This window comes from Pezoporus occidentalis, unplaced genomic scaffold (genome assembly GCF_034315485.1).
Source record: "Pezoporus occidentalis ecotype Australia unplaced genomic scaffold, CSIRO_AGI_Poc_V1 ctg65, whole genome shotgun sequence".
Taxonomy (NCBI): domain Eukaryota; kingdom Metazoa; phylum Chordata; class Aves; order Psittaciformes; family Psittacidae; genus Pezoporus; species Pezoporus occidentalis.
This window is the reverse complement of record NW_026915998.1, coordinates 3,012,302-3,073,249: the sequence shown is the minus strand read 5'-3', so window position 1 is coordinate 3,073,249 and position 60,948 is coordinate 3,012,302. Positions and strand designations below refer to the sequence as shown.

The 60,948-nt window shown below is 37.8% G+C and overlaps 2 protein-coding genes and 1 long non-coding RNA gene across 6 annotated transcripts; 1 reads left to right on the top strand and 2 right to left on the bottom strand.

Moving 5' to 3' along the window:
* Positions 1–1,262: 1,262 nt before the first annotated feature.
* On the bottom strand, positions 1,263–12,833 carry FMR1NB (FMR1 neighbor). The gene is made up of 7 exons (XM_062640426.1): positions 12,761–12,833; positions 11,659–11,730; positions 9,590–9,700; positions 7,709–7,846; positions 5,669–5,765; positions 2,337–2,479; positions 1,263–1,651 (listed from the first exon to the last, which is right to left on the bottom strand). The coding sequence occupies exons 2-6, from the start codon at positions 11,726–11,728 to the stop codon at positions 2,380–2,382; spliced, it is 516 nt and encodes a 171-aa protein (XP_062496410.1). The 5' UTR covers positions 11,729–11,730; positions 12,761–12,833; the 3' UTR covers positions 1,263–1,651; positions 2,337–2,379.
* Positions 12,834–15,661: 2,828 nt separating this feature from the next.
* On the bottom strand, positions 15,662–49,241 carry FMR1 (fragile X messenger ribonucleoprotein 1). Of its 4 annotated transcripts, none has more exons than XM_062640423.1 (15): positions 48,880–49,238; positions 40,599–40,651; positions 39,467–39,560; positions 38,392–38,463; positions 37,981–38,129; positions 36,827–36,920; positions 36,615–36,731; positions 32,869–33,039; positions 32,708–32,786; positions 30,113–30,222; positions 26,817–26,903; positions 23,577–23,772; positions 21,018–21,197; positions 19,652–19,734; positions 15,662–18,231 (listed from the first exon to the last, which is right to left on the bottom strand). In XM_062640423.1, the coding sequence occupies exons 1-15, from the start codon at positions 48,928–48,930 to the stop codon at positions 18,070–18,072; spliced, it is 1,698 nt and encodes a 565-aa protein (XP_062496407.1). In that variant the 5' UTR covers positions 48,931–49,238; the 3' UTR covers positions 15,662–18,069. The 4 variants fall into 4 exon arrangements, with proteins under 4 accessions (XP_062496407.1, XP_062496408.1, XP_062496409.1 ...); XM_062640424.1 differs by having other exon boundaries at positions 15,662–18,180; positions 48,880–49,236; XM_062640425.1 differs by having other exon boundaries at positions 18,089–18,226; positions 48,880–49,237.
* A 1,058-nt stretch (positions 49,242–50,299) lies between these two features.
* LOC134174989 (uncharacterized) lies at positions 50,300–51,793 on the top strand. Its single transcript, XR_009968856.1, has 2 exons — positions 50,300–51,645; positions 51,686–51,793. It is a non-coding gene; the product is annotated as an uncharacterized LOC134174989 (long non-coding RNA).
* The last annotated feature ends 9,155 nt before the right edge of the window (positions 51,794–60,948 follow it).

Here is a 60,948-nt window from a genome sequence, read left to right as displayed (position 1 = left end):
TATTTTGCTTATGCTCATCGTGTTCTGGTGCTGCCAGATACAGTTACTGCAGATGCATTGATTGCTTATTGTTAAATACCGTTGTTTTACCAGTATGCATCCCTTTGTCAGAATGTTATGTGACACTGAAAGCAGTTGTGCTGTCAATGACACGGAAACAGAAGGAATTTATTACCCTTCAAATCAAAATCATGAAGCACCATATGAAAGCCTAACTTTCTCCAGAGCACAAAATTCTCTCCATAATCACTATCAGGCATGAGGATCTGTGTGGTTTGTAACATGCACATTTCAGTTGTGACAGTGCCCCTAAATTCATGTAGCAGGAAACTGGTTTTATCTGTGTCAAAATGTCTATATGCATACTTCACTACTCCTAAAAGTAGTATCAAGGAACAGTAAATACATATCAGACTTGGAAGGCAAACAGAGCCCTATTCAGCTTCCATCATTCTGCTGCTCCACATTAAAAACATCGTAATACATGTGCTTCCAAAATTATAACCAAATTATTTGTCATGCTACTGTCAATGGTTGCAATATCGGGCTTTAAAGCTCCTGCATATAGCTATGTCTGATCATCAGTAAGTATTCCGACAACTATATGAGACTGCCCATGCGCATATTCCACCCATATTATGCTTGGATTTTAAGTGATGCTTCATCAGTCCCCAAAAATAGCAAAGAAAAAAATTCATTTAATGGGGAATCCTGGAAGTACACAGAGCTTCAAAGAGTCACTCATTTTATTTAAGCTCCACCTTAGGAGCACAGCTCCATTCCTCCCAGTTGTAGCTCTTGGAAACTCCGCTACATGGAGTTCAGAGACCCAAAGAAAAATTACCAGTGATTGCATTATTATGGGCAACACTGATTTCAACTGACATTCTTTTAGATGCTCATTTTTATTTTGCATCCATCTGCTGAGAACTGTTACATGTTTGTTTCTGTTATTTTTGTTACACTACAGGGAAACTGAGAGAAATTGCATTTGGAAATCACCTACCTTGGGAGGCAGGCCATTCAAAGCTCACAAAGTCTTGAGGTGCAGTGATATACCATGTAGAGAAACAGTGCCAGAGAAAACACTAACGGTTTCCTTGAGTACTTTGTATTTTTGCCAGATGTACCTTTAAAGCAACTGCCCAACAATGGGATTCCCACGTCCTCTGCAGCCTGGTAGCGAATTAGCCATTCTCCTCAGCAAGAGTAGCACTACTGTGCTATGGTGCCACCCAATACAGATGAGTGAAACAGTAAGATTGCCACTTGCTACCAATTTAATGAATGACAACATTCTCCTCTTAATCCAGATACTAGTCTAAGACTGACCACTAAATGGAAACGGGCAATTAACTGGTATTTTTATCTCCCTCCACTGTGATGCGGTATCAATTAGACAAAATAGGCTTTATTATTCACGACTTTCACGAGCAGTTTTGCTTTTCAGTGTTATTAGCTTTTTTTGTACAGGAGATAAAGAATAAACATACAAGAATTAAAAATTAAGACCTTCTCTTGCAAAATCAATAGTGTTATCAAGGGTTGACAACATTGTATTACTTTGATACTAAGCCAAAACATCTTTCCTAGGACATACTCAAGTAATCCTGTTGTCCTGCTTGAGATCTTCAAGATCAGCTGGATGTTCCTCTACAACAAAGTGGATAAAAACCCCTATTACCAAACATCATTGTAACTACGTTTAGTGACATTTTACATTTTTGTCAAATAAATACTCTTCCCAAAATATTTTCTTATTGTATAATGACCTCATTGACATTTTCTTATTTCATTGTTGCCTTTAGTAGGCCATAGTTTGGCATGTTCATGTGAAGCAAATAGCATTTCACACTCAGATTACATTTATTTCAGTAGTCAACTGCTTTTCAGCATTGAGGAAGAATGCCAAGATGTAGAGCTGTGCAAGTATGTCAGCTGTAAAACATCCCTATCTATACAGAAGGACAGATCTCTTACTGGCTGTAAATGGATCTGCATCTCCTGAATGTGGCAAAACTTTGCTTTTCCACTTTCTGATGAGACACAGTTTGCACATAGGAAAAGGAACACTGAAATGGCAGAGGACTCAAGTCTAGGACTAATATTGCCCATGGCTTGCTCTGCTGTCATTCATCATCCTGGGTCAGCAATCAATCAGTACTTCTCCCACAACACCAACTGAAGATGGTCCCTGATAAACAGTGCCTTTTGATAAAGTCTACTGGACTGGGAGGCAACAGGCATTTAGTAATGCATACATTTAATATTCTACACAGAACTGACAGAAGAATCCTAAACTGAAAGGATGGAAAAAACCTCCAAGGTTAGTTTACCTTTTTGTTTTTGTTGCTCTTCTTACGGTCCTTATTTCTTAAGTCAATCTTGTAAAAGGCCACGAAGCTCTTCAGTATGTGCTCTTCCCTTCACAAATTTCACTACTCTGCTGTTTGCCCATCGTAAATGATTGAGACATTGGCTGCAACATATTAAAACAGCTGAAACTGGCTGACTTCCAAAAAAGGACTTTAGAGGAGATCACCTAGATTTTAGCTGTGAAATCGTAGCTCAATGAAAAAACCCACAAAGCTACAGTTGATTACAGGGGCCATCACAAGATTTCACCTCTAGAACATGGGCAGATTAAAGCTAGAGAAAAGCTTATTGAAATGCTTTTCCATCTCTTACATTTTCATCATGAATTTCAGCTCACCTTCCAATTCATATAAGGCAACCATGACCAGAAATTTCCCCAGTAACTAATAAAGCAAATTCTACGGCCTGCTTCCCACAGCTGTACTAGGAATTCGGCCAAAGGAAATGAAGACTTCTCTAATTCTCATTTTTTAAAAGACCTACATAACCTTATTCAAATACAGCATTAGTGATGTGCACCTGCATTTTCCTAACCTTCAGTATGTTAACCAACCCACCACTGCATGCTAATGAAGACTAACACAACAGAAATAACTTAGTGTAGCACAGTTACAGACATAGCAAAAGCACCAGAGAGCCCAGCTCAAGAAAAGAGATGTTATGTTGACAGCACACAAGAGAAGCTGCCAATTTCAGGGAATGCGCATGTGCAGACTGCTTTCTGCACAAAAAATACCATTGGAAGGAGACAAATACACAACTCATCAGTGGGGTGCGGAATTAACAAAGCCTCAGTAACCCAAGAAATTACTAGTGCTGATCAAGTATGGCAAGGGGAAGAGTACTCCACTCTTGATCAATTTTACAGGAATTCCATGCCTCTACATGTCCTTAATCTGGCCATGTTACGGAATTACCTCTGCTGTCCTAGTCCTGGGCATCTCTTAACAAACAGCCAACGGCCACCCCTAACACAAGTGCCTGTAAAAACTTTCCGGTTGCCCAAGTTTGGCCTCTCTCCCTTCCATCTTTTTATATATATATATATACACACACAAATAACTATAGATAAAATTAATTTATAAAAAATATATTATTTTATATGTATATTTTATATTATTATGTACTTTAAATGTATATAATTCATATACATTTATATTAAAATTATGTATTTTATATAAATTCAGATAAATACAAATACAGGATCTTATGGGAAACCTTGGAATTTGCTCTAGAAGGAGCACAGTGAAACTAATCAATTATCCCTCTTGTTTATTGATAACTCTAGAGAACAATTTTTACTTTTGTGTACATCCACTGCAGTACAGTTTTGGCATCATATGTAGCACCCTCTCAAGGAGAACTGTACAACACTGAAGTTAAAAGAATTTCCATCCAGGGAGAAGGTTTGAGGTTCATTAAAGGAATGCTTTTCAAAGCCATATCATCTATCAGCTGTCTCTAAAACTGGTAAAACTCGAAAGTTACATTCTTATAGGACTGGTCCTTTCCTCGAATTCAAATATATGGTGTTGCAAATTAAAACCATTCAGCATCTGGTTAATCACTGCATTGAAAAGACAAAGCAAAACCCAAGTCATAGCAGAACAGCAATATTGCTAATTTCCCTAGCTATGAAAAAAACCACAGAAATGATAATTTAAACATTAATGTGAATTCTCTCAAAACGAACACATATTAATTCATTTTCCAGAAAATTTATGATAATTTCATGTTAATTCTTTGCCTCCTGTTTTCAGAGTCACTGATGACTCAGTGCAGCTATCTGTATGCTGAACATCAGCTGTTAAGCACAGTGTAAGATGTAATGTGGAGATTTTCACAGCAGGTTTTGTCTAAATGTGGAACTCCACAGCAAATAGCCATCTGCTAGTCAGCCACATTAGTAAAGTCTATGTGTGTGCGTGTACGTGTATGTATATGTTCCCACACAGACTACTAATGCCTTAGCAAAGCAAAAGTTCAACAGGAGAAAAAAATCTTTACAAAAAAAGACATATTTATATATAGCTTGTATAATATATGTCATATTTACCAAGCTACAGCATTAGTTATTCAATATCAACTACCACCTTAGAAAAACAAAGCACAATTTCAGTTCAATAATTTTGATGTTGCGGAGCTTACATTTTTCCATTATCATAACATATACACATGCCAAAACTCTTCACAACATCAAACACGTAACTGTTTGCATTGCACTCACAGGCTGTAATGTGCCCCATACATTGAAAAAGATGCACAGCACATTAGAAGCATCAGAGATAGTTAATTTGCTTTTCTCCCAGGCATGCTCCCAGCCCACCTCTCGTACTCTTTTTAGGCCTACTATTTTGTTCATTCCTTCTGTGTCTTACTGCATAACTCCAGGTCTATTCCACAAAGACACATTTCTACTGACTGTTCTTTACAAACTGCTTTTCCACATTCATTTCTTCCCTGTTACCTTTTGGGTAACTCATTCCTTGTGCATGTCACTTTGAAGAAGTGCCTTAGAAGGCAGTGGTTAAAGGACCATTTTTGTCTCCCTCCTCCCTATGATTTTTGAGGGCTAAGACAAGGGGCAGAATGTTTTCTCACTGGTTTGTTTAAATGTACATTACAACATGAAATTGACTTTTCCTCAAAACTTCTTTTTTTCTCATTTTTCTTTCTTTTTTTCTCTGATGTTCTGGGTCTTCTTTACACTCAGGACACAGTGTCCTACAAACGTATTCTGTTTGAACAGGTTGGGCTGCATGCAGTGTTGTGAGCCGCCCAACAGCTTGATTTGCTCTTAAGTCTCATTTGCCAACTTTTTTGCCCACACCTGCCAGTTGCTGGTGTTGCTTTCAAACAGAAGAAAATGGAAAACAGCTTCCACTAACACAGATGGATATACTAGCCTTTGGTGGGGAACAGGGGCAGAAAGTGGTGGAAAATATAGGAGAGTCAAGGGAGCAAAAGCCAAGTCTTCCATACCTCAGGATATTGGCCTTCATGGTTTACATGCAACTTCTCAATCCAGGGAAGTAAGATTAAGTCTAATTCCTTTATAACTGGGTCTTTAGAAAGAGTACTGGGGCAGTAACAAGCTTTTTTTCTTAAGCCTAACTGATGCTGTTTCATGTAGCTTCAAAAATCAAAGGACTCGATTATGTTTGCACATTAGTTTCTTGCCTTTTTTTCCCCTGTCTTTTATCCCCTGACTTCAAATACATCAGTTATCCATATTTTCTGTGTTTAGCAGCAGTACATTAGAAATTTGATCTGGTCGTGCTCTCATGCTTACCATTTCTGCAAAATGGCACAGCAACAGAGTGGTAGACACCCCATAATTATAAATCCTCCTGCCACAAGCGCAATCAGTCGAAATGTCAGTTGCATATCTGTAGAGTCAGCAGAGGCTTGCATTAGATGAGAATCATTCCATATATACCGGATGTGAATCATTCCAATATATACCAGATATATATTGACATATAGATGACAGAGATTAACCTCTAAAACAGACATGCATATATCTCACCCAACAACACAATGAAAAAAAGCAGGTCTTAGAAATGAGCTCAGGTGAGAAAGATCAAGTCTCAAATTTGACACATTTGAACAGCCCAAGTTTGCTTAGTTTCAGAAGCAACTAGGTTTTCAGTGAGCCCTGGGCATAGGGGTGGGGGGATAACACAGTCCTTCAGAAACTTCTCTGCATCCTTAGGAACAGAGACAAAACTGTGCAAATGAATGCTATCTACCTACTTCAGTTCACAACTTTTGCAGCATTTTCTTAAAGCATTTTATTCCTAGCGAAATTCAAGATAAAACTCCCAGATGAGAACCATTTGAATATGCAGCCTGTGACCATGTTACAGAAACACAAGTGCCATGAGTTTAATATCTGCTAAGCACTTCTGTTTTGTCAACAGATTGCTACGAGACAAACAGCATGTGCTCCAAGGGCAGTAAATGTCTGTACTTTCTTTGGACATATGTTGTACATCCAGGAGCACTCTAGTAGCTAATTAATCTATGAGCAAATAATTCTGTAAAATAGTCAGCCCTTGATATTTATGTCCAAACAATAAAAGCTTAACTGGAATGAGGAATCAAGTAGTCACAACTGAATAAGCATGTTTAATTTTAACATGTGCTTGAGTGTGTGCCCTTCAAATGAGCAGAAGAGCTGTAATTTTCACTGTACAGCTTTCCTTCTTGCTATAGGACAGCCCCTGGGAAACCTGTTGCAGCTGACCCTGCTTGAGCAGGGAGGATTGGACTGTATGTTCTCGAGAGGTCCCTTCAACACCAATAATTCTGTGCCTAATAAAGGGCCTCTAACTTCCTTGTATTTTTCAGTTTGCTGAAGCAACTTCACTGTGAAAAGCAACTGTCTCTACCAAGCTGTATAAACAGGAAAAATGTTAAGATTTGATACAACCCTTTCAGTGAAGCAGAGATTACCACAGTTATGTGCAAAGGTAGGACATACAAAAAGTTTGCTGCATTCTTTCATCTGAGACAGAAGAAAACCCATGTACACCAAACCTATGCTCAAATTAAAAAAAAACAAACAAGGTAAAATACTATGTTAAGGCTAGAATTTGAGAACAGAGCCACAAAAAGTGTTAGCTGTAAGAGGCTTCTGCAGATCTTGGTTGATCAACCTTCTTCCTGAAGCAAGGTTACCAACAAAATGAGGTCAAGTTATGCCTTTGCCTAGCCAGGTCTTGAAAATCCTCAAAGGATGGAGACTCCAGAACCTTTCTTATTACTTCTGATTGTTCTAGAGTTGCACTACTTTCCTGAAGAATTTTTCCCCCCACCTAATGTCCAAGCTAAATTTCCCAAAATTCAATTAGCGGTAATTCCCACTTATCATCTGGTTCTACCAAGCATTTGTGGCTTGCTCATCTTAGAAACTGCATTCCTAAACAGGCTCCAGTACCTATTAAGCAACCAAGTAGCCTCCTCTTCCCCAAATTAAATACATCCAATTCCCCCACCTTTTCTTGATAGCACTTTCACAGAGCCACTACTACTTTGGATTAATCCCCCCTTTCCACAAATAGTCTTCATTCTTTACACTAACATATTTTACTAGGTTTATTTGCATCATTCTTTGCTTGTGCTGGGGTAGACAAGATACCCAGCTAATTCTTTGAATCAATTATTTTCTGTCTTAATATACATGCTCAGAAATAAATGCAAGCTTACACTTACACTGAAGAGAGTGGCGACGTGAGAAACTTAAGGGAGAAACAGAAATGAAAAATCACATTGTCTGACCAGAAGCAGCATTTGGCTATGAGGTAGTTACCTACAGAAGTATACTTACTGTCTTTGAATGGCATATAACAAATTGGTTCATAGCTGGTTTGGAAAGGACAACAGTTATTTTCCAAGCATTTGGTTGTGTTAAGGCCCGCTCCTACAGGACAAGGAATTAAGGTTTGTCCTTCTCTGTGACGGCATGCTTTAAAGAAAAAGAAATAATACGTAAGATCTCTATTCTAGGAGCAACGCTCAGAGGGAAGTTAACATTTTGATGACCCTAGTATGTTTTCATAAGATAAATCTGCCTGAAAAAAAAACATATCATTGATTTTCATGTATGCTCTTTCCCCAAAACTAATCTTTATATTAAATTTAACAGGAAAGCTAAAATGTCCTCCAAAATCTTCTGTAATTTGCTCTTCTTAGGAAACATTTACAAAACCCAGTCTAAGCATCATTGTACAGCTTTTTTGTATTTAGGTTTGCAAAATCAGTGGGAGAGACAAGCAATTTTCTGACAGGACTGTTTAATCAAAAAACAAATTTAAGATTTTTTTTATTTTTTTTTTTAAGGGTCCAGCAAGCATAGGATACATTGCAGCAAACCATCTCTGGTCGACACTAATTGCATGTTTCTATAGTCACCTGAAAATCAGCTTGTAGGACCAAATGCCCAAGATACTTAATCAGTTACTGATGGTCTCAAACCTATCACCCTGTATATCAGATGGTTTTTCACTCTCCCAGCCTTTGCCTTTACTATTTGGGTGGTGTGGCTGGAGCACTTGCTGGTGAAGACCAGTACAAAAAAAGTCATTGAGTACCTTAGCCTTCCCCATGTCCCAAATAATCACATCTCCCATTTCCTTCTGGAGAGGGCCCACATTTTCCCCTCATCTTCCTTTCATCTGTAGAAGCTTTTCTTGTTGCCTTTGACATCCCTGGCAGATTTAATTCTATCAAGGCTTCAGCTTTCCTAACCTGATCCCTGGCTGACTGGACAATTTCTCTATACTCTTCTCAGGCTACCTTTGTTTCACCCTCTGTAGGCTTCCCTTCTGTGCTGCACTTTGTCCAGGAGCTCCCTGTTTATCCATGCAGGCCTCCTAGTATTCTTTCCCACAACCTCCTTTGGTGGTATGCATCATTCCTGAGCTTAGAGGCAATCCTTGAATATTAACCAGCTTTCTCAAGCTCCCTGTCCCTTACCAGGGCTTTATCCCATGGTACTCTACCACACAGATCCCTTAAGAGACCAAAGCCTGATCTCCCGAAGACCAGTTTAGACAGCTTGCTATGCACCCTCCTTACCACCCTGAAGATCTCGAACTCCACCATATCTCCGCTTCTCTTTTCTATCTGTGATCCGATTACAGATCTTGCAATCTTTATACATGCCAAACCCTTTCTCTATTAGAAGATATCTTTCTTATTGATATTAGCAAATCCGCATTGCATTTTCTATCTCAATTTTATGAAATAATGTAGTTCTTGGCATTTAACTTCAGTAGTCCAGTCTAAGCTAATGGCACTGGAGCCTTCCCTAGCCAACAGTGAGCACCATGGTGCAGAATCCTTCTCTCATTTAGGATGTGCCAAATTGCTCTTTTTGTCCTATGTGTATGTGGGAAGACTAGAGAAGTAGTTTAGATCAAAGATGGATCCTACAGCAAACTGTCCAGCATTTCTAGTGCAATTACATCACTGACAAAGAAGGGATTTGTAAGAGGGTAGTAAAGCAGCAGAAGCAAAATTTCATTGCACCAAAGGACCATGTAACAATACCATTTTGAAGAGATCTAGTGAGTTTTACAGTATCAGATTGGGGGTTTTAAAAACATTAAATGCTGCCAGGTAGGATTGGGAGTGTGAACTAGAAGCAAGACACAAGAAAGGGAAAGGGACAAGAGAAACAATGCTGCAGTGATGAAGTGACACTTACTCACTGGCCTGAAGAATCTTAAGAAAGGCTCAAATGCATCTTTCAGTTTCGTAAGTACATGGGGTGCCACTTCACTCTTTTCTAACGCATGCTGAGGTGGTGGTGCAAAGCCTGAAAGCTCATAAGGATTAGCTCATTACCATCAAAATATCCATAATTAATTAAATGCAATGACATTTTCATACTCATTATCTTTCATTATGAAGGCATTTATAGTCATTATAAATCATGACTACAGAAGACTAGCAAGGTTAAGCATAGATGTCTTTTTGTTGCATTCACTTCTATTACTTCAAATTGCTTCATGAACCACAATGAGTAAAGAACTAAAGCTATGAAACTTTAATTAAAGAATCCATTCAGATAGAAACTGTCAAAGTAAAAAGCCCTACTGTTCATATACAAGGTGCAGGTTACATGAAAACCATATTGTATCTATAGAGGTACTTCGCTTACATAGGCAAGCAGAGATTTTAGCCTTTGCTTTAAAGATCATTCTCCAATTGAAACACAAAACATTGGGAAAGGTAGCTTTATCAGATACAGCCAAATGTGCTTCTATACCAACATCTTGTTTCAGACAGCAATCTACAACATTTAGGTAAGAGCAAAACATCCCTGAATATAGAGGTACTGGAGTATTTTCCCAAACCCTGGTGATTTGTGGCTCTGGGATGTCTCAATTGCCGTTTAGTTTTACTTCCAGGAAAAAAAACGGCCTCAGTAAACCTTGCTGCCTCACTATCTCTTTTTCATTAAACCAAAAGTGCAAATCACAGTGGGACTCCACTGGCAATCAACCATTGTACAATGAGGGAAAAAGAAACCAAGAAACCCAGTATTCCTATTTGCTTGCCTTTTTTTCTCTCAATGAGAAACTTACACCATCACAACTTTAATAGATTTCAGTGATGAAGATTACTGAAAGCCATTTCACGGTTTTATAGCTCCCGCAAACAGAAGTGAGATCATGGCCTAACTAAAAACTAACGGTGTTGAGCAACTTCAGTCTTTGGATTATTCTTCAGCTAGCAGCATCAGGAGCATGAATTCTCTATCCTGGGGCACAAATTGCCTCTGCTGTGCCATACAAAACTGCCTTGGGGAAAAAAAAGGCATCAGAATAGGAAGAATTTAATCTATGTCAAATAGAGAATCTGAAACTTGGTGTAACAGAAATGTGACCAGCAAAGTTCACACTTTCACAGTCCCCCTGTAATCAAGAGAGGAACAGAAAATTTTAAAGATTTTGTAATGATTTCTCAGGAAGTTCATAAGATGAGGTATCGCACAATCAGTTAGGTAAGAATCATGTGAAAATATTACCACAGTGGTCTTGCACATGATTCTAAGTTTAAAGTGATAAAAGCCCCACACACAGGTTTGATGGAACACTGCCAATCAGCATCAGCTGCACCACATACTTATGAATCACATTTATACCTACATTAGAGCTCACACATAAACACACCCCATGAAAACATTTCGCTTTGCAGCAACCAAGAGCCTTTCACCAAGATCTGAAAAGCTAGTCTCTGAAGTCTGGTTTCTCAATGCATAAAGGATCAAATGCAAGCTTAATGTGTGGGCTGATCCTTTACACACATGTCAGGTGACCAAATTCAGCTTCTGGTGTGAGCGCAATTTATCAGCCCAAAATCTTTGCAAACACTTTCAAGCCACCTGCTGCAGTAAGCAAATACATCAAAACCCAACAGATTGAAAGAACACCCTTAACTGTATGTGAGAGATAAAAAAAAAAAAGAAGAGGGAAAACCCAGAAGAACCTATAATCAAAGGTAAAATAAAAGGAAGATACACTGCCAGGGATCAAAAAAGCAGCATGTGTTTCTCATACAGATGCACAAAGAGGGAAACAGACACTGTAGCTGGATAAAAGAAAACCATGCTTTGCTGTATTTAAGTGTCAGGACTGATCAATCCCATCTGAAGTAATTAATATTTTTCAGCATTTTCCAATCATTACCAAAAGAAGAATATTGTAAACTTCTTGCTACTAAAATTAGTTGCTGCTTCTGTGAAAATGCACTTCCCCTTGCAATACTCACTTGAATTGATGCTATAAAGCAGTATCAGTACCATATAGTTCCACGCTAAACCGGTGCAAATTAGCAGCATTACTGCAATAAAACCAACAGTAATAATGAGGTTATGCATTAAAAAAATTATTGCTCTTAACTTCTTACTCATGGATTAGATAATGCCAGCAGACTGCTGTACAGAGCAGGACTCCCTTCTTTTGCACTAAGGAGGCCAAACCCAGTTAAATCTTTTTTTGCAAAAAGTGATTTTAAAGAAATTACTCATAAGAGCTTAAAGGAAACATCCGGTTAGGAGACAGCAGCCAAAAAACCCTCTCTCTGAAATGTCTGAGAGATAAACACCTGGCACCCTAAAAAGATCAATTTCAGCTAAAAAATTTAATTCAGGTTTTATGAACAGAATCAAAATTGAAGAACTAAAAACTGTTAGAAGCTTACAATTGAATTCTAGTTTAGCTTGTCGAAATAACAATTAGAAATCAGAACATACGAGATTCTCTGGGTAAGAGTTTATAAAGGTGGTTCAAAATGATATTATGGATAAAAACTTTTAGAAATTCCCAGTATATGCACAGTAATTTAACAGCAGGTTTAAACTGGGATTTTGTTTTTTTTTACCTCCAACCAACCCCCAAAGATTGCTTTGCCAGATGCTATATTCCACTTTGCCTGCTGCTCCTGTTGTTACCTCTAGAAAGAGCTTCTTTTTATTATTATCATGTGTATTTAGTTAAGACAGTTTAAACCTAGAGATTATTTTGCTAGTATTGGTGAAGGAGAACAACCCCACTTTCTGAAGTGCTACACAAGGAAAAAGATGACATTTTACAAAGGTATTAGTCTTTAAGGGGTCCGATTCCTCTCACTCCTGATAATTGAGGAAAACTTTCCTGCCATTAGAAGGTACCTGTTCTCCAAAGCAAGATACAGACACATTCTGTCCCACAGAGCAACTTTGCTTTGGTAAGTAAATGTGAAATGATTTCTGTCCTCTTAAGAAATAATATTTGCCAAGACACCTATTAACATCTAATGCCATACAGGACAACACCTAATGGGAGAAATAAAACAAGGGAGATAAAGAGACAAAGTTTTCCCCATTACATACTACTTTTGCTGTCGTCTCTGCTACTGTTGGAACAGGAAGACTACAGCTATCCAGAATACTACAACTACAGACTTGTTCCACAGAACGTGGAATCAAAGCTCATCACAATGAGCTCCCTGTTACTATGACGCAGCTCAGAATCAACAGTACAGATGTGATAAATGCATCAACAACCAGACCAGAAAAAAGCTGTACACAGTTTGAAATAAATCAGTCCCCCTTCCTTCCCAAGATAGTTAAGTCTCTTAATCTTTTAATTCACTAAATTTAAACCAAGTTTATGCTATTACTGATCACATTTCAGTGTGCAAACACTATTCAGTTGTGCAGGCCAGGCAGCAGATACCTCAGGACATGAAAATACACTCACCCCTCAGAACAAGATTTGTTAAGAGATCTTAAGTTAGCTTCCCAATAATTTATTAAACATTAATTAATTAAGTAATGGGATCACCCCACAGGTTCACCAAATATCGCCACAACCTAACACAAAGCTGTAATATTTCCATTCCTTTTCTTGAGGCTCTTTGCACAAACTAGGAACAAGGTTTTACAAATACAGAAACCTAAAGTAAACTCAGATGCCCTAAAAACCAGCAGTTCTCCTAGACCTGCCTAGAACAACTTCCGTTTCAGAAAAGAAGTATCCTATAAGAGCCATTTGATCTGATAAGAAACCTTGACAAAAGGCTATTTTTTTGCTATGCATTCATTATATATCCACATGTAAATGTTGTGGTTGGTTTTTTTTTTCTTTGAATAGTGAATTTAAAGGGTGATTCCTTTTAACCTGATTTGCATGCAGCATTAGCTCACCAATATAACGTGTCCTCAATTTGTTTCATTCTATATGCAGACTAGACACAGTCACTCTCAACAGCACCAGTAAGAAGATACTTAGAAATGTGCCTCATACAGAACAAACATTCGTCATTTTCTGAAGCATACGAGTTCACATACAATTAAGATCTTCCATATTGCTTCCTCTCTTGGAACACTGCATATAGTGTGATGTATTTCTGATACAGAAATACAGGACATTTCAGACTGCCAAGACTCCAAGAAAATTGGCCCCCGCATTGACCACTCGATTTTCTTTTTATTACCTTTTGGACTGGTTACCCTCCTTGTTTTAACTAGTCTATGCCTAAGGCTCAGCTTAAGTCCACTAGCCAAAAAAAGAAAGCACATCAAGTAACCCAAATCTCCCTAAACGATTCTGTTACATCCTTTCTGCAGCAGAGTCGAGTTCTTGGTCCTTTATACAGACTATGTTAATGGGATTTTTTTTTTTCTTTGCTTTAAATTAACTGCTTCCATGGGAAATTGGTTTCTTCTGTTCTGTGCAAAAAAAAAAAATTAAGAAAGTCTTGTTCTACTGAACCCTGAGCAGAAACACAAACCAATCACCTATGGGTAAGTTCTTCCCTGTGAGGGTGGTGAGGCAGTGGCATAGGTTGCCTGGAAAAGCTGTGGCTGCCCCATCCCTGGCAACATTCAAGGCCAGGTTGGACAGGGCTTGGAGCAACCTGCTGCAGTGGAATTGGCCCTGCCCGTGGCAGGGGGCTGGAACAGGATGACCTTTAAGATCCCTTCCAACCCAAACCATTCTGTGATTGTTGATCTTCTTTATTACCCACTTCCATACAGCACTCAAAGCACACAAAAATTACTACTTGAAAGTCTACTGCAAAGAAACTTTCAGCAACATGAAGTGGCAACTATTTTTACTTATGGATTAGTAGAAATTATTTACCTTCATCACAAACTGCTCAAGATTGATGACCTCCATAATCATGAAAGCAGGACACGTGGGATACATTTTGAAAAACTGTTAAAAGCAGTAAAGAAGATTCATCCCTTCATGCACGCCAAAGATCCAGAGTCTGCTGCAGCAGACTCAAACTGCTGAAAATTAAAGAGGTATTGTAGTACCACACTTAAGCCTAGTCAAACTCTGGGAAGGAGAACTTTGCAGATCAAACTGGAATCTATTCAGAACCCAACTCTGAAGAACTAACCCCACTGCTCATAACATAGATAAAGCTGACTTACACTGTCAAGGCATTAAAAGCTCTAGTCACCCTATTATGGATGTGAACACAGATGGAAAAGACCTTGACTAGCATCACTTAGGATGAAAATCAAAGTACTGATCTTTAAAGTACCCACCAAAAATAGCATCAGCATCTCCCCCCATCAGGTATTCCACTAAAAATCTTACTGCTTCTGGAAATATACAAAATCTTTAAAAATACACAGCATAACAAAATTTGAGATCCACCTTTCCTCTTGCAGATTAATACCAAATGCCACTTACCGTAATTATACGGCAGGGTTACTGAAGTGACTGAGGAACTCTCACTGGAACCTAATTAATCTATTGCCTTTTAATGTCAACACTGGAGGGTTCTGCAGGGAAACATACTGTAGTTCAGGAAAACAAGTTATTTTTCACAATAAGTCCTCCCACAAAGAACACATAGCCCATGCTTAGTGTCATACAGTGCTCAATTTTGTTTCTGGATTGTTGAAAACAAGCATGGTGTATGGTACTTAATATTATAGACACAAATGGCTGAAAAAGCTGATATAGAGCTAAGTAATTTAAGTAAGTTCTATATTCAAGAAACTAAACTTAGTTGCCTCTTGAGCTCATGAATGTTCATAGAGATTTTTATCTATGTTCCCAAGCTGTATACAAAGATTATTTCTTTTCCCCCTTGCTAAGGTTTTATACCAACTCTGAAAAATCTTAACTTCCCACCTTCACTGACAAAACCACATTTAGTACAGAAAGAAAACACAAACTTCCTATTTCTGTAAGTATTTGTTAATTTATAGGCTTTGAGCTTAACACTACTGAATTTAGACTTTGGCATCATCCACAAATACCTCTCACTCTTTTGAAAGTACTTTATTTTAAAAATAATTTTAATTCATTAGACCATACTTTATAAGTTACCAATAGGATAAACCTGAACTTAAGCATCAGACATTTGTTGCACTTTCAAGTTTTGTAACAACATGACTTTTCAAAGTAAGATTGTACATTTAGATTCACAGTTTAATTTGTTGAAATTTAATAACATTTAAAACCACTGCAATATGAATTGAAAGGGATACATGTTAAGCACACAAATACTGAAGGTCATAACCCCAAAAAGCGTTTGAAAATGGAATGCAGCGAATGAGTCAGACTAGTTTAGTAACTTCACATTTTAACCTAGTTAGCACCTTAGTAAACTCAACCACTGAATGTGAGAAATACAGTGCATGTAGTGTGACAACTCAACAGGTACTGTAGCATTTCATCATGAGATTGTGTTTTCTTGAGCGTTATGTGCCATAGTTTTGAAAACTGGTAATATTTTAAAAGCCTTCTGAAATGTGTAAATAAACAATGGCTGCCATTAAAGTCTAAATAAAGAAATACTTTTTTCTACTTTCTGTAAGTTGAGATTTTTAAAAGCAATCATTTATAAGGATTGCATCAACATCAGTTAGCAGAGGAAGATCAAACTTTATTGAAACTGCTTGCATACAAAATATATTGCACTATAACCAAACAAATGTCAACATAAAATCCGATCTGTTGTAGCTAATATGTACAGAGAATATTGCCCAAGAGCAGTTACATTACAAGGTCAATCTACCTTGGTTAATTATCTACAGTATTTTAAACCAAACAGCTTACAGATGATGTGTGCAAGGTACCAATTTCTGTTTTCAAATACTATACATTCCCAAAATAAATAACTAGAAATCAACATTAATGTTTGGCAATACTTTTTAAGACATTTTTATATTTGTTAAATCATGTGCAGTTCGTTGCCATTTTTAGTATGCTCACCTGTATGCAAGAAAAAAAAAAGAATGAAAAAACCAAAGAAACAAAACTCACAAAATACATCAGATCAAGTTTGTACAAGTCTGTACATAAACAGCGGCTCTCCTTCTGGAGCAATCTGAATAAAAATGGATTAAAATAAAGGTCCTTATACAGTTTTGCTCAGTAAGTTAATGTATGATCCAAAATAAAAGAAAGCACAGCTTCCCCCACCACTTCCCAGGTGTACAACTGTACTTTGGATCAAAAACCATGACACCTTAGAATGGGCTGGTAATTCAGACCTTGTACCTCAAAATATGATGACTTTTTTTTTCTACCTCCAGTATCTCCAACTACTGTATCTGTACTTTCCAGGGCATTACACGTGGTCATTTTCTTCCTACCTCTCCTGAGATGGCCCCTGAACTAAAATAAGCAATTCAAAAAAAATCTGGGAGGATGAAAAACATCAGTGCTTTGAACTGGTCATCTGGCCAAATAGCAGGCACACATTACTAGCTTGTGAACACATTACACTTGTTCCCTCAGTAACAATGAGTTTTTTTTTTTTTTAGTTTTCCACAGTGGAAAGGGGTTTTTTATTATTTTTTTATTAAAAAAAAAAGAAAAAAGAGAAAAGCTCCTGTACTGCCTACAAAGGAAAAAAATTACAACCTTTTTTCAATAACACTATTTGCCAAATCTTCAGTGCAAAATAAACTTCCTATTCTTATAACTGCCTAACTCAATGTTTATGTAAGGAAAAATTATGGAAAGCATGCACTTGTCTATAAAGTACTAACGTCTGACAAGGATTGCTACATATATTTTACATTTAGTGTTACCAACTCATCTTCCCTGATTTCTGCATCCAAATATAATATTCCTACCTGCCAAGATATAAAAAAGGCACAGATCATACAACTTTTTTGCTAATGAAAATGACAATTGTTACATCACACATATTTCAGGGTCCACTAAAATATTGAAAAAGGTGGACCAGAATGTGAACTGACACAGGACATAAAACGACATAGCATTTCATGAAGAACTTGTAAGTTAGATTGAAAACAGAAGCCAATTTGATTACTGCAAACACTATTTATTCTGAAAATTGAAATTGAGCAGTGAATTTGACCCGATGTGTTAAAACAGTACAACTGAACAGAAAGTTTACCAATGCACAGCTCAGTATTTTTAAAACAAACAAAAAAGAATCTTTCATTGTTTGAACTGCAATATGTACTTGAAAGCGATTTTCAGAAATTCAGATATTTTTATGCAAATATTTGAATAACTTCTTATTCTGAAAAGAACTGCATACTGTTGATGTTAAAAAAGGCTAACAGAGAACATATGTTCATTTCATGCCCTGCGCCATCTTGCCTACTATTTGTCTTTGGCCTAACAAGTTTCTCTAACATGGAATAGGAATTACTGAAACAGTATAGGAAATGTGACTTCAGGATTCTGCAGTTTAGGGGACGCCATTCACCAGCGGCTGTTGACCATCTGCGCTGTCCGTTTTCTCTTTCTTCTGATTACGTTCTTTACCCGTGCGCAGCCGACTACCTTCATTGGAGGTATTCTGTAATGTTTTAGTGTGGACACTCCTTTCATTATTGCAGTCAATTCTGATCTGGAACAAGTTAGAGTTATATAAAGCCCCCTCTTCCTTTCATCTACCCCTTCTGCGTTTGCTACCTGAGCAGCCTGGGAGCAGCACTATTCATTAGTCAAGAGGCATAACTAGTAGTGCACTCTTACGGCTGTGCAGAATGTATCCAGCTGAAACGGAGAGTGCACCAATTCTTCTCTGCTCAAAACTGCCACATACTTCACCTAAAAAAAACCCCAAAAACTTCCTGTCTACCTTGCCTTGGGAGATAAATTTTTTTTCCCTGTGCATCTGTGCAAGATGAAGAATTAACAGCAGATGAACTTGCTACTTGTCCTATACATTTTTCTAGGGGACAAAACCCTTACAAAAATGTCAAAAAAACCCCAAAACAAACCCAAACACAACAAAAACCCCCAAACCAAAACCATAGAAAAGCTGCCATTAAACAATACTAACACCCCCCCCCAAAAAGTAAATCTGCTCAGCCACCTTATGAATCTGAAATTTAATCCACCACAAAAAACTCCTGCAGCTTTTTTAAAGTGGTTGTAAAAAAATTCAAAAGAATATTTTGAAAGCAAAATTTTTATGTTTGGAAAGGGGAGTAAGCCTTAATTCCTTATTCTCCACTGTCTACTGCAAACAGAAGTTCATTACTAATTAGCTATAAATGTTGTGCGACCATAAAAATTTTCTTTTTGCATATTACTTGTTTGCATTTCAGATGCATATTCAGGTACTACACCTTCAGGCTCAGGCTGGAAAATTAAGCATTTGGTCACTTGTTCCATTTTTTTTATCTCCTCTTTTCTTAAACAGGCTTTCTAAAACCAGACCAAAAGTCATCTCCACCTCCCTTTGGAACCATGACTCCCAGTACCACACAGAAGGTAGTGGCTTACAGTTACTTATTATTTCTTCCTCCCAACATAACTCATCCTATGCAGCTAAAATTGGTAGGTTTGTACACATTATTACTGAAGCAAGAACAGTTTCCACGTGGGGAAACTTTAAATATATACATAAAATATCATCCGGAATAAATATATGCAACAAAACGTACTTGCATTAAGAATTCTCCTTCCTCAGATATATAGGCAACATAAAAACACAAAACACAAAGAAATAAAAGCTAAAACCAAAAAGCTAGTAAGAACAAAGACTGAAATCAAACTGGCTAGTAAATCCTTAGGACTCCGAGTTCTAAACCAAAGAGCTAAGATCACATCACAAAGCTGCATCATTACACAGCTTGATATGCTCAAATTCCTAGATGTAAGTTACAAAAATGACACAGAACTCTTGTAGATCTGATCAGGGAATTAGGGAATAAGGAACCACAAGGCTACTATGTCAGCTAGGTCTTTGAAGATTCTAATGTCAGCATAGGACACATGCATTTTTTAACACTGCAGATATCCAGTAAGAGAAGAATTACCTCAAGAGATCCATCTGTGGTTCTCCCTTTTGCATCTCTGGAGTTACGCTGACGATTATCTGATCGTGACTGTTCATCATTTCCTGTAAGAAGAATTAGCTTACTAAGTTGCTTGACAAGGGCGTATCTTATTCTACTTAAGATTTATGCAATCATAATATGGAATGACTTGAAAATTTTCACGCTAAGGAGCATTAAATATTCTTAACATAACAGTTCTGAAACTATGGGCCAAGAATCATTACCAAAATGTTCTCAGGTGTAACCAAAGGAGACAAATCCAAGTGTTTAAAACCACCACAGTGTAAAAGTGACTATCTACTGACCTCTCAAAATCGTTAACCACAGAAAAGAACACAGTCAATTTCAGTAAGGTTTAACGTGTTCACACGGTTTCTAACGGCTTCTTTGCTCTCTCAATTCCATATTACCTTTTTTTTAGAAAAGGTCTTACTGAAAAAAACATTTCAAGAAATAAGCAGAGTTGTAGACAATCTTTGAACAAGTAAGTGTAATAAATTTTCACATTATGTAATGTATGTATTAAGCTTGTTTATTCTCACATCTTACTTTTGCATGATGCTTTCCACTGAACACAAATTACAACCTTATGCTATCCTGTTGCATGAAAATCAAATACAAGATGATTGGAATACAGACAGATGAACTAGTAACACATTAGAAAAATGTTTTATACGTCCACTGACAAACTACAACTTGGTTTCTTGATCTCTATGTGTGATGGCACAGCCCACAAACTTGAGACAAGATGCATATTAGGAAAGCAAAAGATTAAGAATGCTATCCAAATTTATATTTGGAAGAGTGGCTTTACATAATCTATAAAGAGACACTGGTATGGAATGCCTCCTCAGCAATTCTGCATATGACACCAAACTGTGGGAAGTTGTTCGATACACAGAAGGTCAGGGCCACTAATCACAAGGACCTCAACAAGCTGAAGGAATGGGTCGACAGAAGACTCATTAGCTTTACAGATGAATCCCAAGTCCCATAGCTTCAACAAGATAACCCCAGGCAACAGCACACACTGTGGATTGATTGTATGCAATAGCTCCACAAAAAAGGAACTGTCCTGGTGGACAACTTGAGTAAGATAAGAGCATGCTGTTGCAACAATGACAGCCAACTAATGGATTGTGTTAGAGTGTGGCCAGAAGGTCAAAAGGGGTTATTTCCCTCTGCTAACATTCAACACATCTGAAACTAAATACTCAATTTAAGAAATTGACAAAGTGGTGAGAAATCGAAGCAGCCACTGGGACAGAGCAGACTACAAAACAGGAGTGACTTTGTGTATGGATTCCAACACTGACCTCTTCTTCAAAATGAGGTCTACATTTACCTTTGAATCCTCCACGCCCCCTCCCTCCTTGCCCTCTTGCACCACCTCCACGTCTCCGTCCATCTCCTCTACGAAGGTAGTTGTCTCGCTCTTCTTCTGCTGGGGCTGCTGACCAATCGCTAAGTTCATCTCTGTGATCAGATTCTGTTTCAGAAGCATTTGATGCTTCAGAATTAGTTCCTATCAAGAGGATAAAAAAAAAAATCCAAACATGCCAGTGTAGCTTAACATGAAAATACTAGAGTAGATTGAAAAAAAGTATGCATTTAAAAAAAACTACTTTTTTTCATTAATACACGGTTCTGAGATTTTTTTTGCCTCCCAACCTCTATATCACAGATAACACGGAAATTTGTGTTATATATATATAACTTCAAAAAAAAAAAAAGACAGATATAAGTAAAAGAAGTGTGTTTAAGGTTAAATAATCTTGCCCTATGTTTATAGTTACTTTGTGTTATCAGCCTATCAATATATTATTGGTATGTATTAAGTCTTGTAAAGCGTAAGGCTCACAGCCTAAACTTAGTCGTATTTCTAAAACCTAGGTCTGAATATAACCTGTCCTGTCTGCCCTCACCACAATTCCTCTATCAAAAGAAAAAGTTCCATCATGAAACAGGCTGTAACACACTGCAAAAGCAGAAAACAAAGTCAGAATGCTAGAAATGTAACAAATCCAAAGTAAATGTCCATTACAGTTTTTCCAGTTAATAGATCACCTTCACTCATAAAAACTGGGTCTTTTCCCAAATGCATGCCCCCCCCCATAACTCTGTTATTAGCCAGGTGAGCTCTCATCTTCTAAAAACAGCAAAATGGCTTCAGCAAAGACATTAATTTTATTATGTAGCTGTCTTATTACGCTCATGCCTCAGGCCTTTCAGTCAGGACAAACACCAGCTGACCTATGTTATAGACAGCAGTAACAGATTGCTCTAAAGAAGCACAATCCTGAAAGCTATTCATTAATGAATTATACAGGGTTTTACAGAGGAACACTATTTCAGTGACTATGCCCTTCCAGTAAAAACATACAAGTTCATTTTAATATGAGAAAAACAGTTTTCCTGCACATAGAGCTACACAGCACCACTTACAAACATTTACATTAAGATAGTCTCTTATAGGCTCAATTGAAAACTGTAGCTTTATAATTAAGAACTGTTCAAAACCGATAAAAATCCTTGTCTTAAGAGTTCATAATGCAGAAGACATAAGCATGCTGTAAGAGACAGGAACTGCATGGTAATAAGCATAGATGACATATAAGCACTACATTTTACTAAGAATATTATCTGTAGCATAAATACCTATGTAATCTTCAAATATTAATACCCAAGTCAACTACCAAGACTTGCGCAGTTCACTGACTGTTATCCACTGCTGTTGTTCAATGTGGGCACCAGCAATACTGCCAGGAGCAGTCAGAAGAGTACCAAGAATTGTTACAGAGGCCTAGGAATGGTGGTAAGGGATTCAAGCACAGGCATTTCCTCATCAATCCTACTCAAAGAGTAGGGGTTTGAAAAGGCCACACAAATCTGGTGAATCATGGAATGGTTACAGGACCCCTGTAACACAACCAGGGGTTCACCTATTTAGACTGTGGGACTCCTGGCCTACGGAGGTCTGATGTGGTCCATCTGTTAGACTGAACTGAGAGCAGCCCCAAGGAAAAAGACTTGAGGTGATTGACGAGAAGCTCAATATGAGCTTGCAGTACATGCTTGCAGCTCAGAAAGCTGACTGTATGCTGGGCTGCATCAAAAGAAATGAGGGAAGTGATGCTCTCCCTCTACTCCGCTCTCATTAGACCCCACCTGTAGTACTGTGTGCAGTTGTGGTGCCTCCCATCATAAGAAGGGCATCGACCTGCTTGAACAATTCCAGAGGCCACAAAAATGATCAGAGAAGCACCTCTGCTATGGAGACAGGCTGAGAGAAAGCTGTGCTTGTTCAGTCTGGAGAGAAGGCAGCTCCAGGGAGACATTACAGCAGCCTCCCAGTACCTAAAGGAGGCCCTACAGGAAAACTGGAGAGGAGCTTTTGACAAGGGAGAATGGCTTTAAACTGACAGTGTAGATTTAGATTAGGTATTAGGAAGAAGGTCTTTACTGCGAGGGTGGTGTGGCCCTGGCAGAGGTTGCCTGGAAAAGCTGTGGCTGCCCCATTCACTGCAGTGTTCAAGGCCAGGCTGGACAGGGCTTGGAGCAATCTGGTCTAGTGGAAGGTGTCCCCACCCATGGCGGGCATTTGGAACTTGTCCTGGGCTCAGCAGTAGCAGTCATTTTTCTCCTTCTTCCTAGCTGCTGCAGGGCTGTGTTTTTGACTTTCAGCCTGAGAATGCTGATAACACCGATGTTTTTAGTTTTTGCTAAGTAATGTTTACTCTGACCAAGGTGAACTTTAAAGGTCCTTCCCAACCCATATCATTCTATTATTCAGTATTAACTGAACGTGTTTTAACAGCTCTGTTTCCAAGTTCAGTCTTTTTTCAAGAAATCAGAAGTCCAATAGGCTGCTTTTAAAACTGTCAGTGTACTTCCAGTTACCTACCTGAAGCATAACCTGGACCACGTCTGCTATGCCCCCTGTTTCTGTAAGGTCGACTACCACGTCCAAGTCCTGGACCATCATCAGCCATGTACCCTTTTTCCTTATCTGTACGATTTGGTAGTGGCCTAGAAGTAGCTCCAATCTGTCGAAGCTGCTCATCAATTTGCAATCTTTCCAAACGCAGCTGGTCCACTTCCTACACAAACACAAGCATAGCAAGTCATGCGTAACCACTACTTAATCATCTAAATGCGCAGCATGCAGTTCTCAAAGAGCACTTATATGTTGCTATGATCTACTTAATACATCAGTAGCTTGGCTTTGAGAATAATCAGTTTATGGAAAAAAAACCAAACCAACAAAACAAACCAAAACAACCCACAACTTTCAAATGTTCAAATGTTTTGCTATCAATATAACTGGCAAAGTTGGCAAGTTTAGGTTTGTTTATAATAGATCTATCAAGAAACATCATTTAGATTTCAGGAGATACAGTTAACTAGACTTCAATATTAAATTTATGAAATCTTTAGGCTTAAGTTAAACATTCTTTGACCAGAGAAATGAACACACCTTTATTTCTGAAGACAGTAATATCATCCATTTATAGCATTCTATCCATGGCATAATTTAAACTGTCTAGATTCCAACACAAGCACGCAACAAATATCAAAGTTATTAAACAATTAAGATGTAGTTTATTAAACTGCTGTTTAATAAAAAGGCTAGAGGCTACACTGCTGTTAAATTCTACTAAATTATAATAAATAATATAATGAGTAATATTAGTAATGTGAAGAAGCATAGAGAGCAAAGTGCTTTCATTCTGCCATAGAAGAACAGCCAGCACACAAAATTGTTCCCACTCACAACCACTAAAGGAAATAGACACAAACAACAATTATTCAGTTACACATATTCAGAAAGTATTCTTCTCAGTCTGGGATGCTGTCTAGCTAACACCAAAAAGTGGCAACCACTTCTTTTTTTCCCCTTAGCCATTTATGGAATTTTCAACAGGATGTTGGAAGGGACCTCTCGAGATCACATTGTCCAGCCAGGACTTTCACAAGATCCCGTGGCACTCAGGGCTGCATCTCATCAGGCCCTGCTTGTGTGTATCCCTTCTTGTGTATATCCCTTTTTGTGTTATTAATCTACATGTTCCCTAACTCAATCCTCCTTTAGTAAGTATGTCTTTATTAGTCCAGACCCTCTCAATGATTTAAGGGGCCTGCTATTCTGTAGGATAAATTTTAACAATTAAAAAAAGTGAAGGACAAGGTACTGAATGCTATTCTTTGCGACCAAGTTCCCTACTCCATTCAGCAGCAGGCCTGCGTTTTCTCTAATCTCTCTTTTGCTGGCAATATACCTGCAGAAGCCCTTCCTGTTGCCCTTCACATCCCTTGCCATATTCAACTCCAGATGGACTTTGACTTTCCCAAACTCATCCCTGCAAATTCAGATTGTGTCTTTATGTTTCTCCCCGGTCACCTGTCCTTACTTCCACTTCTTGTATGCTTCCTTTTTGTATATGAATTTTGCCACAAGCTCCTTGATCTTCCATGCAGGCCTCCTGTTACTTTTGTGTGACTGCCAGCATATCAAGATGGACTATTCTTGAACTTGGGAGTTCAAGCTAGCTCTCCTGGGCCTGTTTTCTTTCCAGGAATGCATGTCATATGATTCTTCCAAGCAGATCCCTGAACAGGCCAGTCTACTTCCCTGAAGTCTGGGGCTGTGATCCTGATATTAGTTTTTCTCCTTCCTCTCAGAATCTCACTACATTAAGAGTTGCTCCAGCCAAGTCTGCTTTATTCTTTCACAGAAAAAAAGAAAGACAAACACCAATTTGATATTGATGCCTTATTCTGTATCTTACAAAAAGTTTCTTTAGTAAACTTTGCTTGGAGTCAGTTCCACTTCCTGTCAGTGAGCTGGAGGACATGATACTGAAACCGAACCATAGGGCAAGAGGCCACTGAGATGATTAAAATTCTGTGTGTGTATATATGTTAACTGAGATTAGAATGCCAAGATAAAAACCTCTGAAATCACAATCTATTCTCCAGTTGTTATACAGACTGATGAACACTTCTATCTGCCTTTCTGTTCAGAAAAGTTACAAGGACAATACTAAGAAAAAGTGACCCTAATTGACAGTGAAATGAAGAACCTAAAAAAAAAAATAATAAAAAATGCTGGGCTATTAAGCACTTTCCACTCATGTCATTGCCCATCTAACTACTGACTCATATGCAAGTACTCATTTAAGGCAGCTGAAGAAGTTAAACCAGAAATATCTTCTGAAATAATAATGAGCATGCAAGAAAAGTGCTTGATATTCAGTAACAGTTTTCAAATGGTCTTTCTGGGCCTCCATTACCCGATAGCTGCAGAGCTGCTTTATATCTTCTCCAAAACACTGATAAATCCAAGGACTTTGCAAGCAGGATTAAAAGGTATAGTTAGTGAGCAGGAAACAAAAGTAATTTCTTCTTCTAGCTGCTCTGATATCTGTTGTGAAAAGTTTCCTTTAGCTATGTACAGAAAGTTTAGCATTCTCAAAGATTCAATTACAGCTACAGCACAGACAGGACATGTATCAAGTTAATGGTTTGGAGGTTTCAAAAGAAATGAAAGAATATATTTAAAAGAACTCCAAGTAGTCCTTACTATTACCATCTGGCCCTGCCATCAAAGATGGGATACCTGGCCATAATAACTATAATCAAAAGTAACTGTAAGCAATAATGTGGAATATTTTTTGCTCCCCACACAAAAGACAAGTACTGCTGACTACTAGAGAAGTGATAAAGCCAAGAGGCAAACGCAGTTTATAAAGCCGAATTGCCTCTAAAACATCCACAAATATGAAATGTCAATTAACTACAGAAAAAGAAATTTAGGGTTTTCAAACAAAATGCCCACTGTACACAAGATCTCTGCATAGAACACCGCTTGCTTTGCAGTTGCATGAGAATTTAACTATTTCTTGTATATAAAGTTGTCAGCAGTTTTAGATAGATTTTTTTCATATTCCATTTTGCATTCTGATAAAAACTGTGTTTCCCCCATACTGCACATAAATTATTCTTTTAATAGAAGGTGACTTCTACAAGAAGCCTTTTACAGTGAAAACCTGCTGAGGCCCAAACAGATTTTGGTCATCATCTTGTTACCATATTAAGCATTAATAGAAAAAGTTCAGTGGCAAAGAAGTATCATTTTCCTCACCTTTAAATAATTAAGATGATAATCCAGAAGAACAGTTGCATTAGTGATGCTGTCCTTGGTTCCCACAAACACAAATGGTACCATTCCCTAAAACACAGCAGCCTTATGGTTATTAAGCATCAAATATAAATGAGAATCTAACATTACTATAAAACTTCAAAACAATTTTTACAACATGGATAAGCATAAATTAAAATAAATGAGGCAACAGTATATTTAAATTTCAATGTTGGCTCCATCATGTAAATTAATTCCCTTTATGCAAAGAGCTTTTTTTTAAATACAAAAACTTAAGATCATGTGCATTACAATACCAACAATTCTAATAAATTTTAAGAGGGGCAATTCAAAAGATTTCAGGTTTCCTCCCTTCAAAATTAACACCACCTTTGTTGATCACACTCCTGCCCTCTCATACCAGGTTCTTTCAATCTATGACAGTAAAGAAACCCTTGATTTTTTTAAAAAGCAAAATCAATACCAATCCTTCTTGAAGATATCTCAATTTGTAAAAGGCAAACAAAAAATATTTAAGAAAGAGTTAGTACTTCAGATAGCAATTACTAAGTTACATTTCTTTTACCTTTCAAGCATTTTGTACAGCTAGAAATCCTAATGCTCAAAATTGACACTTGGAGAAAAAAAAAATAAAATCTAAAGACTTAGATGGGCAAAGCGTGCCAAGATACATACCTAAAAGGGCCCCCCTAAGTGCAGAAAGCAACTTTAAACAGATACAAGGATAATTTCCAAACCAAAACTCCCAACACTAAAATAGGTCTGTGCAGCCTTTCAGAGGTGTGATTGCAGCCCACATGGACTCAGTGAGCCAGCTTCAAACTACTCGATTCTTGTACCAGCTGCACCCTCACCATTATCAGTATAAGCTTCACTGTGGACTGCAAAAGTCAACCTGAAAGCCTCATAAACACAGCAGCCTTAATCTTAACTGTACACACACCCTTGACAGGACTGCATTCCAAAGGAGAGTTAATTATCAAGAGTGGATTGAGACACAAACATCTTAAAAAAAATAAATGCACAGTATGCTGATGTTCCCCAAGAGTGGCACATTTGTAATTTGATTCTTTTTCTCCCCTCTTTCTTTTACATACAAAACACTTGCTAGATCTTACACATTTGCATTAAACAACAAAGAAGAAAAAAAACATTACGCAGTCCTATAATCATAAGAAACCTCAACAGTAACTTTCATGAGCATTATAAACACTTTTGGCCACAGGCACTGTTGATTGAAATGTTTTATTATCTGGGGAAATTTAAGTTTTATAAATATTTAATAAAACCTGATAAACAGCAATTAAATTACTACTGAACTGGCATTAACTAGTATGTAGAATCAATTTTTAGAAGATCACAAGACTATTGACTTGAAAAGGGATTTAAGGAAATGGCATTTAACAGTGGATTCTAGGTATAGCAATGCCAGCTACGAAGAATATGAGCTGGTAACAAAGTCAAGCAATTTTAGCCATACAAAAGCATCAAAGTGCTTATTTGTTGAACTTCATTTCTGTCATGAAAGCAAAAGTACCAATCTTCAACCTGGTTTCAGTGGTGAAGGCTGAGCAGACCTTACATGAATAAGAAATAAAAATGTATACTACTCTAACAAGCAGTACCTATCATTTTAAAAAGATGAAAAACCTAAAGAGCCTGTTATAAAATTATGGGATTTATGAAATTGCACCTGAAATTTATGGGTAGTATTAAAAATCTCAGTCATATGAAAAAGAACCCAATGCTGTATTAAAATTTCAAACTTAACTACTGTTCTTTTTTTGTAAAGAAGAGCTGCTAATATCAAAGTTAACACATGGGAGGATTAATGTACATTTATTTCAAATATGAAATACAAATAAACTTACAAGAACTAATTCTTAACTGCCAAGATTTGATCTCAGGTTTCTGTGTTGCTCCTGGCACGACATAACTAACATGTGAAGCTGTACAAGCAATGCCAGTGTTAGCAGTGTCATTAACAGGGAAAACAGAGGTGTGAATGCAGAACTTGCCAGGTAAAAAAAAAAAAAGCCTTTCAAGTTTATCTTTAAAAGCAGAGTTTTGGATTGAAGAACATCAAATAATAAGCTATTTCAAGCCTGAAGAAAAAAAGAAAACCTAACATACTAATTGAAGCCATGACTATTTGTTCTTTTATCCTTCTATTACTCTGTAGTCTAACACATTAAAATGTTGAAAGTTTTGGCCTGCAGCAATAATAGCACCTTCTCGCTTATTAAGCTAGTTCAAGAATTTTATGCTGCAAAAATTTATCATCAGTAATTAAATATGACATAGCACTGAATCCTTTAAATCTAAACATTGACCATTTTATTTTTTCAAATAGATGTGAAACAAGTAGTAAAAAAAAAATCCAAAATTTAATTGCTTAGCCATCATTTACAGAAAGGTGGAAATTCTGTGTCTTCCATAAGTTTTACAGTGATAAAAGAGTAAGTAAATAAGCAAGAACATAAGGGTTCCAGAAAAGCATTTAATGTCTTATTCAAAGTAGCAAAGGCTTATTTGGCACATATTTAGATTTCCAGGTAAAATAATGACAATTCGTTTTTTTTTAAGCACATTTCACATTTGAAATTGCAAGAAATCTTTTTGCATTGAGATATTAATAGCTTCATGTGTGAATCTCTCCTTGCAAACCTGCAACCTTTCCCCTCAACACAGCTCCACATAGAAGTGCCTCCAATTACAAGGTTCAAGACTTCGTAAGCTGACAACCTTCCTGTGCAAACCTGGAGGTTCACATTGATCATGCTTGATTTTATTTCAGTTTACATTTTTATAGGCTACTGTAAATTCAGACAATACTTAAAAAAAATAAGTGTTTATACATAATGCACAAGCTTCTAATTACATTATGAGAAATTACTAATAAATTAAAACAGGTAAAATCTTGAGAGATCAAGCTCAAAACAATGAGTGAAAACGCTAAGTTCCTACATACTGATTTATAGGTTAACAAGCCCTGGCAAAGTGTCACTGCTTGTAACAGGAATAAAATGAAATCTCTAAGAAGATGCATCAACCAAAATATTTCTGAAAGCGTTTTTCAGAACCAGGTAACAAGCCAAATTTATATAAAAATGCCCCTCAACATTAATAAGAAAATATAGATTCCATGAGAAAAATCACACATTAATCAAAACTTTATCTTACTACTATGAAGGCACAAGGAAGAATTAAGTTTATCACTGCATAGACTATAACAACCAATGAACACCTACAGAAATCACATTAACTGAAAAACATACCTCTTCTTGTGGAATATTTTTATCATTTTCAGCCTCAATTCTCACTCTTACAACACCAGATTTGTCCACTATCTCCTGAATCAGTTTTCCATTTTTTCCTATTACTTTTCCTACAGAGGAAAAAAAAAAATCAAACAGATATAACATTACACATTTAAAGTTTTCCCTCCAAACCTGAGAGCATTACTGTTCTCTAAGTAAACAAGAGTAATGAGTACCAGTGCAAGAACTTGTCAAAAATGACTTAATACTCCACAACAAATATTTAGTTAATGAGCCATGAACTAAAACGTCCAAGTTTGTGGTCTTAACTTTGGTAATGTTCCAAAGCAACCACTGCAGCATACAGGAAGAGAGGTACTTTATTATGAAAGTTTAAATGGGTATATTTTGTCTCTTTTCCAAAGCTCCTGTAGGAGAAAAAAGGAAATTCAACCACAAATGCCTTATCTTTGTATATAACTGAAATTAGGTTATTGATTATAAAAACATTAAGTATCCTATATAATTTGGTTTTGCTTTGGTAGGTTTAAAGTAACTTTAGTGATTTACAAATAAACATTGCTGACTGCACTTAAAAAAAAAAAAAAACAACCCAAAATCCACCAATTCCAAAACCCCTTTTACAATAACAGAATCAACCGGGTTGGCAAAGATCTTTACGATCATTAAGTGCGACCATTACTCCAGGACTGCCAAGTCCACCATTAAAACATGTCATACTGTGCTTACATTTGCTGTAACTACCTTTTGGGTAGAGAACAAAGCAAAACTGAGTTCGTTCACAAAAAATTTAGTTGAATCAGGTGAAGTTTTCTGATACTACTGAAGATACTGACTGAGCCAGATGTAAAATTTTCTTCTCTGAAACTGACCTTTTTTTACAGGTATTTCAAGTAGTTTCCAATTCATTAAAAGTCAGACAAAAATGGAAATAAATTATATTCTAACACCAGTAATGCATACATTTATCATAGGAACCAGATATTCTAATTTGAGACAATGAAAACAAAACCTTTAGTAATCTCCAACCTCAGAAAAATAACTTGCTGTTCAACAACTCAGAGAAAAGCTGAGCTCTTGGAAGTAATGAGGAAAGGCCATATCATAGAATCATAGCATGAAAGAAAAGTACTTGAGAACCATATAAATGATGTTTTCTCCATGTGGGAGAAATAAATTTTTAATTAAAACAAAACTGCTGAGAACTTGCAACATAATCTTTTCCATAGGCACATCACTGAAATAAAGGCAAAAAATACTGAGTGAACAGCTGCTATTGTTTTTGTGATACAATTAATCCACAAAGACAAATTAAAACCTACTTTTAATCACATGGGACATTGTTCCTATTGTTGAAAACTAAATAAATGTTAATTTTGTGTTCCAATTTTTCTACCATGAATTTTTAAAATTTATTTTGTAAAAAACATGACAAAAAGATGGCAAAAACATTCTTCATCGATGATAAAGGCTGGTCTGACACTCAAAAACTTCTTCAAGTACTTTATTCCATTACACTTTGCTGTCAAATGTAACAGCAGCTTTCTAAGAAATATAAAAAAAGCATTGGTAGCGATTTTAAATAAATAAAAACAGAACAAAATCCTGCATAGGTTTTAGTTAGCATTTGGCAACATACATAAAATACTAAAAAGTAGTAAAGGACAGGATGTGAATGTTCTCAGCCTATGTTTCAGGTTATTAATTTCCAGGCAGCCTTGAAAAAAGGCTGCGTCTTGGGTAGTAGGTTTTATTTTTTCTTTTTTGTTGATGTTTGGTTTAAAATTTTTTAAAGAATAATTAAGTAGAAAAATCCAGATGCATTCTCTTTATACAAAGATTCAGCTTATCAATACTGTATTAAAAGAAAAAAAGGCTTCTGCCTTTTTAAAGCAAATTATTAGTTTTCTGGTTAATTATTAGGAGTTTAAAAAAGCAAATTATCTAACATAATTTTGGATCTAACATATGGTTCAGCCAGTTTCATATTCTAAAGGATCTAGGCCAAGAAGCATAGTTCTAATGAAACAGAAATAACTGCAAAGTTCTAAACAGAAAACAAAGAAATTAAAACCTCTAGTTAAGTAGAAATAAGTTGCCATCATTATTTTATCACCAGTACCATCAGGGGGGAGTGAAGAAGGGAAAACTACCGATTTTAAATCGGCTTCAGAACTGAGGTGATTCAAAATATATTATTAAAATGCAAGACTGACGATTCATCTGCTGTACAGCCGAACTAATATCTGGACATCTTTGGAGGAAGTAATTTAATTCTCTGGCTCAATGCAGAATCTTTTCTACCTGGTATTTAAACATCATCACATTGCTTCTAGTTTAAGATATCCCTGAACTGCAAATCAGAAGGTAATTTCTTACAATGTACTGAAGGCAGATGTGTCCGTAAGAACTCTGCATGAAGCTGGAAAACAAAGCAACAGAGCCCCACACCCTAACACTTTGTACCACCAAGAACCTTCTCACAATGAGAACTTCTTCAAACTTGTACCCTGCCACCATTCTAAAAGAAGAAAAACCAGTTCTCAGAAAGCATTTTTCCCTACTATCACACAGCCTCCAGAACTGACATACCTACTAAATTCCTTGGAACTTGTATGACGTCTTCAGCAAATTCAAGGTAACTTCTTGCCTTTTTCACTGCATCTTGATCCTAAAATAGACAGATATATGACAGAAACAAGATGCATTTTCCCAAGTGTGGTTTTTCTGAAGAGCTAAAGAAGGTAACTTACCTCTCCATAAATATGGAATGTGCAAGTATCCTCATCAAGATCAATGGCAGTTACTCCAGGGACTTTTCTGGCTTGCTGAATATTAGCACCGTGAGTGCCAATGGCCAGACCCATCAGGTCTTCACGTACAACAAACTGTTCATGAAATCGTGATGCAAGTTGCCTAGAGCTCTGATGAAAAAGATAATGTTAGCTTACTTTAATTTTTAATAAACTGGAGAGAAAAATCAACATAAATTTAGAGCCACTTCTTTTATCAGGTACTTAACCTAATTTTATTTTAATCAATTCTTTAACAGCACTTATTTTCACTTCAAGAGCACTGAAGTTTCTTCTTCACAAGTCCTAATATCACCTTTTCAACATTAACATAAGGCTAGCCTCCAGCTGCACTGACACCTCTGTATTTTGAATTGCCACAGAATATCTACAGGTTTTAAGTGTTACTAGGTAAGACAACATTCATGTAAGTTAATAAAATAGTAGCTGTGTTAATTATTCAAGCAAACCTAATGATCTTTGCAAAAAAACCCAAAACAACCAACCCTGCACCCATTTCAACAGGTAGTGGGAAACATCAGTAACTCAATCACTGGACACAAAAACTATATAAAAAAACATAGCAACTGTGGGTATTTACTGCTCTTAAAAAATAAAATGAAGAATCCATGCCTATGCAAAACAAAAGAAATTTACAGTGTTACTGCAACAGTGCTTAAATTTAGGGAACAAGTATGTTAAGAATTTCATCCAGGAATCACGCTCATACCAAGACAGAAGGGTCAATCTGAGAATTTAAGATTTGTCACATAATAGATTACCACAGTTAGAAATTCAATAGCAAGTAAACCAGAAAGAGTATTTTATAAAAAAAAAATTATTTAAAAACAAAGATCTGTTATCTTTCTAGAGCAAAGATCTACAATCCTACACGATTCTGCATCACAAAGCTGTAACTACTGTGAAGACATATACAAGCACACATTAAATTAGTAGTTTCACCTCAGCAATGTAATCCAGCAGAGGTTGAGAAAACATCAGGAAAGTGCCCACAATAAGCCCTACTCTGTCCCAGCTAAACTGCTACTGTTACCTGACCTGCTCCTGCTTAAAGTTGTTGATAAATATCCTGTGCTAAATCACAGTCACAGAGAACTGGCTACAGTAAGTAACAGTGCAAGTATCCAAGTGTCATGAAATGCTTCATATAGACAGAAAGCTCTATCAAGTACTTTATTAACTAGATTACAGACAACTCAGAAAGCAAACATTATTTTAAATGCTCACAGATCCACATTCTAATAGATCTGAATCTAATAGGTTTGGATTGGCATGCAAATGCCAGTTTACCAGTTGACACCTGCTATAGACTGCACACATGCGAGTGGAGAACAGGCTGATCAAGTCAATGACTGGTTAACACTGTCATCTACAATATGTAGAACAGATGACGCTACATCATCACTGGGGACTTTGGCTGTGATAGTCAACCTGTAGTTACATTACTTATAGAAAAGCTAATATTTTAGTGCAAGTTACGCAGTACTACAAGATAGGTCTTTAAACATAAGAAATAAATTACCCTGCTTACTTCCAATAAATTAGTTACAAACAACTATGCAAATAATGTATCCCTACCTACTTAGAGACCAGGACTGAACTTCATTTAAACAGAATAAAATACAAACCAGAATGCAAAAGTGCACTTGTAAATTCAAGCTTTTTATAGCATGTCAAATAACAACCCACCACAAGTAAGTCACAGCTACTGGCAAACAAAAAACAATTTGTTATTTTACTTGATACTCTAAAAGCCAGGTTGGAAAACCATGCAAGTCAAGCTAATATGCAGACAAGAAGGTACAACAAATGGAAAGAAAGAAGAAAAAAAAAAAAAAAAAATCAAACAAAAAGAAGCTGGTCCAGTGATTATGGCCCAGAAAGTTAAAACTGCTAGAAGGAAAAAAAAAAAAAAGGCAGACATAAAAAAAAAGGCAGTATTAAACACAGAAAAGAGATTGATGGAAACAATGAACTATTAATAATAATGCAGTAAAGCCCTAAGCATTCACGAAGTATGTCCTCTGCAGATGGACTTGTGCTGCCTGTTTGTATGTCAGGGTCTCAAAGAAATCATGAAGTATGACTTTTACTACCTGAAGCTTTTCAGGTTTGGTTGAAATTGACTATGTATTTATTTTAAATGCAGGAAAAAAATGCCAGCATGAAAGATAGCCAGCCAACTTCTGTCATGCAAATTATAATCATATATATTTATCTCACAATCTTCACATAAGTACTGCTCAGGTAGAAACTAAAGTCCAATAATGGTTTTACAGTGAGAACCAAATTAAGTTCTTGAGTCCTTCACAGGAGCAGAAAGGTTCATCCTTACAATGACAGCAAGAATCAAAGATTAGTTTGGGAAAGGAATCAATGACAACAGCTGTTGGTGCATGCATTTGTGGGGGCATGTAAAGAGAATTAGCTCTAAGGAGACTGTTGCTCTTCCCACCCCCAAAATAACACTTTGCACTTCAAGAGGTAAACTACCCACACAATTGTCAGTTCTGGAGGAAGACAGAAGAATGGATTGCTGAAGAGCTACAGTGGAGTGTTCAAAAAGGAACACCGATAAGAAGAAACTGCTCCTTTCTTGGTCTTGAGAAAAATCAGGAACAGATCAAACTTGAATTACAGCTCTGGAATATAGAAATCAATAGACTAAAAAGAGAAAAAAAAAAAGAAGAGAGCTTCATGTAACAATGAGTGCACTTACTGGATACAAGAGGCCTGAACTACTACACCACATCCCACTTCAAGTTAGGGCCGAACAGAGGTAACACTTGGGGTGTAGGGGTGGGGAATGAAACCTGGTTCTGAAGTAACAGAACTGCTCTACACCCATGTAAAACAATTAAAATAGTTTGAGCAAGTACTTCTAGCTCTTGACACTGAACCTAAAAAGAAGTTTTCAGAAATGCTATTTTTTCTGATTTGTAGATAGGAGAAAAACCATGAAGAAATGTTAATTCTACTGTACAAAGATCCCCTTATTTCCTAGCCTACACTTTTTCTTTCTTTTTTTTTTCCCATGGACAAGTATGAGTCAAGCTCCTTGCCAGTCAACACCCACTCTCCAGTCACAGGAATATCAGAAGCTGTATCTGCTGTAAGATGATTTCCTAACACTTTATCCATAGACAAACCCATGCCTTCAAACATTCTACCAACATCAGTCTTAGCCCTTCCATCGTCCATTTTCATTGTGTTGTTCTGCAAGATCCAGTCCTAGTCCCTCTCCGTATTGTGTTATCTTCACTCCCATCCATTTTCACAAATGGTAATGAAAAGCTACTGAACACATGGCTCTCTTCATGCAACAATGGCTAGCTATTTTATGCTTCGAACTATTGAAGACACATGTCTTCATGTATATATACATACATGTATACACACAGACACACATCTCTTACGTATATATGTATTTGTATTTAATCCCCCACAAAATCCTGCCAAATAAAATGGGAGCGGATAAAAATGAGTCTTTGTAAGAACAGGCCCTTTAACAATAAACAACTTCATTAGATTCCATCTTCATCTGCCTCTTTTTAGCACTAAGAACAGTATCAGTACATAATTACTTTCACCCTAATGCAAGTCCTAACAGCTAAGAAATGCACAAGTATTTTTTATTTTTTTTTTTTTTAAAACTCAAAATACTTCAAGAAAAATAAGCAACATACCTCCAGCTGCTTGCTTGCTTCTTCATTTCTCAGGATCAGGGATAACTTGGTACGAAGACTTCGAAAGTGCATATCAATCAGCATATTTGCCCGCTTTGTTGTTACATCATTGATTGACTAAATTATTAGTAAGAAGAAAGAAAACACAGAGGTTTACACTGAACTTTTGAAACAAACCACTACCAATGATATGGCTAGACAGTGGTACTTACCAAAATAATAAGCTGGTGGTTTTCAGAATCGTACGTTACAGAAAAAGCTCCAACTGCCTTTTTGAAGTCCTTATGTGCAGACTCTTTGGCACACCTAGAAATAATAATACAAAGCTAAAAATAATAACCACTGCATTTATGGTTCACAGCCAGAAAGATTAATTTATTAATACAAAGAATATAAATATATCCTGTTCTTTTTTAGTACAGGTATTATTCTATTATCATTTTATTAATTTTTCTTTCATTTTCACAAGTAGGATTAGAAACATTTCTGAAATTTTCACTGTGTTTAACTATGAAATGCCAAACCAGTTAAGCAAGACTACGCTAAAAAGCTGTAACTGTTAAAATCAGCAAGTCCAAAATTCCAAATACACCATTAATCAGAATGATGTGTGACTTCACTGTAACCACTTCAGCAATCTAATGCTAAGTTTTGCTTCTCCAGACTTCTGTCCGCTTGCTATAGTGAACTTGATTACAATAACATTAACTTTAGAATCTTAGTATAAACTGAATTCATAGCTTGTTACGTGTTGAGGCAATAGATGTACCTCAAAGCAGAAAGTGATACGAAGGTAAAAAGTGGGAGTCAGTATTAATCTGAGTTTTAGAGCTATATTTACAAGAGAACAACATTTCAGATTCTGCAAGAAAATCACCTGTTTCTGTATCTTACTTTGGGAGGTTTGATTATTCTACAATATTCCCACAGCCATCATCAAAATGCATTATGCCTTACAATATAAGACAGTATTTTCTTTTGTTATTAAATATCAACTTGCACAGATTTCCAAATACTCTGTCAATGAAAGAGAGACCACCTGAAATTAATAAAGTTGACAAAGAATGGATGCAAATTAATCTGTGAACATCACTGAAGAGCTGGAAGAATAAAAATCTTAACCTGTACTGCACACAACCCTTAAAACCTTGAAGAAAGTATTCCCTCTCCAGGGTTCTTTGAAAATCATCCTCTCAATTTCTGAATTATGAGCATGTCCATATTTGTATTTTCTACCCTCTTACGTGAAAATTTTAAAAAATAATTTAGAGCAATAAAAAGCTTTTTCTTTTTCCTTCCTGTCTCAGGCTTGAGACGTTACCTTAAATAAACCTTAAGTAAGTTATAAAGAATTACATGTACTTACATTTGCCTTAAATCTTCTGGAACTGCCAGCTTGATTTTATGAAAAGTATCTTTTGTTGCAGGTTTATTGGGGTTCACAGATCTCAAACGCTCAATTGTGACGATTTCATTGTAGGTAGCATCACAGGCTGCATATTCTATTACGTAGAACTGATATAAAAACAATAAAATCATCCAAGCCACACATTTTATGACAAGAGCAAGTATTACACTATTAAGTACAAGGCCCTTTTGTTAACTAAGTCAATTTTGAACTTTTCAGGTTGAGGTTAATAGTAATTACAACAGCCCTAATCAAGAAACTCTTTGAAAATGAAGAGGGACAAGTTTAAAACACCATGCACATAAATGCTTAGAAAATAAGATAAAGTATAAGTAAATATAAAATAGATATACATATGCATATTCCTACCTCACCCTTTATCATTCTCACTTTAGCCAACCACCAACAGCAGGGTTCTTTTTCATTTGCCCTGGAATAAACCTAAACAAAATAAATAGATTACATATCTGTAGCATTTTAGAAGACACTGCAAAAGCTGACATTAATACGATGAGGAGCTCTGCTATAGGAACAAAATCCAGCTAAATATATTCGTACATAAAGTCTCTAAGTACTACTCAGCAAGCACCTAGCAGCTGAAATGTCTACTGCAAATACAGGTAGTATGTAGTTATGTATATAAGATTGTATAAATAAATAATATTGTACCCAGTAACTAATGGGCATTAGTTACTTCAGTCTTGCATACAGTCAGGGGAAAAAAAAATAAATCAGCCTTTTATACCTGTTAATACTTAATCAACAATATTTCTACTTGTTATAGGTCTGATGAGGTCCCAAGAGTGGGTGAAAGTGCAAGGACACATCCACACTTCCTCAGCACGTGTATGTGGCACATCCACTCTAAAGAAGTTTAGTGTTTTTCTTAACTTTGAAATAAAAATTAACTTTAAACAGTGTGCAAACAAATTGTAAATCTTTTAAAGTAATTACACGAATCAACTTCATTTTGTAAAGTAAGGAAGTTTCAGGAATGTGCTGCAGTAAAGCCACTCCCACTTTACATACAAGTATTCACACACTCACATGTATTTTCATATTTTACATACATACACCTGTAATACAGATTATCTCATTCAGCTTGATATTTTGGTAATAGAGGCTTTACTGACTTGTAGCTGAAGAACTGCAGCATGGCCTCTATTTCTAGACTAATTCGGTTCTGATAAAGAACTGATCTGTAATCAAGCCCTGATCATGTTCGTAAATCAGCACAGAGGTCACAGCACATGGAATTCCACAATGGCTGTAGGTCATAATCTTTTTGTTGACATGCTTGACACTGTGTGTTATGTAGTACTTGGAATCAAAAAAGGTGACATCACATAACATGGAAGCAAACCTTCCTCTGGCCTGGCTGACCATTCTTCATCCAGTGTTCTCTCACTTCCCAGCACAAATTTTGTAAAAGGATCAAACATACCTCTACTTCATCACTTTCATTTATGTCTTTATTATAGCCCGCAGGTGGTGGAAACCTCACATCATGGAATGGTATTTGTCTCTCTGGTTGCCAGCTACAAATAAAAATACAGTGAATGGCCTTTAACATTTTTACCTTCTTTGTAAACAGAAATTAAATATTTTCAATCCATTCATTTTATGTTTTTAAATTCTGTGGCATTTTTGCGCCTCTATGTATTAAAGTTCCAATGCATATATGAGGAAAAATGCACCAAAATTACCATTATGCACCTTAAGTGAATCCCTCATGCTACCTACACTGTTATGAAACCTGACGGCAGCAGTTTTTACTCTATTTACATTTACAGGTTTAACCTCAATATACGTTAAAAACCATTTCCTAACACATTTGGGCACTTCCTTCAAAACAAGCCTGTTTCTTTTTTTTTCTGGACCTACTATATGCTATGAAAACTTGATCATGATTCAGCCTGAACAGAGTATTAGTTTTCAGTTTCTTTAACAGAGACTGCATAAACTGAGCATAACAAGAAAAGATTATTTTTAAAGAAAACAGAATACAATTTCCCAACTACAACAGATGATGCTATAATAAAGAACTCACAACAAAAAGTGGATAGCAATGTATTCTTTCCTTCCTAAAGGAAATGAAGCCTGAACTAAATGGTATAATGGAAGGTTGACTTTTTATGCCCTGGAATGATGGGAAAGGAACATAATTTCATTTCTAACTTAGACAACAGGTATTTATTATCTCTTACCTATAGAACAAATTCTGTAATAACAAAATCTATTATATCTAAAATAAGACATTAACATGAGAGAGGCAGTCATGTACCACTGCTGGTTTATTTGCACATGGGTTGTCTTCATGTAAATTTAATAATATGCCTATCATGCCAACATAACCCATGTTACTATATTTTGTACTTAAATATATTTGAATTATTAAAAACAGTTATACAGAAATGTCACAACATAGTAAATATCAAACATAATTCTAAAACATGCTAGCGGCAAGCTTAGATTATCTAAAAGATACTACTTTACATTATTAAGTTACATTTGGGTTAATTAAAGGCAAGGTCAATACTCGACATTTATAGGTATAACAGAAGCAATACACTTACTTGTTTTCAAATGCAACTGTTATGGAATCTTCATGCACATCCTTTACAAATGCCTGTGTAGAAAAAAAGGCATAAATATGGTAGGTTTACAGATATTAAAAAAAAATTAAACCTGTACAACACCTTCCTTTTACAGATACTGATTAAACTTAAAATTTAAGTATGCTTTCAAGTCAGCCTTTTAAATTTTGCAACAGACTTATATAAAACTGATGGCCGATAACCACCTTGGTTTCATGACTGCCAGCATACTGACTGTCTGAACTCAGTATGCTGACAGACAGACAGAACAGCCGAGCTATACATGAATTCTTCCTACTATTTACAAGTAACGAGAAAAAAAGGTTAAAATGATTGACTCTGTATAAGTACTTAAAAAAAAAAAGCACACATTAAAAATCCTGTCTTTACCTCAAAGTAAATGTGAGCATCACACTAACAAAATTCCCTATTCCCATTCCATACAGCCATTTCACCAGCAGCTTTCCCCTTATTTACTTCATCACACTTCACTTCCGCAGCGCACAAACTTCAGATAAATGCCCTGCAGCCTTCCCTCACTTTTCTTCTGCAGGACGGATAGAGTTGTGCCAAGTCTCCCATGCAACCAAAGTGGATACAAAACTAAGATTCAATACAAAGAAGGCTTTTTCTGCCTTATGTTCTCACCTGAGGTTTAACCAATTTTCAGCTTTGAGCCCAAAATGTCATAAAATGTCATTCCCCCCCCCATTTACAGAACAGCAAGATCAACACCCAAAAATCTTCAGGATTTATCAATGAAAATATTTTTTACAGCCTCAAATAATAGAGGTCACAGGGAAACCAGGGATTAAAAGATTAGTTTGGGTGGGTTTTTTTTGTTTCTTTTTAAAAAAATATGCCTATGAAGTTCTAAAATAATAAAAATTGAAGTACTAAATAATCCACCAGTATTTGTCCATCTGTAGTATATCCTTGCAATACAGGTAGATAAAAGTCCATGAGCAAGACTGAGTATAAAGGTTTGTTCTACCAATGGAGATCCGTCTCAACAGATTGAAAAATTCCCAGTAAATTGAAACCAATTTTGCAATAGCTACTGCTTCTGAAGAAGCATTAGTTAATGAACTGTGGAACACTTATCTCTCCTTGCATTTCAAGTTTCCAAGACAGTTAACAGCTCTTATATCTTACAAGAAGTTAACAGTTTCTTTCTTGTATGGAATCTAAACAAAAGGTTTTAAAAATTCTTTCAGTATTATTCCTTTTATAAAGTACTACAACATATTTCCTGAGTTGCAGCAGTATCTTGGTAGCAAAGGAAAGCGATACTTGATGACATACAGAGCTCCCAAGAACTGGTCATACTAAAGATCAGCAGTAGTTGTACAGTTGTGTCATTACTCAAAGACATTCATCACAAGAAAGAAGTGCAAAACTAGTTAATAATCACAAAACAACTAATGCCACCTTGAAGTCAAAGCAAAGCCACAACGACAATAGCAAACCATGGTTTTATAACTTGCTCACCTCTCAATACTGTAAGAATAAGGTGACTGGAAAGTTTATTACTGCTAGCAACCAAAGGAGATTTGAAACACTCCTTAATAGTATTTACATACTTACATATTTCAAAATCCCAAGATATTCCCTTCCAAGAGGATTACAAGCATAGTTGCTATTTTAATTGACATGATACAAAACAGATTTAAGACCACATCTTGGGATGATGATGATAGTAGTGCAGAAATGCTATTTACATGAAAAGGCAACAGAACACCCAGTTGACCATTATGGTTACTGAACACCTAATGTTTCATATTGCTGTGTGTTCCATAATCAGAACTAGATACACACTTGACAAGTACTATGGTAGTCCTGACTCATTTCACAACATTACACACATCACCTGCAAAGGCTCCACCCACATTTCTTCCAGCGTTAGCCATGTGCAGCTCTGAAGCACCTATCCTTACAGAGGTAGCAGAAATTGATGCCTTTAATATCTCAAAAGGACAATAATCACTACCAAGTATTTTGACGACTCCTTCATGGCAAAGACTGGAAAAGGATAGGACTTTGTATTATTAGTAACACCGGAGGCAGGCAAAAGCAGAGACTGTTTTATAAAGTAAATCCAATAGAAATGACACCAAGAAGGAACACTTCATGGCCTTAAAGAAAACAGGTAAAAGTAACACAAAGCTATGCCCTGAGAAAGACTTTGTTGACACATTTTCTCATGAATTTTCTCATAGTCATAAAACAGAAAAAACAAAAACACACAGAAAAAAAAAAAAAAAAAAAAAAAACCAGAACTACCCCCCCAAAAAACCCACAACCAAATAAAAAACAACACTTCTGCTATGAAAGATCTGTAAATATTATAGAAAATGACAGAAAACTACACCAAGTCATCTTGAGTAGAATCCTAGTGAATACAGCAATATAACTAGCTAGTGTTAATAATACCAAAACTTACCATTATTAAGTAAACTAGATGGTGATACAAATAAATCTAAGTTATCAAGTTAAAGACTAGCCTAAGAACTGTAAAAAGTCCAGTACTTAAGTTATCTGAAAAAAAGTAAAATTTGGGACACATTGCTAGATGAAAAGAGTATTAAACTATGCTCTCTTTAAAACTGATCTTCAACATTGCTTTGGTCACAACACAGAAACCTGAAGGATCCTGAACCAGGAACATTAAGGATGACGGCTGACCATACAAAAGTAGCACCAATACAGACATTGCTAGAGAAAATTATAAAACTGCTGTAATTTCCTTATGACAAATTCAGAACCCTCAATCACAGAAACAGATGGAGTACCTGATTTTCACTCCAGCTTGGCCAAAAAAGTTGATGTCATAACACTGCTGTTTGCCTTTTAATTTCCAGTCAAAATAATGAAAAAAAAAAAAAAAAAATCACTGTAATAACTACAAAGTGAACCATGCATTGCCAGGTAACTGATTTCCAGCGTGCAATATATACAATACTTCTGCCTCCCTCCATCTGAGAGTTACACTTAAAAAACAATTAACCAGACAAAATATACTAACAGCCTAAATACTTGGCTGTCTAGCCCCATCTACCCATAGAAAGGTGGTTTTCCTGGTCCTCCAATTTCTTGTGACACGGAAAAATGTCAGATACTTAACTCATCAGTTTTTCATAGTCTGCGTCATAGCAGCATGTCAATTTTCCTCCAGCATAAACATATATGTAGAAAGTAAAACATACTTGGCCTCAGAAGTATACATATATATCGCGAAGTACAAATAAAAAATGTTTTGAAACATTTATAAGCTTTCATGAAAAAAATTAATACTTAACAATTAATGCCTTTGAAAAACCAAAATACAACCTTATCAGAACTTCTGTTTTCTTTATTCTGTAATATGTGTAAAATTATATACAATGCTAAAAATGAGACTTTTAACACCATAAGCCGAATGCACAGACATAGGACAAGGCAGCCCTTGCGTCAGTAAAGCCAAAGAAGTAGTACTGATTTCACACAGAATTATGAAAAGTACAACAAGCATTCATAGGTCATTTCTGAAACAGAGTATAAGATAGGCTTGAAAATTCAAACATTAAAGTGCATATATGCGAGTTTGAAATGCACACCCAAAAAGGGACAGAACACTGGCTATGGTGAATGTGAAATAGATGAAAACCATTAAAGCATAGATGAGAAGTATTAAAAACACAGTGAAACTAAATGGAAGTAAAATGAGGGAATGGGATAGTGAAAGGCGATAGCAGCTATCACTATCACTAGCAGCAGAGATACCAAAAAAGAGTACACAAAAAGAAATCTGAATCTATGACAAAAAAGTTTGCTTGCACTTCTGTGAACAGAAGCGCATATTGCAATGGCTAAGGTTGATTCTCCTTCACTAGTGGGGGGGAATACTAATAAAAAAAATTAAAAAAAAAAAATCACATGCTGTAATTTTTCTAAATTTGACTTTCAAATAAGCCATTAACTTCTCCCTCCATGCTTCAGGCATAAGTAAAAAGTTTACAATACAGTAACGGAATGTCATTTCTCAAACACATGATCATTCCCATTCTAAAGGCTTACATGCTGAAGATACGCGCTCAATTTTACAGGTTTTTTGATACAAAGTAAGAATTTCTGGAAACACCAGTATATTTGGTTGTTGGATTTTTTTGTGCTAAATGGAATGACAGATACTTCAAAGGAACAAATAAAGGCTCTAACTGCCATGAATTCTGCTGCTTTAGTCTGCTCACATCAGATGCGAGCACTGTCTACCATTTTAATAAAGGAGGATAATTAACTGTAAGAACTGAAGGTAGAGAAAATATGTTTTTTAAGATTTAAATAATGTTGATGCAAATGTGCATTTAGTGTTAGTGTGACAGCTATGTTACATTTCATACCTGTTGGAAGGAGAAAGTCAAAGGGGAACTCATGTGGCTAATCAAATCTGAGAAAGGCAGGCCATACAAAGAAATAGGGAAGGAAGAAAGAGTCACAGAATGGTAATGGAACAAGGGACAAGGGTACAGGCTATCATCCTCAGAGGACTGAGTTTGTGAACATACAAAGAAACTGGAGATATTTTTGTAGGTCTGTATGGAAAAGTGAAAGGAAAGAAAAAAAAATTATACGGAATGCAACAGGAGGCCAAAGGAACTGTAGAACTAAAGAAAATTAATGATTTTGTCAATTGTTGCTTCTGTGAAGAAGAAGAAAAAGAAAAAAAGTGAAGTACCTATAAAACCAAGGAAAAAACAGCTAAGTGCTGAAACTACCAGGGTAAGAAGTAGAAGATTTTTAACATTATAGAGCAAGTAGTGGCAAAAACTGGTCACAGAGAACATACAGGTATCAACAGCAAACATCACTCCAACCTGTCTGTGTCATGAACAGGATGATTTCCATTATTTAGCAGAGGATACAAGAGAGAATCACTCCCAAACTGGAGAAGAAAAATCAGTCCCATCCTGTAACAGCATCCAGTATGTCCCCTTTTCCAGGGAAATATCTAAACTAGTTGTGGAAAGATGAGACAAAGGACTGCCTATTAGTCCTCCAAGAACGATGCAAGAACTTCAAAAACCAATTTACTACACCTGTGTAAGAAAAGATGTGAAAAATATATGCCCAAATAGTGCACATCTTCAAGATTTAGCTACTTTACTTGTGAACTGTTAAAAGGCAGTTCCCTCCCCGTAGGATTCACATTTGGTTGTTTGCTGGACCTTCTTAAAATGAAGAAGGGAATCTACCCCTTTCCTTCCAAGAATTCTGGGCCCAGCAACACATCAAATCATGACTAAGCATCTCTAGGTAGATTGTCCATTATCCCTGAATCACGCTCATTGACTGCACTGCACTTATCATAGAATAATTCATCTTAGCCAATGAGAAAAAAAAGTCATGAAAGTACAATACATTCACCAAGAGATATTTTAATTCCATTCAGAAAGAACTAGTCTCCACTACAGCAATCACACCAACACACTCCAGTACTCTGTGAAATGTAGTGCACCTGACCAGTATGACATTTTAATTCAACCCTTCTACCCTCAAGACATCTCCTAGGTTTTTGTGTGGAACATGATCCCTCTAGTTGTACCTCTGAATGTGCTCTGGATCAGGTCCCACAAGTAACACAAGCAGAGAAAAGACTGTTTTATTACTCTCAGTAGGGCTTAAGTGACAACTAGGCACCAGTTTTGTACTGTCAAGATCAAGATGCTGCTGGGAACACTTAAAACCAAAACTAAGTGCTTACAGACTTGCATTTATAAAGCTCTCAAAGAGAGCTACAAGGAGGATACAAAAACCTCAAGTGGTGACTGGGTGCCTACTTTTGCCATTTAGTCCCTTTATGACTCCAGCAAGCTCATACTCCTTCACCCTCCGTGTCTTAATATTAAGATAGATGCATGTTTTTCCAAAACATTTACATATTCTGATGAAAATCTTGAGAATTATCCAAAGCCAAAAAAAATTATCACAACTTATTTGCAAACCATGAGATTGAATAAATGAATTGGTTTGCTTTTGGCTTGTTTGCAGTGTTACTGCTGTACAACATTTCTCACATGGCTGCTTAAACTTTTTAACTTAAAAAAAATAAATCATCTTACAATTAAATCCACACTTGACATCATCACACACCTCTTGTTTAGCCAAGTCAACTGATTCATTTTGTAAACAAATTCCCCATCCTCAAGATGGGCATAGAACTCCCAAGAAAATATTTCAATAAATTATTTAATAGCAGAGTGATACTCGGACACCACAATGAAAAATAACCTGTGCTCAATAGTCAAGTAAATTAGGCTAGACAAAAATTTCCGATTTATACTGAGCAATCTTACAGGAAGGTTTAAAAAAAAACCCACAACCCAAACAAAAAAAAAAAAAAAAATAAAAAAACTCCAAAATTTCTTTAATAATAATAAAAAAATCATGTTTAGATTTCTTAAAAGGCAAGCATAATATGCAACTTGGAAGCAACATTTGTATTAAAACCTGGATATACTAAATCATAATTAATGAAAAAGCTCCCATGAACGTACCCTCAAATGAAATTTTCACCGACACCACAACCAGAAATGTTGATATGTTACAAACAAAAGGGGTGCAGGACCCCGAAAATAGAAATTTAACCAAAAAAGTTATAGAAGCTTTCAACTCTTGTGGGTTTCTTTGATAATTTTTTTTTACTATAAAATGCACAATTTTTATCATCATCAATTTTGCGTGATTGTGTAAGTACTCCCATATAATTTGATACAAGCTTCATTATAAGTTCTCTTGTGCAACCTTTTTATGCCTTCTGTTTCTGAGCAAATACTTTGTCTTTAATAACATAGGAATGATTTTTTTGAAGTCCTAAACAATGTAATACCAGGAAACAATATACAGATGTATAACTTCGGCCACAACACTGCAAACCCACAGGATGCTTATTTACCATATTTATAGACTTGCTTCAGACATACATTAAAAAAATAAAGGAAAAAAGAAAAAAATTATTTTCAGAAAGGGTATTATCACATGTATTTTAAGAATAAGCTTCCAAGAGGTATTGTTTTCTTCAAAGCACTGTGAACTGTTGGAACTGTATCATTTGGATGGCAACCTGCCTTACCACCCTTAACATCAGAGTGTGAAATTCTACCTGTTACTTCATTGCTAACATAAATATTGGATGCCGCACAATAGCTAGGCCCAATTTTTAAAGTACCAGGAACATTTAAACTATGGTAGACTTGCAGAAACCAATCCATGACTATTTCTGGTATGTTCATAACATGTCAATGACAGCAGGCCCAAACAAACTGTGTCCAAGTTTTATTTTCCTGTGAACAGGGTAAACCCACAAATCATACCCTATCAATACGCTGATGAGTAGAAACCAACTCATGCAAAGCCACATGAATACTACTCATTATTAACAAAAACATTAAGCACCCAGCATATACAGTAAAGGCTCAGTGATGGCTTTATTCAGGACCAGCAACAAGGGCTTAGGAAAAACATGGAATGCCATTAAGTAGTTTCAGTAAGAAGTACGTTTCATAATCAAACGTATTTAGCAACTCAGCACGTATATATATTTGATCAAGCAAGGTATTCTTTAATATCACTAGGCAGTACCCTCTGCCATGGCACTACACGAAGGAATCCACGACAGCGTCTTATCATGAACGTGTACTTAACAAGCCTCCCTCCCCCTTCCCCCACCTTAAACGCCGTGCACTATCAGTGCGGCTCTCCTGAAAACCTAAGAGAAAGACTTTCCTTAAGTAGCGACAAAAGCTGAGGATTTAGCAATTAATGGCCCATCCCCAGCCCTGATCCTCGCTTCAGCGTCAAGGAGGCGGCGGCCCAGGGCTCTCTTAGCCTCCCGTCGCACACCGGCGGCGCCAGGGCCTCCCCTTCCCACAATAGGGGGAAGGCCCAAGGCCTTCTCAGCCGCCGGGGCCCTCTCTCGTCTTCCCTCTCTCCCTCCTCACCGGGCCTCAAGCTCCTCCAGCCCTGGCGTGGCGGCTGCCCTCGGCTCCTCTTACCCCAGAGGCCCGGCTCCCTCCCCAGACACGGAGAGGACCCAGCCGAGGCCTCCACCCCTGCCCTACTCTTCCTCCTCCTCCTCCTCCTCCTCCTCCTCCTCTCCTTCCTGCCCCGGGGCCTCCGCTTTCCCTCAGAGCGGGGAGGAGGAGCCGCCACCGCCGCCGCCTCCTCCTCCTCCTCCCGTCCCAGGCCCCACTCCCTCCCCTGAGGCCCAGCGAGCACCCGGTACCTTGTAGAAGGCCCCGTTGGAGCCCCGCACCTCCACCACCAGCTCCTCCATGTTGTGCCGCGGCGCCTCGGTGCGGGAGACCCAGGCCCGGCGCCTCCTCCCTTCCCTTTCTCTCGGCGCAGGAGGGGGAAGAGCAGCAGGAGGAGGAGGGGTGTGTGTGCGGGCGGGTGAGGGGAAGGGGATCTCGGTTCACCGCGAGCGCGAGGGGGTGTGGCTGGCGGGGGGCGGAGGGAAGACCGCGGCGCGGGGGGTGGAGGAGACGCTCTGCTCGGCAGCGCCGCCGCTGCTCCTCGGCTGCCCGGAAATGAAACCGAAACGGTTACCGGCGTGGGGGGGAGCCCGTTTCGAATGTAAACGCTTGGTCCGAGTCACGTGACGGGCCGCCGAGGAAGAGGGTGGGTTGGTGGGGAGGGGGGGGGGGAGAGGGTGAGAGGGGCGGGGCGGAAGAGCCGGCCCCGGGCGGCACGCGCCGCTCGCCCACCGCTTAACGGCCGGCTCGTGCGCAGCCGCAAGGGGCAAGGGGCGGCCGAGCCCGGCAGCTGCGGCGCTCCTGAGTGACTCTCCCGCGGGCCAATCAGAGCTCGGGATGTACCCCGCGGGCGGGCCGGGCCGGGGTGCGGCCTGCGGCAGGCCCTTGCTAAGGGCGGTGGTGTCGTTTGGCTGTAAGGCGGCCAGGTCGGGGAGGGTGGTGTTGAGCCTGTGGGGTGAACGGACGGGGCCGGGAAATGGCGCTTGGGAGCCTTGGTGTTGCCGGGACACAGGGAGTAGGCGGCGGGAATGATGGGGCCGAGAGAGCGTTGGAGCTGCCGGGATGGCTAGGATGAGGCCGCGGCCTGTAGGGTGCTAGCTCAGGTCGCTGAGGGGCGCTGCAATGGATGGCCGCCATGGCAGGAGTAGAAGGCCCAATCACGTAGTGATGTCAGCTTGTGCTATGGTCAGGAGTGAAGAATAAAGTGTGAGTTGCTGTGGTAGTCAATGGGTTCTGCACTAGCATGTGGTCTGGCTGTGTGGCCGAGGCTGCTAAGTGCCTCACAGGATGCCATCATATAAGATGAACAGACCTGTTGACCTGCAAGGCTGATAGGCTCATCCCTCTGCTTCTCCATGTGAGAGTTCAGCTTTGTTCAACAAGATCACCATGTAACACTATTATTTTAACTACAGTTAAAACACTCATGGGCATTTTAACTCCTGAGGTTTCATGACAGCAAAGCATAAGATAACTGCAGGTGTGGTTCACCATAGAGTCTGGTGGTGAGTGTTTTAAAGTGCTGTATCTGTGATGGAGCATTTACAACTGGAAGTATACTGTCACAAAAGCTGCTTGTTCAGCCTGTCGTTAGACCTGCAAAAACATCAACACTATCTCCCTGTGTGTTGTTTTTTTTTTTTCAATCAACTAATACAGAAAAAAAAAAACCAAACCCAACCTACTTCTACCATTACCATCAAAAATCACAGCATATTGCCATGGCTGTGATTTCTCCAAATAAGTGTGTGATGCCCTCCATATGTAAACCATGGGGTGAAATTCCACACCTACTGATGAATTTTCAAAACTCTTGAAATCAGTAAGCCTATGATTTTGTATTCTTTTTTTACATCATGCTTCAAACATTGCAAATGAGTGTTTCTCGGTATGCTGCATTTTACATTTAAGCTAAGAAAGGGTATATGGTATTGTTAGCCACCTGAACTTTTCCTTTCTGTTTATTTTCTTAATGTGTGACAGATTTCAGAGAGTTGCCTGTGGCAATCCCTGTATACTATGCGGTCTTCTGCTTATTTTGATGCTTACTGTATTGCATTCACAGCATTAAAGTAAATTTACTGGTATGACTGCTATGTAGTGTACCTTGAAGGGAAGGTGTTCGATTCTCTTTTCATCAGATGTGGATACGCTTTTAGCAAATTCTTGAGTACAATGAAGGGTCAATTCAATCTAGTGATTCAGATGATGGCCAGCTGTGCTCATAGAACAAGCAGTCATAGGGTTGGCTTGCTTGGGGGTGGCAGAGGAGGACCGAAGAAGGAAAAAATTAAAGATGAGCAATGACCCAAGATTTGTTTATGAATAAAATCACACCAGAGATTTTACAGAGTCTCCATAGAGAAGTTCAGCTTTACACCTCTCTTGTAAAGTCACCTGTCTTGTGATTTGTTCGTTAGAAATACTTTTTAAAAAGTAGAAATTGTACAAATGGTTCAAATCAAAATTTCAGCAGTCTACCAGGAGAAATGCTGCCCAACTCTAAAACAAAGTTAGCTGAAGTTGTTCTGTTTCAGTTTGTTCTGATTTTTCTTTTTGGATTCATCATTTGTCATGATAATTCTCTTGTTAATAAAATTGGTTGCTGTCACACAGGCAGATTATCTCTGAGCAGACAGAATATAAAGGTGTCTAATTTAGCTCTGACTCCCAGTGGTGATTTCACCACTTCCCCTAAGCTAAAAGCTGCTATACTGTATAATCTTCCCTAATGCTTAACTTAAATTTTCCTTGCTTTTGCTTAAATTCAACATTTTTTGTTTTGTCGTGACCAGTGAATGCTCTAATCCTTTTCTACTTAATGAGGAAATTTACATATTTCCAGAGCACACTTTCAAGTTTTTCTGCTGATTTAACTATTAACCTTTCCTCTTATTTTCCGGATTACTTATTGGTTTTGCTATTTTAATTTGAACTATCTTAAGAGTTACCTGTCCATCCCTTCTGAAATGTGTTTGCAAATTAACTAGTTCTTATGTAGACTTAGAGTAAGCTAAGTCCTAGTAAATGTTTATGTATTTCAAATGCATGAGCTAGATCCTAGTAAATGTGTCTGTATTTCAAGTGCAATGACATTATAAAAATACATGTCAGTAATTCCATTAGTGTCTTTAATATTAAAGATAAAATGTTTCTTAATTTAAATGTTAGACTTCGTTTCTTATTTATAATCTTAGTGTTCAGTCATACTGTGCAGTGGCTGTAGGATTATAGTAAAACCAAAATTCCCCAGCCCTGTACTCCCCCCAGGTTCTTTCATATTCCAAAACAGTCTCAACTCACCTGTTCCAAGTCTTGCTCTGCTTCTGTTTCTTACTCAGATCTACACTACTTCGTGTTTTGCAGACTGATCCGATAACTGGAAGGTATTTGAGGCACTCTGTATTTGGATACCTCATATCACTAAAATAAAAAAAAAAACCCAACACACCATTTTGACTTCTATTCAGTCAAATGCTTCCTTAAATATTTGTAGAGAATATAAGAAAAAGGTCTCCTCCCATCTTTTCCTCATTAGGAAAGTTGAAGGACAGAAAGCTAAGTTAGTTACTTCTGAGGGCATATCATAGTCCTGTATCCTGATCAGCAGCACCAGATTAGCTAATACTGTTTCCCTAGGATTTGTATTTTGAGTATTCCAGTTCTTTTCTTTGTCTGGTGGTCTTCACCAGGAAATGCTAGCTTGGATTCGGTACATTGAAGGAGTTAAACATTTAAAATGTAGCCATCAACACTAGCCTTTCAGAACAATAGCAACAATCAGAGCTTTTGCCCTCCGTGTACTGAATTGCTTATGAATTGATTTGTGAAAGACCCTTCATATAGCCACCGGGGTTAGAGTGACAGGAGCAAGCGAGTATTTTTCCTCACCTGGTGCTATTTACCTGAAGGCTTGGTCAGGGACTACAAATAAGAGTTATTCAGGAAACATTCTTTTTTAAAGATGGTAATCCAATTAACTATTGAAGACTCTCAATAGAATTTTATACAATTCTCCTTATTTACACACCCGTTTTGGCCTTCATCTAAATCTTGCCAAGGTTCACAGAGATTTTAATTCAACTTTTCAAATGTTTTCCTGCTGCATCGCTTCAGACAGGAGCCTTTCCTGGATGACTTCTTTTCCCCTACATCTCAGCATGCCATACAGATGATATTTGGACTTCTGCATTTCTGTCTAAGCCTGGTAGTCCCAATGTATGTATCTCATTTCTGATACTGTATTTGATACTTAGAAAAAAAGATTTTGCTTTTCATCTGAGATACATAGGATTTGAGTTACTTCATTTAGACCAAACAGTTCTGACTGTTGCCTTGTTAGTTTATAGCGGTAGCCAAAAGTTTCAAAAGGTAGGAGGCTGTCACACTAGTTTAAAGGCGGTCAGATGCGTGTTTCTTGTTGGTTTGCAATACAGTCTTGATAAATTGCCTATCTGAAACAGTGATGTTGTAATAACTTGGTCAGCCATGGGAAGAAGCAGTTACAATCAATAGAAATATAAAGATGAAAAACTTAGCCAAGGCTGCTTTATGATTAATCAATAATAGCTCAAGGTTGAATATAACCAAAGTATTGCAGTTTTATTAGCTTGTCCTTAACTAAAGTGATGCCCAGAAATTATATATATCGAAATCAGGATGAAGAACAGCAGGTATTTTCAGAACTTGTGAAGAGAAGCTGAATAAATGAGGAAAGATTTGCAAGTGTTACTGTGTGTGTACAAGAAATCAGATTATGCTGTGCCTGTTCATTCAGTTCTTTGAAAAGTTAATGTGAACTATATCTGGGAGCCCTGATAAAATACACAAAAAGGTAGTGTTCACATGGAGAGGCAATGAAAGTACAACCATTACACAAGGACAAAACCAAATACTGTTAAATGATTGAAACTAAAAATCCTTCATTACATGTATTGGGCTGGTGGGTAATCTTTGATCTTGTAAAAAGAAGATCCAACTAATCTCTGTGGTTTATCTGTCAATTACTTAAGTGATACTTGGTTTGACTCGACTGTTGCTTCTGTAAGTCATCAGTCTTCCTCCAAATGTATAGTTTTTTGTGTAGTAAATTCAGAATAGATAAGCATCCAAGGTTCATTTTGTCACAGATTCTACTTCAGTGTAGATATATGTTTCCACTAGTGGTTTTCAGTTTCTACCGTATACTGTGTCTTTGTGACCTGAATGTAGAAGGAAGCCTGAGGGATTTAAATCTACTTTGTGCGTGCAGCGCAGAAGCTTCCCAGTTTCACAGAGAAGAGTCAAAGAAGTAAACACTGACATCTAAACTTCATAACATTATTAAACATTGTAACTTACAAAAATAGAATCTTCTAAAAATATGTATTTTTAAAATAGTGCCTGCCATCACGCTGCAGCTCAGTTTGGTCTTCCAAAAATCAACTATCATTGTCATTCAACTCACCTGTGAAACAATTGTCTTGGAGGGTAATGTTTTTCTTACTTACTCCATGTTATGTTTATGTTATTTGCTGAAATAGTGAGTCTCATTTCAAACTAATAGTTATTTGTGCATTCTTCTAGACCAATATCTGTATATCCTATTGTCAGTCTGCAACTCTCAGTAGCATGTTTACTTTCTTCTTTTTGAATATCAGGAGTGAATTTAAAAACACGCTGTGTAGCATTATGCTGCCTGATTATCTGGTTTCATCCCCCACAGATTTTGAGTTTCTATCCAATTCTCTTGTAACCCCACAAATGTGTTTATTAGTATATTAAGGCTGCATGTTACTTCATCTGCAGAAGTATACTGACATTGTAAACAGTCTGTGTTATAGACACTCATGTTCATATGAGTATAAAAGTATATGTTAGTTTCTTCAGCTAATTCTGGTTTTATTAATCATTAACCAAATCACATTTGAGATGAAAGTGAAGAGTTCTTGGATTAAGTGGGTCTTGAAAATGAATGAATTAAAACAAGAAACAATTACAGAATTCTTGGAGTACAGCTGGTTAGAATGCAGTGCAAGAGAAATGTTCTGTTCTTTTCATGTGGTCAGTATTAATAACTGTAAATGTAGAGATGATCCTGTACAGTATGCATGCTGGATGGCATTGTATGAATCCTATATGGTAATCAATACAGTAGCCCTCATTTCGGTTAAGTGAGTTTTAGTATGAACTCATAGCTCTTAATAGTTTATATCTCTGGAAGCTGTAGACCTTATCTATGGTCTTCATGAGTATATTGATGATGTCTTTGAGAACAGATTGGTGCATTAGGAGTTAACTCACCCGGCTTGGCATTGGTTCATAGATTTAAGAGTCATATCCAAAAGTTAATGTTGTCGAAATAGCTGTGCTGCACTTGAGTGTCCTGAGAGTGAGGGAAGTACAGCCCTCTATTTCAGTGGCCATAACTGGAACCTTAGATGACAATTCAGATGACAGCTGTGCTGTAGACATCTACACTTAGATGAATTTTGCATTATGAGCCTTTACTAACCTGCTCCTATATACTTGTCAAATGGGAGCATTCATCAGCATCAATGCCAAAGATGGAATTTGTGAGTTTATTAGGGCCTACATTTCTAGTCAATCTAGAACATAAAGTAATTTGTACAATAGATAAACATTTCTAGACTACTTCACATCTAATTCTGTCATACAGAAGGCAAGCATATTTTCTAGCACCCATGTTAATCAACTGAACATCAGGTAATGATTGTAGCAGTGCATTCATTTTATTGTTTGTATAAGCAGGCCATAACAATAGGTTTCAGAGAGTGTTTTGTAGGTTGGATTTGTCTCTGGAATGGTTTTAATCAAACTTTTTTTTTCCTGTCATTTTTTTTGATACTTTATAGTTTTCAGTAACTGCTTTGAATCAAGTCCATAGGTACGTATAGCATGCCAAAAATAGATTATTCTCAAGCCTCGATTACAATTACCACTTTGGATTTCTGTATCATTTACTACTTAAGTGGTTTACAAGCAATTACAGACTAAGTCTTCCAAAGTCTCTTGGAAGGAGCATTTCCTGCCCCACTTTACAGAGAGAAAAGTAGCATCAGAGAGGATCAGATCTTGGTCCACAACATTCTGAACACCCACCTCCATGAAGTGCAGGAAGGAGGCTGCTCTGCTGGTAATCTGGCCTTGTAGCCAAGCGAGTGAGGTTTATATAGTTGGAGAAGCAAAAAGAGGCAGAGGAACCTGTATGAGTACATGGAATGGGGAAGGGAATGTATGCAGTAAAGTAGATAGATAGGTACGTGGTTAATCCTCGTTATGGATGGAGAGCTGAAACAGGCTCTGTAGTGCATACAGGTGGCTGTTGTACAAAAGTTGGACAATACCAATTTAAACACTGTTGAACATGAGGGGAGATGAGGGGTGGCCATGACTGAAGATCATGAGGGGAGGCGAGGGGTAGCTGTGAGGGAAGATCATGAGGGGAGAGGATGGTCTGCCATGAGGGAAGATCATGAAGAGAAAGAAGGGGTGGCCATGAGGGAAGATCTTGAGGGGAGAGGAGGGGCAGCCATGAGGGAAGATCTTGAGGGGAGAGGAGGGGCAGCCATGAGGGAAGACGAGGGGCAGCCTTGAGGGAAGATCGTGATGAGAAAGCAGGGCCAGCCATGAGGGAAGATCGTGATGAGAAAGCAGGCCCAGCCATGAGGGGAGATCGTGGGGGGAGAGGAGGGTCAGCCATGAGGTGAGATCATGAGGGGAGAGGAGGGGCAGCCATGAGGGAAGATCATGAGGGGAGAGGAGGGGCAGCCATGAGGGGAGATCATGAGGGGAGAGGAGGGGCAGCCATGAGGGAAGATCGTGATGAGAAAGCAGGGCCAGCCATGAGGGAAGATCGTGGGGGGAGAGGAGGGTCAGCCATGAGGGAAGATCGTGATGAGAAAGCAGGGCCAGCCATGAGGGAAGATCGTGGGGGGAGAGGAGGGTCAGCCATGAGGGGAGATCATGAGGGGAGAGGAGGGTCAGCCATGAGGGAAGATCGTGGGGGGAGAGGAGGGTCAGCCATGAGGGGAGATCATGAGGGGAGAGGAGGGTCAGCCATGAGGGGAGATCATGAGGGGAGAGGAGGGTCAGCCATGAGGGGAGATCATGAGGGGAGAGGAGGGGCAGCCATGAGGGAAGATCGTGATGAGAAGGCAGGGCCAGCCATGAGGGGAGATTGTGGGGGGAGAGGAGGGTCAGCCATGAGGGGAGATCATGAGGGGAGATGAGGGGTGGCCATGAGGGGTGAAGGGTGGTCATGAGGTGAGGTTGTGAGGGGAGAGGAGGGGTGGCCATGAAGGGTGAAGAGCGGTAGTGAGGGGAGAGGAAGGGAGGCCATGAGGGAAGATCATGAGGAGAGAGGAGGGGAGGCCATGAGGGGAGAGGAGGAGTGGCCATGAGCTGATGATAAGGGGAGAGCAAGGTCAGCCATGGGATGTGAGAGGTGGGCAATGAGGGGTGAGGGGCAGTCATGAGGAGAGATCATGAGGGAAGATCATGAGCGGAGAGCATGGGCAGCCATGGGGTGTGAGAGGCAGCCATGAGGGGATAGGAGCAGCAACCATACAGTGTGGGCCACTGTGAGGGGCAGATGAGAGGTGGCTATGAGTGGGCATCATGAGGGCTGCACAGCCATAAGGGAAGATCTTGAGGGAAGATCAGTTTGCCCTTAGTGACCTGGTTTAGAAGTGGGCTTGGCAGTCCTGGGGCAATGGTTGGACTTAGTGATCTTAAAGGTCTTTCTCAGCCTAGCTGATTCTATGATGCTTCAATACGGAACTTAGTTCAGAGATTTATGAAGGTTGATTGCTGCCTCTTTGGAACATAATGCAGTTGTAACTGAGGTTAATCTGAAAATGTCACATGACTCTTCCCAATCCATAGCAGAATTCCCAGTGATGTCGGGCAGCAGTAGGTCTGTATTTCAAAGGCTATACATGCTAGTAGATTTAAATGGCCATAGCGTTATTTGTATTTACCTTGATGGAAGTATGATGTGAAATGTCATAATCCTGACAGACTAGGATATTTAACTTCCTACTATGAGCATATATAACTTAAAAAGATTTATATTTTTCCACTGAATTCTCATATAAAACAGCACTGTAATCCTGTACTGTGGCAATAGGTGAAAAGTGTGGAAAAAAAGAAAAAACGAAGCAGTCATGTAGCTCTGCTTTTTGGGATTTGGGACCTTTTTTTTTTTTCAGCTAGCAGAACTGACAATTTCATCTCAATGGGTAATGTTTTATCCTTTATTAGTTTGAAAAACAGTCTTTGACAAACCATTCATAGGTTTATATCCTGAACACATTTGGCATAGCTATAGTTTTACCTTTCTTTCTTTTCCCTTGGGTTTCAAAAATCCCTTAATATTAACTTGCATTTTCTGTAGCTTCACAAACTGCAGAAAATAATACTTGAAACCAGATCAGTTTAAGATTGCCTGAACACTGCAAAGGTTTTAGGTGCAATAATGAAGTTTTACCACGAGAGGACCCCCAAAGACAATTTGTATGGTAGTGTACAAAACGAGATGGTACAAATTTGTCTTCAGAATACTGATGTGTGCCATATATTTAACTTTGCTTTACAATAGTTTATACATTTCATTGTAATTTTGAAATAAAGCATCATATTAGCTCCTTAAACACTGAGTACAGGCTATATTAGGGCTAATAACATTTCACATAAACCCAGGAACCCTATTTGAACCAAATTAAACACTAACAGAGTGGTGTGGTTTTGACTACGGAACATTATAAAAGTATATGGTATAAAGTGAAGGCCCTGGCTTTATAGCTAGGCAAACCCAGGAGATTGTCCCATTACTCTATAGAAGAAACAAGAAGTACCTTACAACGGCTCAACCAGATATAATTCCACAGAAAGTGTCAATTAATTATGATTATTCCTACTATTCTGTATCAAGTTGTGCAATCACTTCAGCTTATGTAACAATCAAAGGCTATAGGCCTGTGTTAAACACAAGCACCACTCAAGTATTCTTAAAACCAGTATAAACTTGCTTTATTGAAGTGTCATAGAGAACATTCTCCTCAGATCTCTTAATCTGGGTGTGAAAATATTGATGACATATCTTTGATCTTAGATTTGAATAATTTTTGAGTTTAGATATATCATTACTACAATAAGGTCTGCTTTTATTCACAAAGATACATGTAGGTATATTATCCGGTATTAATCAGTACTCCCTCAATAGCAAAGCACCTGAAAGACTAACATAAATCTCATGCAGATGTATCATCACGTTAATAGGAAGCCAGGTTCTTGTATGTGTAAATATCAATTAAGTATTTGACTCCACTGGCTGTTTATCTGCCACTATGGAAAATACCAGACAGCAAGCAGGAACACTGCTGGACCTAATTTAATGCAATTAAAATTATTTTCTTTATAAATGAAGGTATTGTACCTGAACAGAATTCTGCCCAATATTTATATGCTATATTCACCAATAAGAAAATATAAATGAACTTCAGTACTATTTTGTTCCTGTATTTACATATTCTACTGTAGGCAAAAGCTTGTGAGTGTATGTTCTGTTTTTGAAAATACATTTTGAAAGGCTTTTGCTTCACCGTCTATGTGACAGGGATTCATAGAGTCATAGACTCATAGAATAATTAGGGTTGGAAAGGAACTTAAGATCATCTAGTTCCAACCCCCCTACCGTGGGCAGGGACACCTTATGCTAAATCATATCACCCAAGGCCTCATCCAGCCTGGCCTTGAACACTGCCAGGGATGGAGCATTCAAAACCTCCCTGGGCAACCCATTCCAGTGCCTCACCACCCTAACAGGAAAGAATTTCCTTCTTATATCCAATGTAAACTTCCTCTGTGTAAGTTTTAACCCGTTACCCCTTGTCCTGTCACTACAGTCCCTAATGAAGAGTCCCTCCCCAGCATCCCTATAGGCCCCCTTCAGATACTGGAAGGCTGCTATGAGGTCTCCACGCAGCCTTCTCTTCTCCAGGCTGAACAGCCCCAACTTCCTCAGCCTGTCTTCATACGGGAGGTGCTCCAGTCCCCTGATCATCCTCGTGGCCCTTCTCTGGACTTGTTCCAACAGTTCCATGTCCTTTTTATGTTGAGGACACCAGAACTGCACACAATACTCCAGGTGAGGTCTCACGAGAGCAAAGTAGAGGGGCAGGATCACCTCCTTCGACCTGCTGGTCACGCTCCTTTTGATGCAGCCCAGGATACGGTTGGCTTTCTGGGCTGCAAGCGCACACTGCCGGCTCATGTAGCATGATGGACACAACATGGTGTCTGTTCCCCCACCCACACCCCACCCTAAACATAAAAAAAATAAATATCATGAGACTAAATAGATGATTTTGTGGTCTTTTAGTTTGTAATTACCATATGTCTTAGCTAAACTCATTTGTCTCCCTGCTTTATACAGCTTCTGCTTTTGTTAACATTTTTGTCAAAACATCTAGTCCTGTACTAAGTTAGATAAGCAATTCACACCTTTATAAAAGATCTGGCACAGCTCCAGTGTTTTGATGTCAGACATGATTATTGATTTGCATTTTAAAGAGGTGTCGTTCACTCAATGCATCATTTTAGCTTTTGTACATGTAACATTTTTCAGAAGAGAGGTAAAGAAGTGTAAATTTATTTTATGAGTGCTGTCTGAGTCTCTTGGAACAAGACATTGATGAATCTGGGAGTTGATGGAAGAAATGTTTCAACTGTGGCAGGAAAGTTACAGATTTCAGTGAGTGAAAGACATGTTTATTCTAGCAGAGATGTTGTGCCTCTGCACCAGTTGTAGGTGGCTGTTTCTCTGTGGGTTGCCTGAGAGTGTAGGCTACTTGGCATCACCTAGTCTGCATGCAAAACAACAGCTTGGATTGGTGACATATAAAAAATCATCACTAGGAATCACAAGTTGTTTGCTCGATTTGTATTATAAACTATACCATACCACAAATACTGGGGTCCTGTGCTAAGATTTGTTTTGGTGAAGTGCTCTGCTGAACAGAAGTACCCCAGAGCTTTGCTATTGCCTTTGTTGAGGTCAAGATTTCTCCTGACATCTACCACTTCAGTCTTCAGGATCTAAATTGCACATCTAAGTTGCCTCGCATGACCTCCTGATGTGCCTTCAAACCTATATTATTCTATGACTCTGTAATAGTGCAGTAATTCTGCATTTCAAGCATGTTCAGATAGTCGTGCTATTTGATGAAACAAGAAGTGATGTCCATGTGGCCAGTTTTCATGAAATATTAAAATACCACATCTGTGGTTAAAAATAAAGCTTAAGAGGCAATATTTTT

What these genes read in the sequence shown, in the direction of transcription:
- FMR1NB (XM_062640426.1), bottom strand. Translation starts at nt 11,728, where the DNA reads ATGCTGCTAATTTGCACCGGTTTAGCGTGGAACTATATGGTACTGATA. An exon ending in AAGATTCTTCAGGCCAGTGA is followed by an intron (nt 7,847 to 9,589) that starts GTAAGTGTCACT and finishes TTTTCTTTAAAG; the next exon opens with CATGCCGTCACAGAGAAGGA. An exon ending in TGTGCCATTTTGCAGAAATG is followed by an intron (nt 2,480 to 5,668) that starts GTAAGCATGAGA and finishes AATATGTTGCAG; the next exon opens with CCAATGTCTCAATCATTTAC.
- FMR1 (XM_062640422.1), bottom strand. Translation starts at nt 48,930, where the DNA reads ATGGAGGAGCTGGTGGTGGAGGTGCGGGGCTCCAACGGGGCCTTCTAC. An exon ending in ATGAAAGTGATGAAGTAGAG is followed by an intron (nt 38,464 to 39,466) that starts GTATGTTTGATC and finishes TATTTTGTTTAG; the next exon opens with GTTTATTCCAGGGCAAATGA. An exon ending in CCACAGATGGATCTCTTGAG is followed by an intron (nt 19,153 to 19,651) that starts GTAATTCTTCTC and finishes TTAGCTGCATAG; the next exon opens with GATGAGTTATGTTGGGAGGA.